Genomic DNA, 72,089 nt, shown 5'->3' with positions numbered 1-72,089 from the left:
GATGAAAGAACCTCTCTTCCAATGTTAATTAGGTGATGTATTTTAAGGCACTAAAGTTTAATTGATAGCATAATAAATTTTGAAAAAGCCAAAAGACACTCAACAAAAGGTTGCATAATTAAATATGGAATTATGACATTAAAATTAGGCCGTAGTGGCATTGTTGAGGGAAAATGAAAGAACCTCTCTTCCTATGTTAATTAATTCATGTATTTTATGCCACTAAAGTTTAATTGCAAGCATAATAAAATAAATAAATGTTTCAAAACACTTATAATTAATTATTATTAATGATTACATATTGTTGAATTTAAATAGAAAGAGAAAAAAAAGTACAAAGAATATCCACCAATATTTTAGATATTTTAGATAATAGAAAATATAAAAAGATGAGAAATGATATATATTAATAATGTTACTATTTATTAAATGAATTAAATACAATCAAATTAATTATGAGAAGATGAAAAGCCAAATCTAAAAAAAAAACTCTATTTATTAGATAATAGAGAATATACAAAGAAGTAAAATGGTGATAACACATCACCTCCTTAAGTCCTAGCTTTATATATATAGATATAGATATAGATACGGTGTGGGCGTGACGCTCGTCACTGTCAGTGGGCTGGGAAAAGTTGAATGAAGTCACCGCTTGTGGATTTTTGGGTAGGAAGCATGGAGAACAAAACAACGTCGCTCAAAATAGAAATTTAGCAAATTTGTCCGTGGTGAGGTGACCAAGGAGATGAGACTATCATTATGGCAAGAAATTTAAGAGGATTCCACTACCAAGAGGATATCTTCTTCTTTTTATACCTTTTTTTATTAAATATAATATAATTATATTTATTTAATTTTAATTGTATCATATTTCTTTAATATTAATTATTAATAATAATAATTAATTTATTCTAAGAAAATATTAATTTTGTAGTGTATTATTATTAATGATGTTTCATTTGTGTTATCCTTATCAATAATTTTAGTTTACTTAATTAAATTAAAATTAAATAAAACATTGTGGTTTATATAATTAAGAATATTGATAATTATTACTAATTTATATAATTAAAATTAATAATAAAATAAATAGTTTATTTCACAAATATATTTTTTTCACTTGTAATTAATCTACAATTCTTTAAATAAAGGTAAAATTATAATTTAAAACAACCGACTCCCAATCTAAGACAAATAAACACATAAATCGAATTTGGATTCCTATTCTATGCTTTCCTTGCAGTGTAAGTAAACAATTTATTTTCACTCTCAATATCATAATTCTTGCTCTAATCTGAGAAGTAAATGCTACTTAAATAGCAACCAAAGGTATCAAAAGTGAGCAACTAGATTGATCCACGCCTAAGATCTATTAAATAAAATTATGGTCCAGTCTCATTAGATAGGCTTGTTGGCTTTGTTATAGTCCTATATAGGGATGACAAAAAATATGTACAAGTATAAGGGCATGTTACGTTAACATTGGGTGTCGGGTCTAATTTTATCCATATTTTATAAAACATTGGATACAAATATAAAATTTTATACCTATTCATTGGGTGAATTGGATACGGATATAAAACACCAATACTTGTACGCACTTGCTAAACCCTTGGACCATTGTCTATTTATTTATTTTTAATATTTTAAAAATTAAAAGTAACAGCTAAATAAAAAGAAATACTAAAGTAAAAAAATTAAAACTCTAAAATGTAAAAATTAGCAATTAATTGTTAAAATTCAAGAGTATTGAAAAGGATTAAAAGTTTTATCGACTGTAGTTTTTAAGGAACAAGATTGGGTATTTTTGCACGAGTAGAGGAATTATATATGGAAGAAACATTTTATAGAAATTATGTGATTAATTCCAAGCTTGGTCGTTGACTAGTCGTTGGCTAAGTTATGAAGAGAATCTGGACTTGAATAATAGTTGGCCATCTTTCTTTAGTGAGTTTGCATGTCACAGGATTGTGTGAGATGATTGTTGCAAGCCTTTGGCAAGAGCAATACAGATTGCCATATTTGTTTTCAATGGTTTGCTACTTGCCTTGTTAATGTGCGGTTGAGTTGGTGTGCTGATTTTTTCCATGTTAGTACGTGACTCATGTGGCTGCATGTGGTTCATATGTTGTGACTGTTCGAATTCCACATTTGGTGGGCAATGTATCTTAACAGCCCCCCTAAAGATCGGCCAGGTTATAAAGTAAACGTCGAGCTTGTGTCGAAAGAGAAAGAAAAGATCTTTGCCCATTGGTTTAGTAAGGACATCTGCAGTTTGCTATAAGGATGGAACATGCGTGGCTTTAAGGAGTCCTTGAGAGACTTTTTCACGAACAAAATGAATGTCAATTTCTATACGCTTGCTATGAGCATGAAACACTGGGTTGGTTGTCATGTAGATGACACTCTTGTTATTGCAAAGAAGGTGAGGAATGTGTGATGGTGAGACCCCAATGTCCTGCAATAAAGAAAGAATCCAAGTTAGTTCAGCTGTAATGGAAGATAAAGCATGATATTCTGCTTCAGCAGTGGAGCGTGCAACAGTGCTTTGTTTCTTGCTACACCATGAGATTAAGTTTGCCCCAAGTTAAACACAAAAGCCAGTCGTGCTACGTCTTGTTTCAAGGCAACCAGCCCAATCAGAGTTCGAAAAGGCATACAGTAGATTGGAGCTTTATTCAAGGAATCGAAGGCCAAGTCGAGAGTGCCTTTGAGATAGCAAAAAATTCTAGTAACAGCCTTGAGGTCTTGTTTAGTAGGGCTCTGGAAGTGTTGACAAACTTTATTGACAGCATGAGTGATGTCTGGTCTGGTGAATGTAAGATATTGTAGACTGCCGACAAGGGTATGGTAATGAGTGGCATGTATGGGTTCTTGATCGTCATCATATGGTTGGGTTTTGACTGTTGAAAAGTCATGCATGTGGCATCCAAATTCAAGAAAGCATGCAAATTTTCAAAGAGCTACCAAACATTTGAAGAAAAAATGGAAAGTTGGCAAATTTGTCAAATTTGCCAAATGGACACCATTGACAATTTGCTTAGGTTAGGTGAAATAGTAAAGGGGTTGGTGCAATAGTGCCATTGTTTTCTCTATAAATAGATGGCACTTTTTTCATTCTTTAGCATCCTAAAATTATTAAGCTTATAAGTTTCTAAGCTTTTGAGAGAAGTGAGAGAAGTGTGTCTGGGGAATTTATCTTTCATGCAAAGTGTAAGAGTATTGGGTATATTTGGGTTTCTAGGAAGTGAGATTCATTACTCAAATATTTGTACTCTATTAATTGTTAAATAAAAAATTATTCTTTCTTGCCTTCGTGGATGTAGGTTTAATTACTGAACCACGTAATTCTTGTGTTCTTTATTTTTATGTAATTATTCGGTGCGCTTGATTTCACATTTCGCGCACAACAAATGGTATCAAAGCCGACGGTTCGTACTTGGGGGGATATGGTACTGTTCACATATATGGTGCTATTCCCATATACGGTTCTGTTCATGAATACGGTGGAGTCGGCCATTTGTACTTGGGAGACAGTCTATTGAAAGTAGTGTGTATTTTTGCATGTCTAAGAAAATTCTGTCAACAAAGGCGATAAGAGTCTAAGGATTCTGGTTTTTAATTGGGACCGAGTTCCCGTCCAGTCTCCTGAAAACTTTCCTGGTGCATTTATTCACGCGAAATTAATATCATAGAGACTGTTTTTCAAGTGGAAATAATTCGTTGAGAAAATGGTAGAAGGTGAAACCTCCAGAATTGGGGAGAGATCTACCGAGACTATTTCAGGAGACACTTCAGGTGGGAGGCGAGATTTGTCAAATCGCTATTTAGCACTTGTTATAGAAGGCAAAAAGATCAATGTTGAAAAGTTTGATGGGAAAATCAACTTCGGCATGTGGAGGCACGAAGTTACGGATGCCCTTATTCAAATCGATCTTGATGTTGTTCTGAAAAATAAAAGACACTTATATGATGAAGAAATTTGGAATCGTATGAATGAGAAAGCTTGTGGTCAGATCAGATCTTGTTTGACCAAGGAGGTGAAATACTTGGTGAAAGATAAGGAGTGTGCGGTAACTTTATGGCGTACATTGGAGGAGAAGTACCTGCTGAAAAGTCCTGAAAATCGTCTTTCATGCAATGAGCCAAGTATATGGTTTTCGAATGAAGCCTGGGGAGTCAATGCACGATCATGTCTCAAGATTTGAAAAGTTACTTGCTGATTTGAAGAATCTTGATGAATATATTAAAAATGAAGTCAATGTTATAATTCTGTTACACTCACTGCCAGAGGAATATAGCCATTTTGTGACTACTTTGATATATGGCAAGAGTGTGATTGTCTTCAAAGATGTTTGCACAACATTGACTAACTTGGAGATTCGAAATAATGATAAAAATTCTAAACGAGCATCGTCTGAAGCTTTAGTGAGCAGAGATTGGGCGATGGAGAAAAAGAAAAAGTGTGGTGGAAAGAATTCTCGATCCAAATCGAGAAGTAAAAATCTAGCTCGAGATAAGTGTGCCTTTTGTCATGAAAAGGGCTATTGGAGGAAAGATTGTCCAAAGGCTCAAAAGAGAGATGGGAAGAAACCAGCAGCAGCAAACATGGCATGGAAAGATGAGGACTCTGATTATTCACTAAGTATCACTCCTGCAGCATATGTGGCTAGTTCGAGCGAGTGGATACCTGATACTGGAGCAACCTATCATTTGTGTCCTATTAAGGAATGGTTTACAGATTTTCGTAATCTGGAATCCGGTGCAGTTGTGATGGGGAATGATCAACCTTGTCGCACAATGGGGATATGAACAATTCGGCTCAAAATGTTTGATGGAATGGTCAGAGAACTGAAAGAAGTTAGATTTGTTCAATCTTTAAAGAAAAAACTAATTTCTATGGGTGCTTTGGAAGCTAAAGGCTACAAGGTTACCATTAAAGATGGTACAATAAAATTTACACATGGGGTTATGGTAATTCTGCAAGGGGTTCGGCGTCACAATCTGTACTATTTGAAGGGAGGTACAACGGATGAAGCAAATATTGTTGAGGCACATAGTGACACCACTAAGCTGTGGCATGTACAACTGGGACATGCTGGAGAGAAGTCTTTGCAAACTTTGATGAGGTATGGACTCTTAAAAGGTACCAAAACCTGTAAATTAAATTTCTGTGAGCATTGTGTAGTAGGCAAGAAAATAAGGGTCAAGTTTGGTACAACTAATCACGATACTCGTGAGATCATTGAATATGTTCATAGTGATGTATGGGGACCAATCAAGACTGCATCAATTAGTGGAAGCCATTATTTTGTTACATTTGTTGATGATTTCTCCAGACGTGTGTAGATGTACACCATACGAGCAAATGATAAGGTTCTAGAGATTCGTGAAATAAAAGAAATTGGTGGAGACTCAAACTGGCAAAAAGATCAAAATATTACGATCTGATAATGGGGGTGAATATACTTCTGATCCATTCTTGCAAGTATGCTAGAATTAGGGTATTAAAAGACATTTCACGGTGAGACATACTCCGCAACAGAACGGTGTGGCTGAGCGTATGAATCGTACTTTACTAGAGAAGGTACAATGTATATTATCTAATGCTGGTTTAGATAAAAAGTTTTAGGCTGAAGCTGTGAGCTACGCAAGTCACTTGGTAAACCGGTTGCCTTCTGCTGCAATTGGAGGTCAAACTCCTATGGAAATACAGCCTGGAAAGCATGCACAAGACTATGATTCCCTTCGTATATTCAGGTGTCCAGCTTATTATCGTGTCAAAGATGGTAAACTGGATCCTCATGCTAGAAAAACTATCTTTGTGGGATTCAAAGGTAGAGTAAAGGGCTTCAAGCTTTGAGATCTTGAAGACAAAAAGTTTGTGTGTAGTAGAGATGTCACATTTGATGAAGCTTCAATTAGGAAAGCTTCAAGTTCTCAGCAGGTGGAGAATAAGACCAAAGAGGTATTGCAGCGGGTGGAGTTTGATGCAACTCCATATGTACCAGTTAGTTCTACATTAAAGAATGGTTCAACTATGGAGGTGACACCTAGAGTTGAAGAAGAAGTTGTTTCTTCTGATGTCCCACAAAATAAAGAAACAATTGATGATGTAGATAATGATGATTTTATAGCAAGAAGTAGGCCAAGAAGAGAGATAAAGAAACTTGAATGGCTTACCAAAGATATGGTGGTAGCCTATGCACTTCCAATTATTGATGATGACATCCCCAACACTTTCGGTGAAGCATTATGTAGCAGTGAAAATGATCAGTGGAAGTTAGCCATGGAGGAAGAGATGAAATCTCTCCATCAAAACCAGACTTGGGAACTTGTAAAGTTACCAAAGGGGAAAAGGGCTATTAGCAATAAATGGGTCTACACCAAAAAGCAAGGATCTCTGAATCAATCAACTCCTCGATACAAGATAAGGCTCGTGGCAAAAGGTTTTGCTCAGAAGGAAGGTATTGACTACAATGAAGTTTTCTCTCCAATTGTAAAACATACTTCTATTCGTATCATACTCGCTTTAGTTGCAGAGTATGAGTTAGAGTTGGCTCAGTTGGATGTTAAGACGGCGTTCTTACATGGAGATTTGGAGGAGGAAATCTATATGATTCTGCCTTGTGGTTTCAAAGTTACTGGAAAGGAGAATCATGTGTGTAGGTTGATTAAATCTTTGTATGGACTGAAGCAGTCGCCAAAGCAGTGGTACAAAAGATTTGATCAATTTATACAAAGGCAGAAATTCACCAGAAGTGAACACGATCATTGTGTTTACTTTAGAAGACTACTAATGGAGCTTTCATCTATTTGTTACTCTATATCGACGATATGCTTATAGTTTCGAAGAATAGAGATGAGATCGAAAGAAAAAAGAAGCAGCTGGCTTCTGAGTTCGAGATGAAAGCCTTGGGTGATGCACAGAGAATACTTGGGATGGAGATTCGTAGAGACAAGAAGAATGAGAGCGTATGGTTGACTCAAAATTCTTATTTGAAGAAAGTGCTAGAAAGATACGGTATAGATGACAAAACTAAACCGGTATGTACACCTCTAGCTCCTCATTTCAAATTAAGCTCTATCTTCATGTCTTAGATCTCAAGAGGAACGCAATTACATGGCTCTTGTTCCATATGCTAGTGTTGTGGGTAGTCTTATGTATGCTATGGTATGCACAAGACCCGATATATTTCAAGCAGTGAGCATGGTTAGTAGATACATGCACAATCCGGGTAAAAATCAATGGCTTGCAATGAAGTGGATTCTCCGATATCTGTATGGGATAGTTGATGTTGGGTTACTGTTCAAGAATGATTATGGTCAACAATGTGTTGGGTATTGTGATTCTAATTTTGCTGGAAACCTTGACAAGCGAAGATCAACAACGGGCTACGTATTTACATTGGGTGGAGGTCCGATTAGCTGGAGGTCGATTCTACAATCGACAATTGTTCTGTCCACTACGGAAGCAGAGTATATAGCAGCAACTGAAGCTGCAAAATAAGCTATCTGGTTGAAAGGCTTGTTAGGTGATTTAGGAGTAATCCAGGAGAACATTGCGGTCTTTTGTGATAACTAAAGTAAGATATTCCTTGCGAAAAATCAAACATATCACACTCGGACGAAGCACATAGATGTGAAATATCATTATGTGAGAGAGATTATTGAAAGCAGCGTTGTGTTGTTGAGAAAGATCGATACCAAAGATAATTCATCAGATATGTTGACAAAAGTAGTTTCTGGAGTTAAGTTTCAACATTGCTTGAAACTAATTCAAATCCTTCGCTTGTGTTAACATATGTCCTTCGGAAATTTTGAACTACGGTTGACTTGATCCCAAATTTTAGGTACGTAGGCAGTCACAGAGATACAGCCACTTTGGGGATGATGGTTCGTTGGTAGTTGGCTCAGATTTGGACAAATTTTCACCGAGGTGGAGAATTGTTGAAAAGTCATGCATGTGGCATCCAAATTCAAGAAAGCATGCAAATTTTCAAAGAGCTACTAAACATTTGAAGAAAAAATGAAAAGTTGGCAAATTTGTCAAATCTGCCAAATGGACACCATTGACAATTTGCTTAGATTAGGTGGAATAGTAAAGGGGTTGGTGCAATAGTGCAATTGTTTTCCCTATAAATAGATGGCACTTTTTCCATTCTTTAGCATCCTAAAATTGTTAAGCTTATAAGTTTCTAAGCTTTTGAGAGAAGTGAGAGAAGTGTGTCTGGGAAATTTATCTTTCCTGCAGGGTATGAGAGTATTGGGTATATTTGGGTTTCTGGGAAGTGAGATTCGTTTCTCAAATATTTGTACTCTATTAATTGTTAAATAAACAATTATTCTTTCTTGCCTCCGTGGATGTATGTTTAATTACCGAACCACGTAATTCTTGTGTCCTTTATTTTTATGTAATTATTTAGTGCGCTTGATTCCGCATTCCGCGCACAACATTGACAACCATTGGGGTCCGATTAGGGGTGCAATCTAGTAAAGTAGCCTTAGTTAATAAGTCACGAGTGTATTTGGTTTGTGACAAAAAAATGCCTCCTGGAAAGTGCCGAATCTCGATTTCTAAAAAATAGCTCAATAAGCCTAAGTATTTTAATACAAACCGATTACTAAAATGGCTGATAATGGATTGAATTCTATCGGGATTATTTCCTGTAATAATTACATCATTTACATACACCAACAGAAAAATAAGAGTATCATTAGCATGAAAAATAAAGAGGGAATGATCAACTTTACAACTTGTAAAACCAAGCTCTAGAAGTGCTAATGATAAACACTCAAACCATGCACGTGGTGCTTCTTTGAGTCCATATACGGACTTATGGAGTAAGCAAACATGGTCGGGAAGATTTTGATCCGTAAAGCCAGGTGATTGCTCCATGTAGACAATTTCTTTTAGTTGACCATGAAGGAAGGTATTTCGAACATCTAGCTGTTTGATAAGCCATTTAGAACTGGTTGCAAGGGCTAAGACAAGCCTTATGGTAGTTGGCTTAATGACGGGGCTGAAAGTCTCATCGAAGTCAATGTTAGGAACTTGTGTGTACCCCTTCGCAACTAAATGAGCTTTTAACCGATCTATTGTACCATCTTCTCTATACTTGGTTTTATAAACCCACTTCGAACCAATGACATTAGCATCATAAGGTCGATGAGCTAAGGCCAATGTCTTATTTTGACGAAGGGCATCAAGTTCTTCGGCCATCGTTTGTAGCCATACACGATGTTTAAGACCAGATTTCAATGTTTTTGGTTTGGTCACTATGGTATGATCGGTTTGAAGAGCTAAGGTAGGATTTTGTTTGAGCTTGTTGTGTGTCAACATAGGATGCGTATTTAGACTTTGTTGGTTTGAAAAGTTTTGAAACTAACACAATACATGTAATCAAGAGCGTTATAGTCATATTCCTTACAAAAGTAATACGAGTATAGAGTTATTTGCACAAAGCGAACTTGTGCAATGGCACACCTTATAAGCCTGAAAAGTGGGTATATCATTACAAACATGAATAACAGATATAGTTTCTACCCATTAAAGTTTTACAGCAAACAGAGACATAACAACATGATTAATTCCTTAATTAATAATATACAATAACCATATAGGCTAACAAAAATTCTACATGCACATGATTGCTAAGGGACTTTATATAAAAAATTTAAAAAAAATTAAAGTAAAAAATGTTACTTTATAAACCTTAACATAAGTCTAGCTACTGAATCAAAATTGACGTAATTAAAATTTTCATATTTTTTCAGTTACCAAATTAATAGCATCAATTTCAATTTTTGAACATCCTATCAAGGGCTATCACAATATCTATCAAATTATAGTTAATTATATAAATCAGTTATAATATCACAAAATGAGATCTGTTAGAGAACTTCAAATGAGAAAGCCAATAACCCAATAATTTAAGCACGAGATCTAATCAACCTAGATGAAAAAAATCTCAAATTCAATTGCGAGTCAAAATCTAGAAAAAAAAAAACTCAAACCCACTTTCATTCAATAAACTTTGATTGATTTCATCATCATTGCGACAAATCTACAAACAAAAATTTATCACCATTTCATGTAAATCAGAACCAATAATTTTACACAGGAAACTCATTCTATTTACAAGCCCCATGATTTCTAGATCCAAATCAAAGGAAAAATTGAAAGGAAAAAGACTCCAAGCATTTACCTTGCACGAATCGAACCGAAGGTGAGGGTTTGTTAAACAGCTTATGGTGAAAGGACAAAGAGATGAGAAACAATGTGAAATGAGTGTCCAATTGAGAATGATAGTTTGGATGAAGGAGTTCTCAATGGCAGAATGGTGGTGTTTTTGATCGATTTTTATTCTAGGGTTTCTAAAGATGAGAGAGTGAGGAAAAATGGAGCGTGAGTGAGGAAATGTCTAACACTTATGACAAAACTTTTGTGTTTTATCTAAATGCAGACTTCAACGCCAGTGTTGTTTTTCTATTTTTTAAAATTTTAAATGAAATAATATATTAAAAATTAGCCAAACATGGTCAAATCAAATAATTCTATCATGATTTTATAATAGAGCAAATTTCCATCACAACTCTATCATCAATTCATGATATACAATTATTCTATCACAAAACCATCATTAATTCATGATAGACCAAATTTCTATCACGAATCTGTCACAAATTTATGATATAAGCTATTTTAGTCAAAATCTATCACAAAGTGTCTGTCATCTATTGCTAGTTTTCTTGTAGTGTGGGATTCATTGTGACACATTTAGAGTAGTGGGAATGCTACAAGCATCCTACACAGAAGAATAATCTAGGGATGGAAAAATGCAGGTCCGGGTCTGGGTTTGGCCTTTCCGGTTCCGGACCCGAATGCCAAAATGTTGTACCGGATCTGGATTTAAACCCGAATTTTTTGACTACGGGTCCGGCACGGGTTCAACCCAGAAAAATCTGGGTTTCCAGATTGTAGGTTTTAAACCCGGATCATTTAATCAACTGAAAAAAAAAGGAAACCAAATACAAATACAAATCCCAAATCAAATACAAATACATATTTTGATTTCAATGATTCAAAGCAATAAAACATTCACAAGTACAAATTCATAACATAATATTCACAAATACAAATCCTTAACATAGATCTATAATTCAAACTCACGATTCACAGATTCAATGATCACGAACTTCAAGGTTCAGCATCCGGTGATGCAACGAAGGAAGGTTGTTGTTGATGATGATGAACACGGCATCGGAGCCACAAACCCGAAGGCAGACAAACGACGACCAAAACCCATGAAATAGATAGACAAGCGACATTTTGTGATGATGATAAACATGAAACATAGCAAAGGCGGCGAAGCGATGACGAGTGACAACAATGATTTGATGAAGAGAATGGTTGAAGAGAGAGGAAAAGAATGGCTTTTCTTTTACTAGGGCGGCAATGAAAGTGTGAAGATGATGAAGATGAGATGAAAGAGAAAGAGTTGAAGAGAGGAAAAGAATGGTTTGGTGGTTTGGTGGCTGCGGGTGTGGAAAGTGTAAACTAGGGCATGGCTTTTTTTTCTTCTCTATTTATATTATAAAAATGACTAAAAAATAATATTAAAATAAAGATATCCGGGTCCGGGTTTCACATTTTCGGGTTTGCCCAAACCGGTTTCGGACCCATATATGTGGGTTAATAAAATTAAATCCGGATACCGGATTTATTTTATTCTGGTGCAGGTTGAACCCAGTCCGGATTATCCGGGTTCGTGCAGGTCCGAGCTAGGTCCAGGTTAATTTTCCATCCCTAGAATAATCTTTTAGATTTTGATAAGAAAAACATAATTCATCAAAGGCTACATGACGAGAAATATAAATTCGATTGTTTTGTGGAAAAAGACAGCGGTATCCCTTGTGAGTGAGGCTGTAACCAAAAAAATACAAGGGAGGGTTTTTTTGTCAAACTTAGTTTTATTGTAATCCCTCAGAGAGGGAAAACAGGGGAACCAAAAACTTTAATTTCATTGTAACTAGGAGCTTCCTTGAAAAGTAACTCATGAGGTATGTGCATTTTAATAATTGTTTGTGGCAATTTATTAACGAGATATACAACTGTTAAAACAACCTCCACCCAATATTTTAATGGTAACGAAGATTCAAATAACATAGTAAGGGCAGTCTACATTATATGTCTATGTTTCCTTTCGACAACTCCATTTTGTTGAGGAGTATAAGGACATGAAGTCTGTTTGATGATTCCAAACTGTTGAAAATGTTGTTGGAAAATGATGGAGCTAAATTCTCCTCCGCCATCACTTTGAAAAATTTTGATCTTTCATTCCATCTGATTTTCCACTTATTTTTGGAATTAAAGAAAACACTAAAAAAAATAAAGATTTTGATTTTAAGGGAAATAACCAACAATAACGTGTACAATCGTCCACGAACAATACATAGTAACGAAAACATTGATTAGAAGCAATTGAAGCAGGGCCTCATAAGTCACAGTGAATTTTATGAAGAGGAAAATAAAAAATGTTATTAAATAAACTGAATGGGAGTTTACAGTTTTTGTCTAATTGGCATGAAACATAAATACTAGTATTTAGGACTTGCATGGCCAAGTCTCTTATGCCACAAGTCTTGGTTTTCTGAGTTTCTTATTGTTTGAAAGGATAAATTTCCTCCTTCATTAAGCACGTACAAGTCCCCGTGCCTAGTTCCCGAAGCCAGTACCTAGTTCTCCTTGCTCTTTACAACAAAACTAAGAGAATTAAATTCCACAGAACAATTTATATCATTCATTAGTTTGCTTACTGATAGGAGGTTCTTTTTAAGTTTGGGAACAACCAAAATATCTTTTAAGTTTAATTTCTCATGTGTGGTATTACCAATATGAGAAATATGTAGGCTTTGGTCATTCCCTACAAAAATCTTATTAGAGCCTCCACAGGGTATAAATATCTTTAACCTACCAGTGCTATTTACCATGTGGGTAGTAGCACCTGAATCAACATAAAATTGTAGGTCATTCTCGTCTTGCAAATTCATGGCCACGAGGGCTTGTGGTGCTTCCTCTCTAGTGGTAAAGTAGTTGTACCTGTCCCTACAAACTGCAGCATTGTGGTTAGTTTTACCACAAATTTGACAGATTATACTTGATTTGGAATTGTGTTTTTGCTGATCAGTATGTTCTGTACTGTAGTGTTTTAGTGCAGGTGGTGGATTTGGGCCATTATCGTTGAACCTTGGTTGCAGCAGAGAGTGTGTTAGACGATGATTAATTCATATTGAAAGATTGATTCATGTTGTTGTGCCCATTGTTAGAGAGATATTCTCCTCTTCCACGAAGGTTGTTGTTGAAGCCGCATCTTTGTCCTTGTCCTTGAAAACTTTTCCCACGTCCACATTGGCCAAAGAAAGCTTGCTGTGAATTTGCTTCTTTGCCATCATTTTTCTGAGCGATCATAGTCTGCTCATGATTTTGTAAGGCTGACAGGAATAGTTTCAAACTTGGATAAGGTGGTTTGGTTAGCATAGCCATTTTGAAGTCGGCATACTTGGGTCCCAGTGCCCATGCCAATTGAAAGACTTTGTCATCGTCAGTCAAGGGTTTTCCAATGGTAGTTAGACTGTCACACAGTCCTCTAAATTTGTTCAAGAAGTCATCAAGCTTTAGGGAGCTTTTCTTTAAGGAGAAGAGATTATCTTTAAGCCAAGACTCTTGCTCCTTAGTGGCTGGAAGCATGTTTTCCTCAATGGAGAGCCAAACTTCTTTTACTGTTTGTTCTCCAACTACTAGTGCAAGGTTGTCTTCCATCATCATTCCACGTAACCAAGTAAGAGGCAATCCATCATTGTGTGCCCAAATTGAAAAGTCAGGGTTGGTGATAGACTTTCCATTACTGGAAATTGTTTGGGGTGGTGAGTCATCAGAGATGTGATTGTTGAGTGCTAGGTTACTTATCAGGGGAAGGACTTGGTACCCGCATAAGAGATAGTTGTTGCTGGAGAGTTGGATAAGTATTAGATTGGCACATTGATGGATAGTTTGCAGAGAGAGTTTGGCCTCATTTTGCATAGTGGATAAAGAAGCCATAAGCTCTGATACCATGCTAAAATTCAAGAGTATTGAAAATGATTATAAGTTTTATTGACTGTACTTCTTAAGGAACAAGATCAGTATTTATACACGAGTAGAGGAATTATATATGGAAGAAACATTTTACAGAAATTATGGGATTAATTCTAAACTTAGTCGTTGACTAGCCGTTGGCTAAGTTATGAAGAGAATCTGGACTTGAATAATAGTTGGCCATCTTTCTTTGGTGAGTTTGCATGTCACGGGATTGTGTGAGATAATTGTTGCAAGCCTTTGGCAAGAGCAATACAGATTGCCATATTTGTTTCCAATGATTTGCTACGTGCCTTGTTAATGTGGGATTGAGTTGGTGTGCTGATTTTTTCCACGTTAGTATGTGACTCATGTGGCTGTATGTGGTTCATATGTTGTGACTGTTCGAATTCCACATTTGGTGGGCGATGTATCTTAACATTAATATCTTAGTATTTGGATTGACCATCTCATGTGATATTGTCCTAGACATTTATTTAGAGATTTTAGTTGTTTAATGGACTACACATTTGATAGACGATCTATGATCCTGACTCAATTGGAAACAAATGAGAATACAATAATGTTCTAATGAAGGTTAGTTGAAGGAGTGAAGGCTGGACAAGAAAATGCCAAAATGAAGGCTTTTATTTTTTATCCAAATATCTAGTAATATATTAATTAAAGTTGGACTTAACAATCAGCAGATTATAGTTAATATTTACTTACAATTGAAAATGATTTTTAAAAATTATTTTAGAATAAAGTGCTGCTTGATCATTTAAAGCTAAATAGTTAATGTATCTTTTTTTCTTCCTTAAAAATATGCTGATGGTAAAAAATAAAAGGGGATATAGGGGATAGGAGAAGGGGATGGATATCTCTAATTTTTATTAGAGAATCCCTAATCCATATCCATTCAAGCCCGTAATGGATAAGGGTCGGTGACAAGCATATTCTCTACCAAATGGATAGAGGTACCTGTATCAACATCCCTACACAATACCTAGCCCATTGCCATTTGGTAGTCCCACCAAAGTTCAATTACTAGATGAACTTGAAGGGCTATTAGAATGCAATAATGGAGTACAACTTATTTAAAACCCTTAAAAAACTCCTCTTTTCTTATTTATAGCTTTTTCTTTAATAAAATTATGAAAAAGGATATAAAAATAAAATAATAATTTAATTAAATTTTATTATCATTTAGAATAAATTAATTAAAATTTTAAACATACTTTTTCAAAATAAAAATGATTACTGGGTAATTTATTTCTTCATTGTTTCCAAATTATTTTGGTTTCATCAATAAAAATTAATTATATCACATATTAGGATTAAAAAAAAAAGTTAGTAGTTCATGATTTGCAAAGAAATTTTAGTTTAATTAAATTCATATTTGTTTTTTTTTGTAATTTTTAATAACAGTAGAACTATGATTACAAAAAAAAAAGGGTGTTATAAGGATATTAAAGGGGTATAAAAGGCATTACCGCAAATTTAACATATATTGTTGACGAGATTTGGAGACTCCACTTTTTTGTAACATTTTTTATGTAGTTGCTTGGACCAGAAGATATTTTACTTCCTAAACACTGCAGAGGTTTAGAATGATATGTAGACAAATTCAGTATTTTTAAAAAATAGAAAAGTGACGGTCATTTTTTGGGTAAAAAAGTAGAAATCTTGGTGGAGAGAAAGATCAACTAATTAAATTAAAGTTCTTTATTTGGGCAATTCCGGATAAGAAGATTTAAATTGTTTGTTAATTACTCCCAAAAGTAAAGAGATGGGAGTGTTGGATATATTTATGGGGGAGTGGAGGAGTTGAGTTGGATGAATGTAATTGGTTATGATTTTGCTGAGTTGACTTGCATTTGAGCTTGTAATTTTGTCTATAGATGGAGCACCATCTCCAATGTTAGTTTATAAATATGTTTCAACCGGCTAACCTGATTTTTTTGTTGGATTATCAATGTCTATAGTATGGCTCTAGAAGGTTAGGTTCTAATTGTAATTACACCACCACCCTGATTGTTGTATTTTCACGGCATCCCATTTATAATTGGTTTCAGTTATGCTTTTTCCCGTATATTCTAACAGGAATCTCACTGCCTGCTCCTCTTATCAGATACTCACTACTAAGGTTCTGAAAGAAGGCAGCTAAATCAGCAATAGAAGATAATTCCAGATCTATGAATAGCCAACAAAGAGCCTAACTTTATATATATATAAAACATCAATAAGGATGGAAACTATGTCGTAAGCATCACTGAGTTTGGTAAAGAAAATTCCATTGTTTATTGTTAATTTCACATTTTGGGTATTTTGATTTTCTTATGTGTTTTTTTTTTTTTTAATTTTGAATAGAATATATATTGACTCAATGATCTACTGCTGACTCTTTAGTCAAACACATTCTTTTTTGTGACTCTATTTTGGCAATTTTGATGATGAGAGGCACTTTTTGTAACTCCATTTTGGCACTTTTGATGATGAGATGCACTCATCCACGAGTAGGTATAAATATTTCAAGTTGCCTTAAACATTTTTTTAGATTTGTATGTTTATACTAATATGATAAGCTGCACTCTCTTTAACATTGTTTCGTTTTTGCTTTGAAAAAATGTATAATTTAGGGTGAAAAGTGTGGAGTGTTGAGTGTTAGAAAATGCATATTTATAAAGGAGAAAACCGTCATTTTACATTTCAAGTCTTACTAACAACCCTTACTTTTATGTATTTAACATTCTTGTGATTTAATTACGTGTGTTTTATTTTAATTAAGTAATTTATGTATTTTAGGGGCATTATAGTCATTTCACAATAAAGGAGAGATCAGACGGCAAAACGGACATCACTTTTGAACTCAGGACGGTCGAAAACCTTAGGAGGAGCATAAAAAGAAAAATGGCACTATTCACATGTACGGTACTATTCACGGGTACGGTACTGTCTACGTTACTGTTCACGACACTGTTCACATAGACGGACCGATGACGTGGCATTGACTGATGAGGTGTCACGATCCTATTGGACTAAAATTCTTATATACTGTTGATGGTGACGTGGCAGCATATTAGTGGACGAAAAATCTCGCGTACGGTGCATGCATCACACAGGATTATTTTCAACCAAACCGCGTTACTGTTCATCCGGGTCAAACCGTGTTACTGTTCATCCGCGTGGTCAAACCGTGGACTGTTGACTGATGACGTGGCGTAATCCTGAGCGTCCAAACTGTTTTTAATTCGATGGCCATGATTTACTCCATGTATCTATAAAAAGGGGGCCTCTCCCCCCTAATTTGATATCTCTGAATCCATTTTTGGGATCCATTTTCTGTAATTCCCTCTCCATCTTGTATTTTCTTCGTATTTTAATAAATTTCCATTTTGCCCTTAGTTCAATTATGAGTGGCTAATTTTCTTTCAAGCTTGGGTTGAAGGTGAAGTCTCAACATGTGTCATGGGCTTAATTTGGTAAATTTATTTTCTCTTCCCCTCTAGTTTTTGTGGATGTTTTGACTTCTCGTCGACAAATAATACTAATCTTGTCTAGTACCGCCTTGGTTTCACCGGCCCTCTAGTACAAGGTTATTATTATTTGGCACGATAAGCCCTTAGCACCATATTGATTAGAGCGTGGTTCATGAGGTGTGGATTCCCCCCTCATGATTTAATTGGTATTAATACGGATTATTTAGCCCATGATGCATGTTGATACGGATCCAAATACCCAAGTACGTCAATTTAATAGAATTTTCTCTTCAATTTATTCTCTCCATTGCAATTCCAATTTTAGAATTTATTCTCGCCATTTTAAATTAAGTTTTAGCATATTCCAAATCATTTCCACCATAAATCCAACCACCCATTTACAAAATTAATTCTACATATAATTAAAATTCACCTCCTCGTGGGATCGACACTCGTCACCATTGATCTATACTACAATAGATTCGTGCGCTTGCGAGTACATTAAAATTTGCACAACAAGTTTTTGGCGCCGTTGCCGGGGAGGTAAGTAATTTTAATTCATAGAATTAATTTTTGTGAATAATTTCTTTTATTTGTTTTCTTGTATTTTTTTTTTATTTTTATTTTTATTAAAAAAAAGAAAAAAAGTAAATCCGCATTTAAAGGTTAGTATTTTTTTTCTCTCTTCTTTAAAATTCTGTAATTTAATTTTCAATTTATTTTTTTTTCTTTGTAATTTTTGTTTATTTTATTAATTTAATTGTTAGTTAATTAATTTCACAAAGTTGTTTTAGTATGTTTTTATAGAAAGGTTGTAACAACGCAATAAGGTTAGTATCGTAATTTCTCCCTCTTCTTTATTTTTATTTGTTTTGTTTTCATTTTTATTTTATTTGTTTTGCATGCATGGTCGTAGATCATTATTACCTAATCTTGAACCTATAGACCTTGAATTAGAAAAAACACTTCGCACACAAAAACACATTAAAAATAAATTTGAAATGGATTTACAAGCACCACAGGAGAGGCCATTTAAGGACTATTTTAGTCCCTTAGCTAATTTGAGCACATCATGTATAAGGTACCCAAATGTAGCTGCTAGGAGTTTTGAATTAAAACCTAGTGTGCTAAATTGTCTCCCCACATTTTATGGCCTAGAAAATGAGGATCCATATAACCATTTGAATGATTTTCATGCCATTTGTCAAACATTTAAATATGAGAATTTTTCAGATGATGATGTTAAACTCAGATTATTCCCATTTTCTTTAAAGGATAGAGCTCGTTCATGGTTAAATACATTGCCTGCCAATAGCATTTCATCATGGGAACAAATGGTAACGAAATTTTTGAATAAATATTTCCCAGTGCATAAAACCAATACTATTCGCAGGGAAATCTCGGAGTTTACCCAGAGAGAGGACGAGCAGTTTTTCGAAACTTGAGAGCGATTCAATGGGCTACTTTTGAAGTGTCCACATCATGGGTACGAAAAATGGCACCAATGTCAATACTTTTTGGAGGGATTACTACCGAATGTGCAAGAATGGCTAATGGCAACAAGTGGAGGAGAGCTAATGTCAAAAAGTGCATCAGAGATTTGGGAATTCTTCCAGCAACAAGCGGATAATTCCCAACAACGGAGTCGATCACTCAGGAATACTAGAAGAATTAAGGGAGTAAATGAGGTCCAAATTGGCGAGTCAACTTCGGGAATCAAAGAAGTCAAGGAGATGGTTGAAGGTCTTGCTCGACAAATAGCATCGTTATCGACTGCTAAATCAACAGAACCACATGACCATGACTCATATCCAGATCAAGCCAATGCCATAGGTGTAATGAGAAAGCCATCAAATTACAACCCATACTCCAACACATATAACCCTGGATGGAGAGACCACCCCAATTTTTCATGGTCTCAAGGACTCCAACAGAATGGACTAGCAGCTCCAGCTCCACCAATGCAACCAATTCCTCAAGTTCCTCAAGCCTCTCAGCCCCCATTTAGACCATACAATCAGAACCAAAACTACTCTCAACCCAGACCATGGGAGGATGCATTCCAGAATTTCAAGAATGTTACTCACTCCACGATTGAGCAACAGAACCGCACCATTGATGGACTACGAAATGAGTTGAGAGCAGGCTTCAACTCACAAGCTCAATTAGTTTCAAGCCTCGAGAAGATGGTGGGACAACTTGCTTCTTCAGTTCAGATCTTGGCAATGACCGTTGAGAAAGGTAAGTTTCCAAGTCAACCAGTGCCTAATCCTAAAGGAGTACATGAAGCAAGTATCAGTTCACCACAGCAGCATGGAGAGGTCAAAGCAGTCATGACCTTGCGAAAAGGAAAAGAAGTCGACAACAAAGTGGAGATGCCGGTGACAAAAGAAAATCAAATTGTACCTGTGAATGTTGAGGACTCATCAACGGAGGAGAAAGAAGAAACCAACCCACGAGAATACGTCCCCAAAGCTCCATTCCCCCAGAGGTTAGCTAAAGGCAAGAAGGGAAAATCCACAGGTGAGATTCTTGAGATCTTCAAACAGGTAAGTGTTAATATCCCTTTGCTTGATGCGATTAAACAAGTTCCATCTTATGCCAAGTTTCTTAAAGACCTTTGTACTAAAAAGAGAAATATGCATGTTCAAAAGAATGCATTTTTAACAGAAAACGTTAGTTCTATACTCCAACATAAAATTCCTTTAAAATGCAAAGACCCAGGCTCCCCCACTATCTCATGTAGCATAGGGAACCACACAATTGAGAATGCTTTGTTGGATTTAGGAGCTAGTGTAAATCTGTTGCCTTACTCTGTATTCGTGAAACTTGGACTGGGAGAATTACACCCAACTCCAGTGGTGTTACAGCTTGCAGATCGGTCCACGAAAATACCTCGTGGTATTGTGGAGGACGTGCTTATCCAGGTAGACAAGTTTTATTTTCCTGTTGATTTCATTGTAATTGACACTCAACCAATACAGGATTCAAGGAAGCACATCCCTATTATTCTAGGCCGACCTTTCTTGGCAACTGCGGATGCTCACATTCAATGCAGAACTGGAAATATGCAGTTGTCCTTTGGCAACATGACTATGGAGCTAAACATTTTCAACATTGCCAAACAACCTCACAGTGCAGATGATGGAATTGTTGATGTGGATTTAATTGAAACAATAGTTGATAATACTTTTCTTTCAAACCTTAGTGATGATCCTTTACAAACATGTTTAACTCACTTTGGTTTGGATTTTGATATTGACAGATCGGTCGATGAGGTCAACGCCTTACTTGACTCAGCACCATCTATGGACATTAATCAATGGAAGTCAAGAGTTGAACAACTAGCACCATCAGAGAAGAAACTCATCCCATCATCAGAATCACCACCAAAACTCGAGCTCAAACCATTGCCCAACACTTTGGAATATGCATTTTTGGGAGAAGAAAGTACTCTGCCGGTAATCATCTCATCATCCCTAAATGACGAACAAAAAGGTAAGTTGTTAGATGTTTTGAAAGAGCACAAAGGGGCATTAGGATGGACCATAGCAGACATAAAAGGTATAAACCCAGTAGACTGTATGCATTACATTCACCTTGATGAAAATGCTAAATCTACTAAGGAAATGCAACGTCGGTTAAATCCTAATATGAAAGAAGTTGTTAGAACAGAAGTCCTTAAGTTATTAGACGCAGGTATCATTTACCCAATTTCTGATAGTTCATGGGTCAGTCCTGTGCAAGTTGTCCCCAAAAAGTCAGGAGTCACAGTAGTTACCATTGCTGATAATGAATTGATACCAACTAGAGTGACTACAGGATGGCGTGTATACATTGATTATAGAAAGTTGAATTCTGTCACACGTAAAGACCATTTTCCTTTACCATTTATCGATCAAATGCTTGATAGATTAGCAGGCCATGAATTTTATTGCTTTCTAGATGGCTACTCAGGATATAATCAGATTCCCATAGCACCAAAAGATCAAGAGAAAACCACTTTCACTTGCCCTTTTGGTACATTTGCATATAGGAGAATGCCATTTGGATTATGTAATGCACTTGCTACATTTCAACGATGCATGTTAAGCATTTTTTCTGATATGGTTGAACGATTCCTTGAAGTCTTTATGGATGACTTTTCTGTCTTTGGTGATTCATTTGATCAATGTTTACATCATCTAACACTAGTTATGCAGAGATGTATCGAGAAGAACTTGGTCTTAAATTGGGAGAAATGCCATTTTATGGTAAAACAAGGTATTGTTCTCGGTCACATTATTTCAAGCAAAGGTATTGAGGTTGACAAAGCCAAGGTGGATCTCATTTCTAATCTTCCTCCACCCAAAACAGTCAGAGAAGTAAGATCTTTCCTTGGGCATGCTGGTTTTTATAGACGTTTCATTAAAGATTTTAGCAAAGTTTCTAGACCCTTGTGTAATTTACTTGCTAAGGATGTACCTTTTATCTTTAATGATTCATGTCTTGTGGCGTTTGAAAAATTAAAGCAGTTGTTGACATCATCACCCATCATTCAAGCCCCAAATTGGAGCTTACCATTTGAGCTCATGTGTGATGCATCTGATTATGCAGTAGGAGCAGTATTAGGACAAAGAGTTGATCGAATTCCCCATGTTATTTACTATGCTAGTATGACATTGAATGATGCACAGTTGAACTATTCAACTACTGAAAAAGAAATGCTAGCAGTAGTGTTTGCATTAGAGAAATTTCGATCTTATCTCATTGGTTGTAAAATAATTATATTCACAGATCATGCTGCTCTTAAATATCTTCTCACAAAGAAAGATGCAAAAGCTAGACTAATTCGTTGGGTGTTACTTTTGCAGGAGTTTGACTTGGAATTCAAAGATAAAAAAGGCACAGAAAATGTCATGGCGGACCATCTCTCTCGTCTCCATTTTGACACAATTACAGAATCATTACCATTGAATGAGTCATTTCCAGATGAACAATTAATGAATGTGGAAGTATTACCTTGGTATGCTGATATAGTTAATTATCTTGTTACAGGTAAACTTCCAGAGCATTGGACCAAGCAAGACAAGGCTAAATTCTTTGCAGAGATAAAAAATTTCTTTTGGGATGACCCGTATTTGTTCAAGTATTGTGCAGACCAAATTGTTAGACGATGTGTCCCAGAAAGTGAAATTCAGAATATCCTTTCATTCTGCCATGAACAAGCTTGTGGAGGCCATTTTAGCGCTAAGAAAATAGCGACTAAAGTTTTACAATGTGGTTTCTATTGGCCAACTATATTTCAAGATGCTTACACCTTCTGTTCTTCATGTGATAGGTGTCAACGAATGGGGAGCATTACACGAAGGAACATGATGCCACTAAATCCAATTTTAGTGGTTGAGATTTTTGACGTATGGGGTATCGACTTCATGGGACCCTTTCCCCCGTCTTTTGGTCATCAATACATATTGGTTGCTGTTGACTACGTATCAAAATGGGTAGAAGCAATTCCATGCAGAACCAATGATCACAAAGTGGTGATAGGATTTTTGAAAAGCAACATTGTTTCACGCTTTGGATTCCCTCGAGCGATAATCAGTGATGGTGGTGCCCACTTTTGTAACAAAGCATTCAAAACTCTTTTGACAAAGTATTCAATCACTCACAAAGTGGCGACTCCGTATCATCCACAAACCAGTGGCCAAGTTGAGATCTCCAATCGAGAAATAAAGCACATATTAGGAAAAACGGTGAGGCCAGACAGAAAAGATTGGTCATTAAGAGTTGATGATGCATTATGGGCATATAGAACGGCTTTCAAGACCCCGATTGGGATGTCACCCTACAGGCTAGTGTATGGAAAAGCTTGCCACCTACCTGTGGAACTCGAGCATCGTGCGTATTGGGCCATCAAGAAATTCAACTTTGACATGCAACAAGCCAGCTCAGAAAGAAGATTACAGGTGGCAGAACTTGAAGAAATTCGCAATGATGCATACGAAAATGCCAAGATTTACAAGCAACGGATGAAAGTCTTTCATGACAAGCAAATTATGAGAAAAACGTTCACTCCAGGTCAGAAAGTGCTTTTATTCAATTCTCGCTTGCACCTATTCCCAGGTAAGTTACGCTCTCGTTGGTCTGGTCCCTTTATTGTTCATACTGTTTTTTCACATGGGGCAATTGAAATTAAGGACCCAAAGAACGGTGTCACGTTTAAAGCTAATGGTCAAAGATTAAAGCCATATCTAGAGTACCAACCACATGGAGAAGACACCGAAATAAATTTGAGTGACCCACCAGATTTGAATTGATTTTTTTTTCTTTTCGTTGATTTGATTTTTTTTTCTTTCTTTATATTATTCTTCTGCTAATTGAAATTATTTTTGCATAAGTGTGTTTGTTTAACTATTAAGTTTTCTTTTATCATTTTTAACCATGAGTACCTTACTTAGACCGTTCCTTCTGAACATTCTTAAACCACTTCAACGTGTCAAAACTCATCTCAAAAGGCAGATTCAATTTTGTAAAACACATCGTATTTGGGCTCTACAACCACCAGAGTTAGTAGCCTATGTTGAGGGTTTAGAACGCCAACTCAGCGACATTGAGAGAAGTGTTTACGACATCCAGTTGGAGCTTGAGGTAAATTCAATAAGAGGACGATTTTAATTTTCTTTGTGTGTTTTAATTTGTTTTTCTGTTTGTGTGCTTTAGTTTGTTACCCCGGTGAAGTGGCGGATAACGGTACTCCGTGACAATCAAGTCGGTTACTTCAGTTTCCCATAATAACTGATATTCTGAGGCGAAGGTATGGACAGAAACGAGATTCTAGCGAAACTTCACAAGTGATTCCCTTCACTTCCTCAGAATGCCCTCCTTACGATCTATAAAGCTCGGTCCGAACGCATGCGATTACTCATGAGGAATAAATACCTGCTGACATTCGTTGGTTAATCGAAGCTAAAGTACGATCGGCAGGAATGGTGTCTGATAACAGGGAAGATAAGATTCAATTCATTATGGATGGCTTGAATAAGGAGTCATTGGATGATATCCTTTTGTCTCTTGAAACGCATCCCGGTGGATATGCGCAAGGAGCGATTCTCCAGTTATGGCCATTATTCCAGAAAGAGCATGCACGATATAGTCTCGGGAATCTGACTATAAACGACCCTGTTTGCCAGTTTATAAGAAAAATGGATAGGAAGCCCATCCTCGACCCATAGAGGGCGTTCAAGCTGTTTCTGGACGTAAAACCAGAGGAAGATGTGAGCCACAGTCGCAACTACCTGTAAATATCCTTTCACTTTACTGTTATTTTATTTCACTATTGTTTTATTGTGTGCATTATTGTCTTTAATAATTTTATTACTGTTTGCTTTTTCCTTTTTACTGTTTCCTTTTTCCTCTTTACTGTTTCCTTTTTGACTTACGAGCCACGTGCTTTACGCGTTATTTGACACTGACATGTTACCTCATACACAACTGTGACCCACTGTCACCAAGACTCTTAAATGTGATTTCTTTTGTCAAACACTCACAAATTATTTTTGAGAAGTATCCCAATGGCAACTACTCCCAATAGACAATTCAAGAACATTTGTGTGCTTTCTGGATTTACCTATGGAAAACATAAAGAGTTTGTGGAGGCAGCCATAGATCTTGGTCGAAGCATAGCAGCGAGAAAATTACACTTGGTGTATGGAGGCGGTAACCGAGGGTTATCAAAAATGGTCTCAGAAGCAGCTTTTATCAGAGGAAGTCAAGTGTTAGGCATCATCCCAAGAGTCCTAAAACCATTGGGCAGTTCGTCTGACTCATCAACTGGAGAAGAGTTAGTCGTCTCAGGTATACAAGAAAGAATAACTGAAATGCTTAATCATGTTGATGCTTTTATTTTCCTTCCAGGAGATCTTGCAACACTAGAGGCACTTATCACACTAGCATCTTGGGCCCATCTGCACATCCACCAGAAACCCATCGGTTTGTTAAATGTCAATAACTTTTATGATGGCTTTATCGCATTTCTTAACCATGCAATAAAAAACTATTTCATTCCTTCTCATGTGAAAAAACTTTTTATTTGTGCTCACACTACTAATGAGCTACTTGATCTGTTACAAGCTTATAAACCGGAGCCAGACCCCTGGACCTTTGTGTTGGAGCGCCCAAATAATGATGGTAACAGTAGCCGCAGTAAGAAGTACAAATTAGATTTAACTCTCCGCTTGTAAATATTTTCTTCTGTGTTGCACCACCCAGGTGATGTCTTCTAAACTCTACTTCTTTCCTTTCAAACATTGAGGACAATGTTTCGTTCTGGTTGGGGGGAGGGAATAGTCGACAATTGTGGAATTTTGGTTAAGTTTTTACTAATTTTTTGTTGTAGAAACTAACTGTTGCTAACTTTTTGTGTCGAAGATGGCTGAATATGGAGTGTAGTGACTCTAGAAACGCATCTTCATCGTTTAAAAAAAAATTAAAAAAACAAAAAAAAAATTCAGACATTTTCTTTTTCTTTATTATGTTTTTATGTTTATTTTTCTTCTTTTTAATTTCTCCTCTATAAATATAAGTCGAAGATGGCTGAATATGGAGTGTAGTGCCTCTAGAAACGCATCTTCTTAAAAAAAAAAAAACCATATTTCATTTTCTATCATTTTACGTGTAACTTTTCTAATTAGTTTTTATGCATCATTTTCACATTTCTGCATGCATATTTTCCTTTCATGCTTAGAATAGGTTGGGGGGTAGAATGTTGTTTAAAAAAAAATTGTGTGATTTATTTTAACATTGGATGACATGATTAATTTCAAATTTTAGTATTTGTATTATCTTTGGTCTTAAGTGATGTTACATTATGTTTACTACTCTACATGTTGATGTCGGAGACATATATGAGTTGCTTGAAGGAATGAACATGTCATAATAAGTACCAAGTGAGTTTTTGAGCCTATCATTTTTCTTGGAGAGTAGCCCTTTTGCCCATTCTTTATATAGCTTAACAGTTTATTATTGTATACACGATCTCTAGATTTCTTTTGAGTTAACCCTTAATAAAAAAAAAAAAAAGGGTGTTGCTACATTGGGAGGCTCATCTAACTAGTAGATATGGATGATTATTTAGAGCCCTAAAAGACGATGGAAAGGCCATCTTTGATCCGTTTGAGCCTTTCTAGCCATCCCTTTTATTAAATATCCATAGTTAATCCTTTTGAGCCTTTAAAAAAAAAAAACATTTTCTTTGTCAACTTATCATCTTGACCCACTCCGATTTGAAGTATTACCCAATGTCTTATAAGTTCCATCACCTATTTATGTTTGAGAAAATGTAAATAATTATGTTGTTCAGTGAAGTTATGCAAAAAAAAAAAAAAAACAAAAGTTGTTGTTTCAAAAGAATAAAAATAACAATAATAGGTAAAATCCACCTTGCAACTTCCAAAAAAAAAAAAAAATTTCTCTACATTTTTCTCAAACATACACTTTGTTTTCCTTATTTCCTTTCTTTGTTAACCATGTCCCTAGCCTACATTACATCCTAATAAAAGTCCTTCTTGATTTTAGGGAACTATAATCTAAAGTAGAAGCTAGTTATATGGGCTAAAAAGATGTAGTGGTGCATATAAAAAAATAAATAAATAAATTGGGTTGACTAACAGTTTTTATTTGACTTGAGATCGCATTATTTTTAAGCTGAGGGCATATTTATTTCATCTTAGTGAGAGCATGTGATATCACTTCTTTATTATTTTCTCTCAATTACCATTTATTGGAGTGACTATTTTTATTGGGTTTAATTTCTTTGTGAGAGTGTCACTACTTCCAGTGAGATTTTGGGGTTTGACATGTCATTCTTGAAAGTAGCTATAACAAAGTCTATTGGGCTGATTCATGTGGATGGTTGATGTGGGTGTGACGTTGCTTTAGACTGGAGATAATGCTTATACTTTTATTTGATTGCTATCATTAATCTGATTGAATAAACACGAGTGTTTCTAAAAAAAAAAAAAAAATCATTTTGAATTTGAATTTTGTTTTCGCTTTATTTGCTAGGGACTAGCAATAAGCTGGTTGGGGGGTGTGTTGAGTGTTAGAAAATGTATATTTATAAAGGAGAAAATCGTCATTTTACATTTCAAGTCTTACTAACAACCCTTACTTTTATGTATTTAACATTCTTGTGATTTAATTACGTGTGTTTTATTTTAATTAAGTAATTTATGTATTTTAGGAGCATTATAGTCATTTCACAATAAAGGAGAGATCAGACGGCAAAACGGACATCACTTTTGAACTCAGGACGGTCGAAAACCTTAGGAGGAGCATAAAAAGAAAAATGACACTATTCACATGTACGGTACTATTCACGGGTACGGTATTGTCTACGTTACTGTTCACGACACTGTTCACATAGACGGATCGATGGCGTGGCATTGACTGATGAGGTGTCACGATCCTGTTGGACTAAAATTCTTATATACTGTTGATGGTGACGTGGCAGCATATTAGTGGACGAAAAATCTCGCGTACGGTGCATGCATCACACAGGATTATTTTCAACCAAACCGCGTTACTGTTCATCCGGGTCAAACCGTGTTACTGTTCATCCGCGTGGTCAAACCGTGGACTGTTGACTGATGACGTGGCGTAATCCTGAGCGTCCAAACTGTTTTTAATCCGATGGCCATGATTTACTCCATGTATCTATAAAAAGGGGGCCTCTCCCCCCTAATTTGATATCTCTGAATCCATTTTTGGGATCCATTTTCTGTAATTCCCTCTCCATCTTGTATTTTCTTCGTATTTTAATAAATTTCTATTTTGCCCTTAGTTCAATTATGAGTGGCTAATTTTCTTTCAAGCTTGGGTTGAAGGTGAAGTCTCAACATGTGTCATGGGCTTAATTTGATAAATTTATTTTCTCTTCCCCTCTAGTTTTTGTGGATGTTTTGACTTCTCGTCGACAAATAATACTAATCTTGTCTAGTACCGCCTTGGTTTCACCGGCCCTCTAGTACAAGGTTATTATTATTTGGCACGATAAGCCCTTAGCACCATATTGATTAGAGCGTGGTTCATGAGGTGTGGATTCCCCCCTCATGATTTAATTGGTATTAATACGGATTATTTAGCCCATGATGCATGTTGATACGGATCCAAATACCCAAGTACGTCAATTTAATAGAATTTTCTCTTCAATTTATTCTCTCCATTGCAATTCCAATTTTAGAATTTATTCTCGCCATTTTAAATTAAGTTTTAGCATATTCCAAATCATTTCCACCATAAATCCAACCACCCATTTACAAAATTAATTCTACATATAATTAAAATCCACCTCCTCGTGGGATCGACACTCGTCACCATTGATCTATACTACAATAGATTCGTGCGCTTGCGAGTACATTAAAATTTGCACAACATGGAGTATATTGAGAAAAGTTGCAGCATAATGGCAATTTTATTGCCAACTTCGAACTGAACCTTCCAACTTAATGCCCTTCCCTAAATTTCCTACATCTGACCATATAGTAAAATATATAGGCTGCATATTTATCATCTATATATAGACTACATTTCCTTTTGTGCTTCTTAGGGAAAAAAAATATTTGTTTTTTAAGTAGTAGCACATGTTTCCAATGCGCATCAACACCGTCATGCAGTTATGCTGCAAATTATGAGGTCAATATATAGACAAAACGCTTTTACTTGTAAAATTATGATTCATGACTCTTCGTTTGTTCAATGTTGATATTATTTTTTCGGAAAATGAATATTAGATTTGCAAATTAACTAAGAGTTTCAACAAAGGATAGAGACATTAACAGTTGTACCAAGAGCGCTTCTAATTATTGCTAGCAAGAAGTGCTTAGTTATATAATTATAATATTTAAGTGTGTTTGTCTCGCACATTTTTAATATATTGTTGCTTCTATTGTAGGCTATCATTTGATAAGATGCATTGGAGATTCCTGGATTCATACTTTTTTTTTTTTGTAAGACTTTGTATCGTAGGCTTGTATTTACATCTGTGTATACTTTTAATTTTTGACTTGGAGACTTGCGGCTTGATGTTAATCTCTCATTTTCAGTATATAATTTAAACTTTATGGATGGTATCATGATAATTAATTTTAGTGTTGTAATGTTGTAATGAACAATGTTGAATTTTTGTTGTCATTGACAAATATCAGGAAAATGAGATAAAATATTGACAAATAGTCAAATATCACAAAATTGTGAAAAATTAAGCATTACAAATTTGTGACAGCTTCCACCTGTCACAAAACTTGCATCCAACCCATTACTTAATGTGGCCGCATTTAGGTGGTTTTTTTTTTGTGACCGTTACTACCTTTTGTTACTGCACGCCAAAAGTACAGTTAAAAAGCATTTGCAACGGTTACAAAGCTTTTGCAATGGCCGCGTATGTAACCCCTCTCTGCCGTTACAAAGCTGTCATATAGGTCATGCGTAACTGCAAAATAGTGGTCACATAAATAACTTTTTCTTGTAGTGGGATTAATTAGTTTGAAAATGTGTTGAAATTAGACAAGTAAATTATTATATTACTCCTATTTCGCATTTTGCATTCTGAGCATGGTGAGTGGTTAGTGAATGAGCGTGAGTCTCCTAAAGAGTGCTGGAAAGAATTGTTCATCAATGAGAAGATAAAATCATTCATCTTGTTGAAAAAACTAGTGACATGATCGCTAAATCATTTTTTTATAAAAAAAAGATAAAAAGAAAAACAAACATTTTGGTCCAGTTGAAATCATAGGCAACAGATGATAATATTTCTCAATTGGGTTTCATTATTGACTGTGCTTAAACTCCTTAGTGCTGAGAAATGAAAAGAGCCAAATTCCCATGAGTATGGAATATTCCTAGGTAGCCTCAGATAAGAAGCTTCAAACTGTTCAAATCATGTTCCTCTTGACCTAATTGCCATGTTAAGAGAGAGATTAAGAACTAAAAAGGTAAAATATAGGTCAATTTTCCTCCAGTAATGTTATTCTATCCTAACTCAACTGACTGAGTTGATTCAGCTTCTGTTCTTAGGACTGAGTGAAGAATCTTCCGCTTGCAAGGCAACAACGATGTCCTCAAGTGACTCGGAATTGCAGAATCTCTTCGTACTAGAGAAGAAAATTCTATATTCGGAACCACTTCTAGAGATTATGGTTCCCTAACAGGAAATTCACATCAAGATCAATCTCCATAAGTGACTCTGAAAGAGAAGTGCTCATCAATACTCATTTGTTGAGGAGAAGCTGCTAATTTATTAATAATAATCTGTCCATCGAATCAAATTAGATGTCAAAGAATATCTACGGAGAATCTATAATATCATGAGATTAACATTCTTCAAATTTCATATATGGTTTAAATAAGTAAATAAAAGTAACTTCAGGGATCAATAAGAAGTATTAGTACCTAAGGGAATGAGTGAAAAATATTTGTGTCTAAAATTATCCTTAATTAAGAAATAAAATCATTAAATTTTAAAAAATTATTATTATTACTATTTATATTGAAATAAAAAATTAAAGAAATAAAATTAGTAAAATATAGATATATTTTTTAGTTAGCAATCAAACATGATTAGATAACTTTACCTTTGCTCATTGTTCCTATAGAAGAAATAATTTTTTATGCGTATTATAATAAAAACGAACGCACACCATTCACAAGGACAACAGAAGGTAACGAATTTTCTTTTTCCCCTCTTTCTCCTAATGATAAATGATTGATAAAAACGAGAGTATTTTATGCACTAACGCAAGCCTCGTAAGGTGACCTGGATGGGCTGATTACATTAATTAAGCCCAGTAGAGTCCCCCGGCTACGATATGCTGAGAAGCATCCTTGGTAACAAGAGAGATCCACGGCCCGAAAAATCTTCTCGCACTCGTGCGAGCGGCTGAGACACGTGTGGAGCTCCGAATTTCCTCAATGGTATTTGGCCGATTACACAGTTATTCACGGTGCTTACAATCTTGCGGTTCATTCTTTTTCTAATAAAATGATATAAAATATCATTTATTCACTAATTTAAAAGCTCTATTAATAAAAATTATAAATAATGAAATTTTAATATTATTTGGTTACATCTTGAGTAGAGTTTTTAATTATTAAATATCATTTAATTGAGGACTAAATAACACAATTTTTTTTTTATAAAAGCTTTACTTATTAAAATTCTACTAATAGAAGCTCGACTTAAACAGACTTTGCTTGAAAATATATACCAAACGAAGCCTAAAAAACTTAAATGACATGTCATGATTTTATTCACAAGCTTAGCAAAGATTTGTGTTAAGTCCATTATTATAGAGTTGGCATCTTATGGCAAGTCTACTTAAATTGGAAGTTTATTTATTGCATATCTTGTAATAGAGATTAATTTATTAATTCCCTAATTTAGTGAAATTCTAATTTATTAGGAATATTTGTTTCCTAATTTAATTAGATGTCTAATTTTAAGGTTTTGTTAAGATTAGATTTGTCGATGAATAATTTCTCATGTGTTTTTCCAAAACAATTGGCAACGTAAAAGATCTATAATATCTCTTTTTAGAATATAATAGATTGCAAGACTCACTTCGTAATTCCATTGGTGATTTGACAAGCTTGAAATCCTTGGATTTGTCCAATAATAATTTCTCTGGGCTATTCCTGTACCATTAGAAAAACTTTTAGATCTCAAACATTTAAATCTTTCTTTCAATACGCTCGAAGGAAAGATTCCTAGACCTTTTAGAAATTTCTTAGTTGAATCATTGAAGGAAATGAATTATTGTGTGGCATACCCAATCTGCAAGTTCCACCATGCAGAACTAGAATCCACCACATATCAAGGAAAAATGATCCTCTTCTAGGGATTGTCTTGTCATTGAGTACTATATTTATGATAGTACTCATTGTGTTGATCTTGAGATATCCAAAGAGAGGAAAAGACATACCGAATGATACTAATATGCCACCAGCAACAATTTGGAGAAAGTTTTTATACATAGAACTTTTTCAAGTTAAAACAGATTTAGTGAAAGCAATCTAATTAGCAGAGGAGGTTTTGGCTCTATTTATAAGGCAAAAATTCAAGATGGGATGGAAGTTGTAGTAAAGGGTTTTAACCTGCAATATGGAGGAGCATTTAAGAACCTTGATGTTGAATGTAATATGATGAAAATTATTCGCCATCAAAACCTTATCAAAATTATTAGCAGTTGTTCAAAGGATGATTTTAAAGCATTGATATTAGAATGCATGCCTCATGGAAGTCTAGGTAAGTGTTTGTCTACAAGCAACTACATTTTGGATTTTTTTCAAAGATTACACATAATGATAGACGTTGCATCAGCTGTGGAATATCTACACTTTGGTCATTCAACACATGTAATTCACTGAGATTTAAAGTCAAGTAATGTATTGCTAGACGATAATATGGTTGCTCATTTTTTGGCATGGCAAAGCTCTTACTCAAAGAAGATCAATCATTGACTCAAATACAAACACTTGCCACCATAAGCTATATGGCACCAGGTTTGTTCCACATTAAATATTTTTTCATTTCTTTATTATTTTTTGATATGTTATTTATTTCTTATGTTCTTCATTTGAGCATATTATTGTAAATTATTTTATCATAGTATATAATTGTTGAAATCCATCCAATATTAAAGAGAAGGAAAAGTATCCGCAATGGAGATACTTATAACTTTGGGATTATGATAATGGAAACATTCAGCGGGAAGAAACCCACAATTAAATTTTTTCATGGAGAAATGACATTAAAGCATTGGGTTAATGATTTGCTACCCAATTCAGTTATGAAAGTTGTTAGTGCAAATTTGCTAAGTCGGGAGGACGAACATTTTATGACCAAAGAGCAATGTATGTCATTTGTGTTCAATTTGGCTATGGAGTGTACTGTGGAATCACCAAATCAGAGAATCAATGCAAAGGAAATGGTAACAAGATTCTTAAAATCAAAGAATCAATTTGTTGCAATAAGCATCATGAGCATCATGCATCATGACTATAGAAAAAATATAAATAGATTGAACGTTAAAAGCTATGGTTATGAAATTGATTTTAAAAGTCATGGTTAACTTTCACATGGACTTGTTCGTAGTTAAAAAAAAAAAATGTAATCATATATAAGTCTCATTAATTTTATAATAAAAATAAAATATAAAAAATGTGAAATTGCTAAATCAAAACTTTGATATTGGAGATAATGCACATTAGTTGCATTGGTAAATTATTGTGCTAATGCCTAATATGATATCTAATGACTTATAAACTAGAGTGTATGGAAACATAAGCTATGATTATCTTTTTTGTTAAATTATTAATGTTATAATATAAACTTTGAAAATTTGTGATGGCTTATTTTAAATTGCTTATGAAAAGTAAATTTCAACTTATTTTTTTAAAAATGCAGTAAAATAAAAAAAATTATAAGAAATAGTTTTTACAAAATTTATTAAATATTATTTTTATAAAAAATTATGAAATAAGAAATTTATTAAATTTCTACTTTAATCCCAAGGGATACTTCCCATCATGCTACCATCAGTCAATGTCTTATTGTCTTTTGCTTTTATTGACTTTTGTCTTCTTTTTCATTGACTGTGCAACTCGTGATTTCTGAGTTAGGTTGAGTATCGACAAAAATGTTATACCATAAAGCAAACACAATTAACTCCTTTAATTTTGGAAGATAATTTTTGAAATTTTTCTTGGACTTATCGGCAATTGTGAATCCTCGAATAATCAAACGAATAGCAAAAACATTTCAACATCTGTTTTCACGAGGAGAGGAATCTTTTCTCGCGTTCACTCCTTTATTTTCACGCGGAGATAAATTTCGGTTTCATTATAAATAATAAATAATTGGCTTTGCAATTATTTATAATAAATACTTAAAAGCACTCACGAGTGTCACATTGGCTTTGCGATTCATGACTTTTTAGTCGGGCTAAGGATTGACAAAAATGTTACGGCTTAACTTATAACCCATAAACCACGCAAAATACTATTCAATGGGCCACTAATTTCTTCTTCTTGAAGGAGAACACAAAAAATATGAGAGAGAGGATGGAACCGTGCAATTAAATTTAAATTTCAAGTGGGCGTCAAATTTAAATATGAAAATAGGAAAATCTCACCATGTCTCCGTGATAATGTTATGAGACTGTTTCACCTAAGTTTTAATTCTCATGACCTCTTTTAATAGATAAGTCTTGGGTGTCAAAATTTTGAAACTTTTAACTTCTATGATGTTTTATCAAGTAAATGCTTGTTTGGTTTTTGTATTTTGATTTAAATACTCATTTAATTCTTATATTTTAAAAAGTACTTCAATATACCTTTATTATTAAATATATTATACTATTATCTCTACTTTTTCTTTACCTTTATAATACTACTCTATCAACAATATTCTTAATATTAATTAATTTATCTAACAAAATTTAATAGCAATTTAACAAATTATTTATTACCGAATTAACTAATAAATATAAAATAATATAAATAAATCATGTGAACCAAGAGATATTTAATTCAACTAATTTTATCATGTCATATTAGTTTGTACAAATAAATTTATACAAGAGTTTGTGACTATATCATTACTCATATTAGTTTAGTTCTTCTATTTTAACTTAGAGTAATGATATAGTTACAAACTCTTGTATAAATTTATTTTGTACAAACTGATATGGCGTGATAAAATTAGTTGAATTAAATCGAAATTAATGTCACATCAGTTTATACAAGATCAATTTGTACAATAATTTGTGTCTGTATCATCACTCAACTAATATTTACAATTTTATTTTAATCAAATAACAGGGTAATGTTAAAAACCTATTAAACAACTTTTTCATTAAATCCAATGGCTGAATCACAAAAGGAGAAAGTTTTGATTGGATCCAAAAAAGAAGAAGAGAGGAAAATATCTGGCGATTCTGAGTGAACCTGAAGGAGTGACTTAACGCAACGCGTTCACCTAAAATTACATTACGCCTTTCACAAATTTACGAGTGGTCTTTCACTTTCCCATTTTCTTTTTGCTGCTTCTTAGAAATTTTGGTTTCATTAGAAAGTTTGTAACTTAACTTATATCCCCATAAAGCACGCATAAATGTTAATTACTGGGCCACTAATTTTTTTAAGACTTCTTCTTCCTGAAAGAGAATTTTTGCAGCGAGGTTAAAGAAAAACCAATTCAAGTTAAAGATCATAAATTAGTGTCCCTCACAAATACAATTCAAGCTAATATTTTGACGAATGTGACATGACTGATTTGTAAAGTTTCCAGGACTATTAAATTACCTCAATTTAAAAAAGAATATCATCATTTTTTTCACAAAAATCTTTCTGACATAATAAATCAATACCAAAATTTGGTGAAAACTACATCTTACCACCTAAAGTTTACGCTCGTATTACTTTATTATCATTCTATTAAAAATAAACTAATATTTCACAGAACATGAGTTAAAATTTGATTTTGCTCATGGAGTGTAAAAGACGATTTCATCATTTGGAAGGAAAGAAATCACAAATCCGACTGTTGCCTTTGCCCTAATTTTCTTGGTTGTCGCTGATGGGGTCTTCTCCTAAACTTAATGAAAAGATGAGCTTTACCCAAATTGATGGATGGAACAAATTTGGGGCTTTGCTTGCTATCACAGTAAGAGTAGAGACACCTCCATGGCTTCCCCATTCGGTGTTTAGCTAATTATGTTACATGAACTAGTTTATTTCACAATTGAAAATTGTGCGTTTTTTCCTTCAATGTGAAATTTCTTAAAAGCCCTTATGACATCAACAAGTTTTGAATTACATTAACAAAATGGTAGTAAAGTGATAACAACGTAAACATTAGGTGGTAAAATGTATTTTTCACCAAATTTTAGTGCATACTTAATATGTCAGAAAAAACTTCGATGGAAAAATGATAATATTCTCTTAAAAAATATAGTTGCAATTATCAGACCTAACTAATCTCAATAATTTATCCAAAATTTTCAGTTTTCAAAGAATGTGGAATTTATGATAGAATGGGTACTTTTTAAAACTTTTAAAATAATTGATACAAATTAAAAAGATCATTTCTTGATCTAATCTTTTTTCTGAGTAAAATTCATGTGCCAATGGATGATTAATAAATTAAAAAATTAAAATAGTTGAATCATACTCATATATTATTACTAAAAAACACATGACACAAGAGTTTGAAAAGCTTGGAAATGCTCACATCATGAGAAAATCCTAATATAATCAATATATTGAGAAGAAAATTATAGAATAATCTTTTGAATAAGTAGAATGGTTTTACAATGACTCTATCACAATCACATTTAAAAATAAAGTTATTCTTTGAACCTCTCGCCACTATTCCTACATGACGCAAGATTATAATTAAGTAATTTAAGATATAATCAAAGTAATAATCTCTTCTTGGGTCTGTTATAAATTGTAAAATTTAATTATATCCTTTGACCGTAATTGCTCCAAACTCAAGATAATAACATTTCTAATAGAATTACGAAATTCATTACTAGAAATTTGTATAAAAGTTATGAGATTGGAAGTTCGATCATAGCAATAAATCCCTATCCAATACAAATATGATTATAAAGGAAAACAAATATATTGGGCACTAATTTTCTTTAAAAAAGAAAAAAACAATTTTTTGAGTCGTAAACAACTTTCTCACAACAACCATGAAATAATTATTATTTACACGTATTCTTATATTTGATAACTATTGACATCATCTCACAACAGTCATGAATTAAAAGCACAACCTTTCAATCTCATTCTCAATCGTAATGCAAATAAATTACTCTGTACGCATGAATTAACTGTTGAATTTATTTCGATAATTTTCGCAAATGAAAGTAGTATAAACATTATTTTTTTGAAAACGAGCTTTCTTTCTTTTGCTCTTGCATTTGCTCTTTATTTAATCGCCGTTCAATCTCAATCTCTTGCTTGTTTATTATTATTATGAAATTCTGTAGGATTGCATGCACTTGACGCCTTTGCAAAAAAAAAAAAAAATTTCGGAGAAAATTTTAAAAATTTAGTTTTGTCATCATCCCTAATGAAAGCGAAATGAAAATAGTGCTCATTGTAACACATAAAGCACGCATAACTAACAGGCCAATTTTCTCCTTTTTAAAAGAGAATTATATATTGCTGAAAGAGAATTTCCATATTAGCCAATCATAGGTGATAGAAATTTCCAATTTCCACATGAGATATTCATAATTTGGAGGGTTGGAAAAAAAAAAAACAATTCAAGTTAAAGATAAAAAATGAGTGTCCCTCACATATACAATTGAAGGCACATTTTTTTCCTTTATGGTTATATTTTTATTGGCACTTGTAAATCCTTGAATGATCATACCAATAGCAAAAACACTCAAACATCTATTGTCCCATTTAGAACTGTTAAATTCTTTCAATGAATATGAACACTTGTATAAAAATAATAATCGGTTTCATTATCTCGTCTTTCATTGACTTGGACAATTTGTCGTCAACTCATGACGTCCTCGTTGACCCACGAAGAACTTTTTTACCCGACGGCCAATACTTTGATGAAAGTGACACCATCAGTTCGTACAATGTTTTTCAGGACTAGTATATTATCTCAAATTCAGAAAAAAAAATATAGAAATAGGACTCAGCTACCTTGTAACAGTTGTAATATTAAAACTTAATATTATATCCTTTAACCATATTTGCTCCAAACTCACGAGATTATGAAATTCATCATTAGGAATTTGTATAAAAGTTATGAGTTACAAGTCTGATCATAGGGAATAAATTAATACGATGATTATAAAGAAAAACAAAACTTACTACAATCATTCATTACGATCTATTGTTCTGGAGTGTGGACCTGAATAGAGGTGGCAAAAATACCCGCCCGGTCCAGATCCGGATCGTACCTGGGCGTTACCCGGCCTGGGTATGAAGTCGGGTCGGTCTTGGGCATCACTTGATAAATCCGGAACCCGGATTTTATTAAAAAAATTATAAAATATATATTATTTTAAATATTTTATATTTATTTGACTCATTTATTATACATATATAAAGTTTTAAACACTTAAAGTTTACATTTTCATGTCAAATTTTATTGAAATAAATTTAAAACTTACAAAATTACCAAAAAATAAAAAATATATACACATAAAATATTAAAAAATATAAAATTCGGGTACCCGGATTAAAACCCGGCCCGGACCGGTTGCATCCGGGTAGGGTCCGGTCATGGCAATACCCGGACCCGGCCAAGGATTTTGCCATCTCTAGACCTGAAGGACTGGCTTGACGCAGCGGTCCACATAAAATTCTTGCACCTTTCAACAAGTTATGGGCAGAGTCTTTTCACTCCTCTATTTTCTTTCTTGCTGCTTCTTCGAAATTTCGATTTCACTATATACACTTGGAACCAGTAATGAGTGTTCTTGCATCATCAATCCAAGTAAGCACACACTTACAATCTAAATATTCTAGTCTCATGGAAAGAATTCCTTTTGCCCGAATTATGATCAGATTTCTCTTACTCCATTGCTTGATTCTTTCCTTCATGATTGCATCAGCCAACACTACTAGTATTACCACAGACCAACAAGCCCTTCTTGCCCTGAAAGGTCATATAACTGATGATCCAGCCAATTTCTTGGCTAGAAATTGGAACACAAGCAGCTCTGTCTGTAATTGGACGGGCATCACTTGTGATGTCCGTACTTATAGAGTCACAGCCTTGAATATATCTGGGTTAAATCTCACAGTCACTATCCCTTCTGAACTTGGGAATCTTTCATCTCTTCAAACACTTGATCTTAGTTTTAATTGGTTTTCGGGTTCCATTCCCGCCTCTATCTTCAACATGTCTTCTTTACTTTCTATTAATTTTATAAACAATGCACTATTTGGCGAACTCCCACCAAATTTTTGCAATCACCTTTCCAACTTGGAATCCCTATTTCTTAAAAGTAACATGTTTCATGGCAAGATACCATCCACTTTATCAAGCTGCAAACGGCTGCGAGAGACATCTTTATCGCTCAATGATTTTTTCTGGGACCATACCAAAAGAAATTGGCAACGTGACAAAGCTTATGAGGTTATATCTTCGAGGGAACAAACTCCAAGGTATGATCAACGAGTTTAATTAGTTGATGAAAATTTATAATGTCTCACTTTTATTAATCCTGTCAGCCAATAATTATTTAATTCTATGAGTAAATTTTTTTTATCTTTCTTCAGGCAAAAACTTTTTTTAGTTCCTTTTTTTCTTCTTGAGTGCCGGTTAATAAGTTAAAACAGTTAACGCATTTGTTACTCATGGATTTTAGGAGAAATTCCAGAGGAGCTGGGGAATCTTGACGAAATAAGAGGAGTTATGGTTACAAAATAATTTCTTAACTGGAACCATTCCTTCATCAATCTTCAGTCTTTCTTCTTTATCGAGATTAGATTTGTCACGAAATAACTTGACAGGTCACTTCCCTAACGATATGCACATGTGAAATCTTCATCTTCTTCGTAATTTTACATCTCCCATTACAAATTCTCTTATGGGGACATGTCATGTCATTCCACTATTTAACATTATCTTGTTATTTGTCAGAAATCTATGAGATTATGCAGAATTTTGTAAATTATGTTATAGCATATAGTCTATTAATAAACAGTTTCTTAAACAGGCACCATTCCTTGCGCTGGACATTTATTTCAGCTGCAATGGCTTGATCTCAGTGATAACCAACTCTCTGGTTCTTTCCCCTCTTTCAAATTCAAGATGCCTCTTCTACAAGTTCTTGATTTGAGTTCCAATAGACTATCTGCTGAACTCCCTGCAAATTTTTGCAACAATCCTCCTTTTCTGGAAGAACTTTATTTGTCCAAAAATATGTTTTATGGCGAAATACCCTCCGATATAGCAAATTGCAGCTATTTGCGAATCTTAGTTTTGCAGTTCAATAATTTCTCTGGAGCCATACCAAAGGAAATCAGTAACTTGACCAAGCTTGAAAAGTTAGATCTTCAGTATAACAAACTCCAAGGTGCATCTTATTATAGTTTATATTATACCCTCTCGTGTGATATTTTACCTTAATCAATGATGATCAGTATTATAAGTTAGAATATCTTGAATACCAATGACAATAATGCATCCAATTTTAATCTAATTCCATTACATAAATTCGTAAAAAAATTAAGAAATAATTGGCAATGTTCCTTTTTTGCTCGTGTCTATAACAAAAGTTTAAAAGTTAGTGATACAACAAGTAGTAGAGAAGCAGAAGTCAGAAACAAGCTTGTTATTTGTTAGAAATCTATGAGATTATGCAGAATTTTGTAAATTATGTTATAGCAGATAGTCTATTAATAAAAAATTTCTTAAACAGGCACGATTCCTTACGCTGGACATCTATATCAGCTGCAATGGCTTGATCTCAGTGATAACCAACTCTCTGGCTCTCTCCCCTCTTTCAAATTCAAGATGCCTCTTCTACAATTTCTTGATTTGAGTTCCAATAGACTATCTGCTGAACTCCCTACAAATGTTTTCCACAATCTTCCTTTTCTGGAAGAACTTTATTTGTCCAACAATATGTTTTATGGCGAAATACCCTCCGATACAGCAAATTGCAGCTATTTGCGAATCTTAGTATTGCGGTTCAATAATTTCTCTGGAGCCATACCAAAGGAAATCAGTAACTTGACCAAGCTTGAAAAGTTAGATCTTCAGTATAATAGACTCCAAGGTGCATCTTATTATAGTTTATGTTATACCCACTCGTGTGATATGTTACCTTAATCAATGATGCTTAGTATTATAAGCTAGAATATCTTGAATACCAATGACAATAATGCATCCAATTTTAATCTAATTCCATTACATAAATTTGTAAACAAATTAAGAAATAATTTGCAATGTTCCTTTTGTGCTCGTGTCTATAACAAAAGTTTAAAAGTTAGTGATACAACAAGTAGCAGAGAAGCAGAAGTCAGAAACAAGCTTGTTATTTGTTAGAAATCTATGAGATTGTGCAGAATTTTGTAAATTATGTTATAGCAGATAGTCTATTAATAAACAATTTCTTAAACAGGCACGATTCTTTACGTTGGACATCTACTTCAGCTGCAATGGCTTGATCTCAGTGATAACCAACTCTCTGGTTCTCTCCCCTCTTTCAAATTCAACATGCCTCTTCTACAATTTCTTGATTTGAGTTCCAATAGACTATCTGTTGAACTCCCTACAAATGTTTTCCACAATCTTCCTTTTCTGGAAGAACTTTATTTGTCCAACAATATGTTTTATGGCGAAATACCCTCTGATACACAAAATTGCAGCTATTTGCGAATCTTAGTATTGAAGTTCAATAATTTCCCTGGAGCCATACCAAAGGAAATCAGTAACTTGACCAAGCTTGAAAAGTTAGATCTTCAGTATAACAGACTCCAAGGTGCATCTTATTATAGTTTATGTTATACCCACTCGTGTGATATGTTACCTTAATCAATGATGCTTAGTATTATAAGTTAGAATATCTTGAATACCAATGACAATAATGCATCCAATTTTAATCTAATTCCATTACATAAATTTGTAAAAATATTAAGAAATAATTGGCAATGTTCCTTTTTTGCTCGTGTCTATAACAAAAGTTTAAAAGTTAGTGATACAACAAGTAGTAGAGAAGCAGAAGTCAGAAACAAGCTTGTTATTTGTTAGAAATCTATGAGATTATGCAGAATTTTAGAAATTATGTTATAGCAGATAGTCTATTAGTAAACAATTTCTTAAACAGGCACGATTCCTTACGCTGGACATCTATTTCAGCTGCAATGGCTTGATCTCAGTGATAACCAACTCTCTGGTTCTCTCCCCTCTTTCAAATTCAAGATGCCTCTTCTACAATTTCTTGATTTGAGTTCCAATAGACTATCTACTGAACTCCCTACAAATGTTTTCCACAATCTTCCTTTTCTGGAAGAACTTTATTTGTCCAACAATATGTTTTATGGCGAAATACCCTCCGATACACCAAATTGCAGCTATTTGCGAATCTTAGTAGTGCAGTTCAATAATTTCTCTGGAGCCATACCAAAGGAAATCAGTAACTTGACCAAGCTTGAAAAGTTAGATCTTCAGTATAACAGACTCCAAGGTGCATCTTATTATAGTTTATGTTATACCCACTCGTGTGATATTTTACCTTAATCAATTATGCTCAGTATTATAAGTTAGAATATCTTGAATACCAATGACAATAATGCATCCAATTTTAATCTAATTCCATTACATAAATTCGTAAAAAAATTAAGAAATAATTGGCAATGTTCTTTTTTTGCTCGTGTCTATAACAAAAGTTTAAAAGTTAGTGATACAACAAGTAGTAGAGAAGCAGAAGTCAGAAACAACCTTGTTATTTGTTAGCAATCTATGAGATTATGCAGAATTTTGCAAATTATGTTATAGCAGATAGTCTATTAATAAAAAATTTCTTAAACAGGCAGGATTCCTTACGCTGGACATCTATTTCAGCTGCAATGGCTTGATCTCAGTGATAACCAACTCTCTGGTTCTCTCCCCTCTTTCAAATTCAAGATGCCTCTTCTACAATTTCTTGATTTTAGTTCCAATAGACTATCTGCTGACGTCCCTACAAATGTTTTCCACAATCTTCCTTTTCTGGAAGAACTTTATTTGTCCAACAATATGTTTTATGGCGAAATACCCTCCGATACACCAAATTGCAGCTATTTGCGAATCTTAGTATTGCAGTTCAATAATTTCTCTGGAGCCATACCAAAGGAAATCAGTAACTTGACCAAGCCTTAAAAGTTAGATCTTCAGTATAACAGACTCCAAGGTGCATCTTATTATAGTTTATGTTATACCCACTCGTGTGATTTTTTACCTTAATCAATTATGCTCAGTATTATAAGTTAGAGTATCTTGAATACCAATGACAATAATGCATCCAATTTTAATCTAATTCCATTACATAAATTCGTAAAAAAATTAAGAACTAATTGGCAATGTTCTTTTTTTTGCTCGTGTCTATAACAAAAGTTTAAAAGTTAGTGATACAAGAAGTAGTAGTGAAGCAGATGTCAGAAACAAGCTTGTTATTTGTTAGAAATCTATGAGATTATGCAGAATTTTGTAAATTATGTTATAGCAGATAGTCTATTAATAAACAATTTCTTAAACAGGCACAATTCCTTACGCTGGACATCTATTTCAGCTGCAATGGCTTGATCTCAGTGTTAACCAACTCTTTGGTTCTCTCCCCTCTTTCAAATTCAAGATGCCACTTCTACGATTTCTTGATTTGAGTTCCAATAGACTATCTGCTGAACTCCCTGCAAAATTTTGCAACAATCTTCCTTTTCTGGAGGAACTTTATTTGTCCAAAAATATGTTTTATGGCGAAATACCCTCCGATATAGCAAATTGCAGCTATTTGCGAATCTTAGTTTTGCAGTTCAATAATTTCTCTGGAGCCATACCAAAGGAAATCAGTAACTTGACCAAGCTTGAAAAGTTAGATCTTCAGTATAATAGACTCCAAGGTGCGTCTTATTAGAGTTTATGTTATACCACTCGTGTGATATTTTACCTTAATCAATGATGCTCAATATTATAAGTTAGAATCTCTTGAATACCAATGACAATAATGCGTCCAATTTTAATCTAATTCCATTACATAAATTCGTAAAAGAATTAAGAATTAATTGGCAATGTTTCTTTTTTGCTCGTGTCTATATCAAAAGTTTAAAAGTTAGTGATACAACAAGTAGTAGACAAGAAGAAGTCAGAAACAAGCTTGTTATTTGTTAGAAATCTATGAGATTATGCAGAATTTTGTAAATTATGTCATAGTAGATAGTCTATTAATAAAAAATTTCTTAAACAGGCACCATTCCTTACGCTGGACATCTATTTCAGCTGCAATGGCTTGATCTCAGTGATAACCAACTCTCTGGTTCTGTCCCCTCTTTCAAATTCAAGATGCCTCTTCTACAATTTCTTGATTTGAGTTCCAATAGACTATCTGCTGAACTCCCTACAAATGTTTTCCACAATCTTCCTTTTCTGGAAGAACTTTATTTGTCCAACAATATGTTTATGGCGAAATACCCTCCGATCTAGCAAATTGCAGCTATTTGCGAATCTTACTTTTGCGGTTCAATAATTTCTCTGGAGGCATACCAAAGGAAATCGGTAACTTGACCAAGCTTGAAAAGTTAGATCTTTAGTATAACAGAATCCAAGGTGCGTCTTATTATAGTTTATGTTATACCCACTTGTGTGATATTTTACCTTAATCAATTATGCTCAATATCATAATTCAGAATATCTTCAATACCAATGACAATAACGAATCCAATAATTCAATATATAAAAGTGTACAATTTTCTATTTAAAATAAAATTGAATTATTTCTTTCAAAATACAGGTGAGATACCACATGAAATCGGTAATCTCCATAATCTGGAATTGATGGCGTTTGGTTTTAACAAATTAGTTGGTGTTGTCCCAGCTACAATCTTCAATGTGTCAACACTCAAATCACTTTATCTTTATAGTAACTCACTCTCGGGAAGACTTCCATCAAGCGCAGACATCCAACTTCCAAATCTCGAAGAACTTATCCTGTGGGGTAATAATTTTTGTGGCACAATTCCTAGTTTCATCTTCAATGCTTCTAAGCTCTCCACACTAGAGTTGCAGAAGAACTCTTTCTCTGGCTTTATTCCCAACACATTTGGCAACTTAAGAAACCTTAAGCGGCTTGGTTTAAATGATAATTATTTGACATCTTCAACTCCAGAATTGAGCTTTCTATCCTCGTTGTCAAATTGTAAGTATTTGGAGTATTTTAGCTTTTCTAGTAATCCACTAGGTGGCATTCTTCCAAGGGCTATAGGCAATCTTTCTCAATCTATAGAAGTCATTGGTATGTTCAATTGCAACATTAGTGGTAGTATTCCTGAAGAGATCAACAACTTGACCAACTTGATAGCAATTTATTTAGGAGGAAACAAATTGAATGGATCAATTTCGATTGCTCTCGGCAAATTACAAAAGCTTCAATTATTGGGTTTGGAAGATAATCAATTGGAAGGATCAATCCCATATGATCTATGTCGTTTAGCTGCACTGTTTCAGTTGGACTTGGGCGACAATAAGCTTTCTGGATTCGTCCCATCATGCTTTGGCAATCTCACTAATCTAAGGAAGCTTTATTTGGGCTCCAATCAGTTAACTTATATTCCTTTAACTTTATGGAACCTTAAGTACATCTTGTACCTTAACTTGTCTTCAAATTCTTTTACTATCCCCCTCCCATCAGAGATTGGAAATTTGGAGGTTTTGGTACAAATAGATTTGTCGATGAATAATTTTTCGGGTGCTATCCCAACAACAATTGGAGGCCTAAAAGATCTACAATATCTCTTTTTAGAATATAATAGATTACAAGGCTCAATTCCTGATTTCATTGGTGGTTTGATAAACTTGAAATCCTTAGATTTATCCAATAATAATCTCTCTGGAGCTATTCCTATATCTTTAGAGAAACTATTAGATCTCCAACATATAAATGTTTCTTTCAATAAGCTAGAAGGAGAGATTCCTAGAGAGGGACCTTTTAGAAATTTCTCAATTGAATCATTCAAGGGAAATGAATTATTGTGTGGTATGCCCAATCTGCACGTCCCACCATGTAGAACTGGAATCCACCACACATCAAGGAAAAATGATCTTCTCATAGGGATTGTCTTGCCATTGAGTACTATATTTATGATGGTAGTGATTTTGTTAATTTTACGATATCGAAAGAGAGGGAAGCCACTACTAAATGATGCTAATATGCCACCATTAGCAAATCAGAGAAGGTTTACATACCTTGAACTTTTTCATGCTACAAATGGATTTAGTGCAAACAATATAATCGGTAGAGGAGGTATTGGCTCTATTTATAAGGCAAGAATTCAGGATGGGATGGAGGTTGCAGTGAAGGTTTTTGACCTACAATATAGAGAAGCATTTAAGAGTTTTGATAATGAATGTGACATGATGAAACTTATTCGCCATCGAAACCTTATAAAAATCATTAGCAGTTGTTCAAATGATGATTTTAAAGCATTGGTATTAGAATACATGCCTCATGGAAGTCTAGAGGAGTGTTTGTATTCGAGCAACTACATTTTGGATATTTTTCAAAGATTGAACATAATGATAGATGTTGCATCAGCTTTGGAATATCTGCACTTTGGTTATTCAGTCCCAATAATTCATTGTGACTTAAAGCCTAACAATGTATTGTTAGATGATAATATGGTTGCTCATTTGAGTGATTTTGGCATGGCAAAGCCCTTATACAAAGAAGATCAATCTTTGACTCGAACACAAACACTTGCCACCATAGGCTATATGGCACCAGGTTCGTTACATAATAAATATTTTTTTCATTTCTTTAATACTTTCTGATATGTTTATTTATTTATTTTGATCTTCATTTATGCATAGTATTATAAATTATATTATCTTACTATGTAACTGTTGCAATCCATAGAGTATGGAAGAGAAGGACGAGTATCTACAAATGGGGATGTTTACAGCTTTGGAATTATGTTAATAGAAACATTTACCCGGAAGAAACCCACAGATGAAATTTTTTCTGGAGAAATGACATTAAAGCGTTGGGTTAATGACTTGCTACCTATTTCAGTTATGGAAGTTGTTGATGCAAATCTATTAAGTCAGGAGGACAAACATTTTGTGACCAAAGAGCAATGCGTGTCATTTGTCTTCGATTTGGCTATGAAGTGTGTTGTAGAATCACCAGAGGAGAGAATCAATACAAAAGAAATTGTAACAAGACTCATAAAAATTAGAGACTCATTGCTTAAAAATGTTAACCAGTAGAAGCATGTGACACTCAAATTGATTTCCTTTTCTTTCACTGGTAATGATCTATAATCTTTGCAATGAATACCTCCAATAATTGTGTGTATAGATGTTGTCTAACTTTTAATTCCTGCGAATGCTAGGTTTGCTTTCCTTGGTTGTTGTGCCCCTATATGATCCTGCATTCTCTCACTTTCAAATATTCATTCTAAATTAGCTATGATTCAGAAGGGAACGGATTTGACACTTGGTTAGTTTGCTGCCTCTTATTCAATTTCTAAGGTGATTTGTTATTGTGCAATTTGAGTCCCTTTATGTTTCCATAGAGTTTTCTGCCATTTGTTTAGGTTTAGTTATATTTATATTTTTTCTATAGGGAAAATCTGGGCTTTCATTTGCTATAATTAGGTAAGTGTGATTTAATTATTGTTCTTTTGCTTCATGTGTGGAAAATTATGAATGTTTTGTAGGATTCAGAAGAATTGAAAATTTTAGTGCATTTAGTTTTATACCCGTCAGTTTATGCGTATATTTCATTTTATGAAAACCAAAGCTGGCAGATTGAGAAATGGACCTTATTATATGTCAAATGACCTAACTACTTTGCTCAAAACTAGGGAAGCTATTTACAGTTCCTTTTCAAATGATATTCTTACTTGCGCGTAAAATTAGAAAAGAATATATATTGCACTGAAAACCACATATGAAATTTTTTCTAGAGAAATGAGATTAAAGTGTTGGGTTAATGATTCGCTACTCATTTAAGTTATGACAGTTGTTGATGCAAATCTACTAACTCGGGAGGACAAACATTTTATGACCAAAGAGCAACGTGTGTCCTTTGTCTTCAATTTGGCAATGGAGTGTACTGTAGAATCACCAAATCTTTGAATAAATGCAAAGGAAATTGTAATGGGATTCTTAAAACTTAGATACTTGTTGCTTTAAAATGTTCAAGAGCTAGGCGTATGAGAAAATCAAATTGATTTTCTTTTTTGTCACTGGTAGTGAATTATAATCTTTGCAATGAATGCCTTCAATAATAGTGTGTACGAGTCTTATCTAACTTTTAATTCGTGCGTCATTGCTGAGTCTGTTTTCCTTAGCTACGCCATCGTGTGATCTTGCCTTGTCTCATTTTCAAATATTCATTCTAAATTAGCTATGGTTCCACTTGGTCAATTTGCTGCATCTTATTCAATTTCTAAGGTCATTTGTTGTTATGCAATTGAGTCCCATTAATTTTCTATAGAGAACTCTTGCCCACTTGTTTACTATAATCAGCTTATGTGCATACTGCATTTTGTCAATACCAGAGCTGGTAGATTGAGAAATGGCACTTAAATACTTTGCTCAAAGCTAGGCAAGCCATTTACTATTCCTTTCAATGGAGCAAAACAAAACAATTCTTGCTTGCTCATGAAGAGTGATGATACAGCCACAAACTTTAATTCATTAGTTGAAAGAAAAATTAAAATAAAAAAACAAATCTTGTGAGATAAGAGATTTAATTCAACTAATTTAATCATGCCACATCAGCTTGTACAAAATAAATTTGTATAAGAGTTTGTTACTATATTATTATCCGCTCACAGAATTAGAAAAGAAAATTAGGATTATTGTTGATCCATAAAACTGCCGTTTACTAGATCCACGTTATAGATCTTACACTTAATTTATTATCCATTCGTAATATGTCGGTAAATTCAATATATATATATATTATCAATTGTATGAAGGCTAAAGCTGCGATGCGGGCACTAAGGCCCGGCAGCATACCGAATATAGAAATCAAAATGTTAGATTCAATTGAAGGATTTCTCTACCGTACAATCAGACTGTTGATATTTTATATTCAATGAAAATAGAAAAAGAAAGGCAACTTGGGATGTTGGTTCCCAACTTGAGAAATCCCTAAATTTCTTTCCTTCCCCCCCCCCCCCCCAACCCTCTCTCTGACCAATCTGATTTCTTCGCTTTCTCAAAAGGGAAATCTCTAGAATTTGTTACCTCTTTCAAATCCATAATTTCTCTCATCCGATTACTTTGCTCATCACCTAAAATCAAACCCATTGTCTCTCTCACACCAATCAACCAATCGGAATCATCTACCCTAGTATTTGGTTTATATACGAGAGCTAGAGAGAGGCAAAGTTGGCATCACGTCTGTTGCTGCTTTTCAACCGTCCACCATTATTTCTGTCGCACTGTTGACTATACCATCAGTTCTTCAACCTTCACTGCCGTCATCCTAGCTTTGGCCGAAATCGAGGCCACGTGGGCTTCCCGAAGCCACCAGCAAAAACCCTCAAAACAAGTTTTTTTTTTTTAGTTAATTCTTTGAGGTTTGGTGACACCGGCAGGAATTTTAAACTAAACTTTTATTATTATCTAACAAAGCTCACTACTCAAGAGGATTACAAAGGGATATAAAGATTCACCACCCAATAAAATCCTACAAGAGATACAGGATTTTTTTACTCACCACTCGAAGGAATCCACCCAAGAGATACAGAGTTTAAAGAAGGGACTTTAAAAATAGAACTCTTCTAGACTATATTTTCAAATCACCCTTCTTAAAAGTTACAACTTAATACATTTATATAGGTAACTTGTAACATCTCCCAAGCTGAAGATAAGATTTCTATTATCTAAAATTCAAATCAAATCAGAATTAAAAGTTTTAGCTGTCATGAGGTGGAATATAATAAAGCAAAATTAAATTTGACTACTAGGTCGGTTTGATCAGCAAATGTGAGCAGTTAACACTCATTTAATCATTTCTTGACGTAGAAAACTCCAAATCGAACACTGTAAAATTTGTTGAACTCCTAACTCAAAGAGATTTCCAGAAATATGAAGCTTGTTAGACAGAACTTGATGCATCAATGTCAGTAAATTCAAACTTGCGGCCTTTTGCTGAATTTCTTACAGCTGTGACCTTTGCTGACTAAATCATGAATTTCTTTAAGAAGAGAAGTCCAAATTTGATTCTGTAACATTCTTTAAAAACTAGACAAAATTATCTTTTCAACCATATATTATACATAATTTATCTATTTCTAGAAGAGTACAGTTAATTCTAACAAGTGGGCTGTTAATTTTGACTTTTACTTTCCACATTGACTATCCTTTCCAAATGTTCACATTCATCTTCATTGTTAACCTCCAAACATGATAGGTCTCTAAACACTCCCGTGTCAATTGGTTTTTTATTAGGTGTTATTTTTCTCTTGATATACTTATTTTTTTCTTGTTTGGTTGAAACGACCCGCCCCAAATCTTCAGGACGAGTTTATCTAATCTCGCATAACCGAATCAATAATAATTCTAATATCTAAGAATTCTACCAAAACTTCGGCAGTCTCCTATATAAATATTACATCCCCAAACCTGCAATTTATACAATTAATACTCCAAAAAATAATACAATATTTAATCAACCTCCACAACCAACTTTCTCAATTTAAATAGCAATATCCTTCAAATATATAATGTCAAGAATACAATAATTTATCCTTAATCACAAATAACAAATTATACAATTCAAAATGTCCCAACAAAACATTTATGATTCCTACCTCCATCACGTGGCCATAATTTTAAATCTAACTATCGTTATTGGGTCGACTGATGTACCTGCAAATCTCCTGTGGGGGGAAAAATATAATAAAAATAGGGTGAGTATAAAACTCAGTGAATGGATAGTAGTTTTTAGAAAAATAAATTGATTTAAAAATAACTTAAATCTTTCCCAGATCAATTTCATCAAAATATCATAAGAACTTACATAAACTTATTTAATTCAAATCATGCACTGAAATAACAATATTACATAAATCTGCACAAAATCAATGAAATCATAATACTTATGATATCAAATACTGAATACCAAAAACTATCATCAAACAAGTATCCCAGGGGAATGATCTCATCATATCCGGACCTCGACGGACGGGCAATCAGGGAACCATCATGCTCCGGAGCTACAACGGATAGATAGGGAAATGTCATCTCATATCTCATGTATCTCAACATCTGTATCTCTGTAATCATCATACTGCATGCATAAGCCCCCAAAAGGCAAAAGCACCCAAACACACGACCCAAAGCCTCTATGTGTGTTCAGACGGCGCCCAAAGGCCTCTCATCTCATATCATCTGTATCATTGTATTCATCTCATATTATATGTATCTCTGTATCTGAATAAGAAGGGTACTGTCCAATAATTTTCTAAATTTTCCAACCAACCTTTTATACACATGTACATAAACATATAATCACATCTGAAATCTCATTGCCTTTTTATTTAACATATCTCAAATCCACTCAATTTTAATATCATGCATTTACTCAAAAAAATGATAATAAAATCATCAATCAAACTCATTTTCAATAATAATAAATATCAGCACGTAGAATAAAAATCAATTTTCTAGAAAATTATTAAATCAAAGCATCAAGTACTTATCATCAAAACATGTTGTACTGTATGGTAAAATCAGAATATACTATGAAAATAGGTTTAGTATATTCCACTCACAGTGACGATGTCCAGACTCGGTATCACCAACGTCTGCGGATTGATTCTCGCTCGCGGGTCCTCCTAATTAAATAAACGACATACTTATTATTCGTATCATGAAATACGACTAACAATACGAAATAAAGCTCCAAACCAAACTCCCGGATACATCAAATTTCAAAACTACCCTTATGTCAAAAAATTACCAAAATGCCCCTGACATCGAAATTTACCGAATTACCATCGGAATCATAATTTATCGAATCATCCTCAATATCTTAAATTACCAAATTGTCCTCAATTTGGATAACAAAATTAATCACAAGTTTTGAATTTACGAAATTACCCTCGAAGTTTGAAATTATCATAATGCCCTTAATAACTTAAATTACCGAATTGCCCTCAAAGTCTCAAATTACCTCACTGCCCTAACCTAAAATTACCAAATTATCCACCATTTTCATAAATTACAAATTAACCCTAAAGTCTTGTGAAATTACCGAATTGCCCCACCGGTCAACGGTGACCAGACTTCAGTCAACGACGACAGGAAGCTCAGGTCTGATAGTTCGGACCTCGGTGAGTCCAACGGTGCCGGAGGTGACCTTCCACGCGCGGAGATGGCGGTGGATCGTGCTCCCAAAGCTGTGAGCTTTCCGGCATTCCGGCAGTCGTTCACGGCCAAAACTAATGTTTTAGGTGGCGTGGTTGGTCGGAAATGAAAGCTAGTGACTTGAGGAGTCGAACCCAGCCAGTGGTGCAACCTAATTCCAGCGAGATTGACGGCGACGAAAACGGGTTGAGACGCGGTCTTTCAAGCTTCGATTGCCGGCGTTCTAGCTATTTTCCAGTGAATATGACAGCGGGGATATGATTGTTGTGCAAATTTTATTAAACTCGCAAGCGCACGAATCTATTATAGAATAGACTAATGGTGACGAGTGTCGATCCCACGAAGAAGTAGATTTTAATTGTGTGTAGAATTAATTTTGTAAATGGGTGGTTGGATTTGTGGTGGAAGTGATTTAAATTATCCTAAAATTTGAATTAAAATGGTGAGAAGAATTTGAAGAGAAAACTATTATAATTGAAGTGCTTGGGTATCTGGATCTGTATCAACATGCACCATGGGCTAAATATTCCTTATTAATACCAATTAAATCATGAGGGGGGAATCCACACCTCATGAATCACACTCTAATCAATATGGTGTTAAGGGCTTATCGTGCCAAATAATAATAACTTTGTACTAGGGTGCCGGTGAAACCAGGTCGGTATCTAGACAAGACTATTATTATTTGTCGACGAAAAGTCAAAACATCCACAAAAACTAGAGGGGAAAAGAAAATAAATTTACCAAATAAAGCTCATGACACATGTTGAGACTTCACCTTCAACCCAAGCTTGAAAGAAAATTAGCTACTCATAATTGAACTAGGGGCAAAATGGAAATTTATTAAAATACATAGAAAATACAAGATAGAGAAAGAATTATAGAAAACAGAGTCCAAAAATAGATTCAGAGATGCCAAATTAGGGGGGAGAGGTCCCCTTTTTATAAATACATTCAGTAAATCATGGCCATTGGATTAAAAACAGTTTGGACGCTCAGGATTGCGCCACGTCATCAGTCAACAGTACGCGTGAACAGTACGCGGTTTGACCATGCGGTTTGAACAGTAACACGGTTTGACCACGCGGTTTGAACAGTGACACGGTTTGAACAGTAACGCGGTTTGGTTGAAAATAATCTCATGTGTTGTATGTACCGTACGCGCGTTTTTTGGTCCACTAATATGCTGCCACATCACCATCAACAATACATAAGAATTTTAGTCCAACAGGATCATGACACCTCATCAGTCAATACCACGTCATCGGTCAATGCCACGTCATCGATCCGTCTATGTGAACATTATCGTGAATAGTAACATAGACAGTACCGTACATATGAATAGTACCGTACATGTGAACAGTACCATTTTTCCTTTTATTCTCCTCCTAAGGTTTTTGACCGTCCTGAATTCAAAAGTGATGTCTGTTTTGCCGTTTGATCTCTCGCTTATTGTGAAATGGCTATGATGCCCCTAAAATACATAAAATACTTAATTAAAATAAAACACACATAATTAAATTACAAGAGGCTTAAATACATAAAAGCAAGGGTTGTTAGAAAGACTTGAAATGTAAAATGATTATTTTCTCCTTTATAAATATACATTTTCTAACACTCAACAATGATCGTCGTCACTCAAGCTTTAGATCGGTACTAAGCTCGGTCGGTGAGGTGGCCGAAATTGGCGGCTGGAGCCGGGTCAAGGTCGCGGGTTTCTGGGTCGGATCCGGGTCAAAATGGGTCAACTCTCTTTCTATCTCTCTCTTTGTGTCGCGCTCCCCTCTCTTTCCTTTTTTGGAAACTAGCTCCCCCTTTCGATTTATAGAAACTAGCTTTTTTTTTAAAGATTACCACTAATTAAGCTAATGCCAGACCCGTGTTAAAATAAAATCCAACTACATGGCCAATGAATCTTGTTTGAATTGTCTTAATTTTATATTATGTCTGCCCATCCGTTTGTGGGTGGAAGCTTTTTGAGAACTTGAGATCGGTCCCCAACATCTTGAAGAGTTCCGTCTAAAAACGCCCAGTGAACCGAGGGTCTCAGTCTGTCATAATGCTCTTCGAAACTCCCCAAAGCTTCACGATGTACTTGATGAAGAGACGGGCTGCCTCGTCAACTTTGTAATCGGCTGGTGTGGCAATAAAAGTGGTGTGCTTGCTGTAACGGTCGACAACGACCATAATGCTACCGCACCCTTCGGATTTTAGCAGTGATGTGATGAAGTCTATGGAGACACTTTCCCATGGCCTTGTTGCGAGTGGTAGCGGCTCTAATAATCCTGCTGGGAGTTGATGATCCACCTTGTCTTATTGGCACACAAGACAAGTTCGCACATATACCTCGATGCCATCCTTCATGTGCGGCCAAAAGTACGAAGCTTGGACTACTGCGGTGGTGCGCTCGATTCCTAGGTGACTAGCCCACTTGGAGTCGTGATACTCATTGATGACTTCTTTCCGTAAATTTTCCCTTCTTTGCACGAACAGCCAATCTCCCTTAGTGAGGAGGAAGCCTTTCCTCTTGCCAAAATCGCCTTGTCTTGCCTTCAAGCACATTCTCCAACAAGTCCTTTGCTAACGAGTCTTGTTGGAGACCTTCCTTGATGCGTGAGACAAGGTCGGACTTCGGTTAGCTCATACTAAGTGTTGCCAATTCAGCCTTGCGGCTTAGAGCATCCGCAACGACATTGGCTTTACTCAGCTTATACTTGAGGCGATAGTCGAATTCCGCAAGGAAATCTTGCCACCTTACTTGCTTCGGACTCAACTTCTTTTGTGTCTGAAAGTAGTTTATTGCTACATTGTCCGTCATGATTGTGAAGTGTGAGCTAAGCAAGTAATGTCGTCAAACTCTCAAACAATGGATGATGGGTGTCATCTCCTTTTCTTGCACCGTGTAGCAGCGTTCCTTATCATTTAGTTTTCGACTCTCGAATGCTATGGGGTGGCCTTCTTACATTAAAACTCCATCTATGACAAAGTCGGAGGCATCCGTTTGAATTTCGAAGGGCTTTGTGTGGTCCGAAAGAGCAAGGACGGGTTCTACGAAATGCCTTCTTCAATTCCTCGAATGCGCGTTGGCACTCTTCGGACCAATGCCATATTCAGCTTTTCTTGAGAAAATCCGTCAAGGGTGCCACCTTGGCTGAGTAGCCCTTGATGAAGCGTCGGCAGTAGTTCACCAACTTAAGAAATGAACGAAACTCAAGCACTTTTGAGGGAGGTTCTTCGAGGATGGCCTTTACCTTGGCTTTTTCTATCATGAGTTTTCCGCCCGCAATCTTGTGGCCAAGGAACTCCAACTCTTGTTGAACGAATGAGCACTTCTCCATTTTGAGGAAGAGTTCGTTATCTCGAAGTACTTGGAGGACTTGTCGTAAATGTTGGGCATGCTCTTTGAGTGTGGCGTTATACACCACGATATCGTCTAAGTACACGACTATTAAGCGGTCAAGGAATGGTTTGAGCACCTTGTTCATGAGTGCCAAATGTGGCGGGTGCATTGATGAGACCAAAAGGCATGACAAGTAATTCGAAAGACCCGTACCTTGTTGTGCACGCTGTCTTCGGTTCGTCTCCCTTGGCGATGCGCACTTGGTAGTATCCGGAGTTCAAGTCGAGTTTGGTGAAGTATCGTGCTTTGCCAAGCTAGTCGAACAAATCCGCGATCAAAGGGATCGGATACTTGTTCTTGATGGTTATCTTATTGAGCGCGCGATAGTCGATGCACATCCGTAACGATCCATTCTTTTTCTTTTGGAAGAAGACCAGTGCACCGAATGGGGCCTTTGAGGGGTGAATGTAACCTGCATTCAGCAAGTCCTTGAGTTGTCTCCGCAACTCTTCAAGTTCGAGTGGCGCCATGCAGTAGGGCACCAAGGCTGGTGGCTTCGTGTCTTGTTCCAACTTGATCGCATGATCTACCTTTTGTCAACGTGGGAGCTTCTTTGGAAGTTCGGGAGGCATCACGAACTTGAACTCGTTGAGGATGGCTTATATTTGTAGAGGGACTTGGCTTGGCGAGTTTCTGTACTTTCCTTCCTCGTTTAGTTCCCAAATGGAGACCAAGAAGTTTGGGTCCTTCTAAAAAGCCCTTTTGAATTCATGGCCGAGAGTGTCTTCTCCTCGGACTTGCCTCGTTCCGTGGGAACTGTGCATGCTTTACTCCCGTCAAGGGTACTTAGGGAGTTTGTAACGAGCAGCGGGAATGCATGGACTTGATCGAAGAATTCCATGCCGAGGACCATCTTGAAGTCATCCAAAGGCACGATGGAGAAGTCAAGCTTTCCGCTCTATGTACCGAGGGTTGTGTGCACGCCTTGTGCAATACCCGCAATAGGCTTGGCGGGTGAGTTCACTGCCTTCATCGTGCCTCATTCCTTGGTGGCCTTGAGGCCTAATTGCTTGACCTCATCTACGAACATAAAGTTGTGCGTTGCTCCCGTATCTGGCAATATGCGAACGGACTGACCGTTTATCTTTGCGCTTACGTACATAAGCCCTTTCTTCGTGAGTGCGGGCTATTGGCGATTGAGTGCGCCAAGGCGTTGGAGAGAACCCATGCTGAGTTGGGGTTCCTCCGCGAACATTGTGGGGTTGCTCTTGAGTTGGGCTGCAAAAGCGTTGAACGACTTATTCTTCGGACAATTGCATACCCAATGAGGATCGTTGCATATGAAGCATGAGATTCGCGGTTTTGGTGCCTCTTTTTTGCCCTCTGATTTTCCTTGCTTGCTCTTATTGCTAGGAGGCTTTTTCTGCCCCTAATTTTTGCGGTTTTTGCCCTTGTCCTTGCGACTCTCTCCCCCACCTTTGCCTTGGCTGGCCCTTTTGTCTTTGGATTGGGTGGCGTATTCGGAGAGTGATTCCGCGATAGCAATGACATTGTCAAGTGTTGAAATGCTACGCCTATCAAGCTCGATCTTAGCCCAATCCTTAAGGCTGTCTTAAAAGTAGAAGAGTGAGTTCTTGTCGAACATGTCGCTTATTTCAAGCATGAGGATAGTGAACTCATTGATGTAGTCACGGACACTACCCGTTTATTTAAGGCGACGTAGGCACGCCCACGCTTCCTTTTCAGCGTTGCTTGGGGCAAACTGCTTTCAGGGTTCTTACTTGAAGTCGGCCAAGTGTCGATGGTGCAAATGCCTTTACTCATCTCGCCATGCTTCTGACGCCACCATAGTTGTGCAGCGCCTCAGAGATAGGTGGGTGTTGTGCCCATTTTCGATGCCTCATCTAGCACACCCATGGCATCGAAGTGTTGATCTAGTCCGAAGAGGAAATTGTCTATGATAGTGGCATTGCGTGTGCCATCATAGGTGTCGGGCTTTGGCACAACGATGTGCCGCGCAACACTCATACTTGCGGAAGCCATGTTAACGGAGAGTGTGCGCTTGTGCCATGCCCAATCCGAGTGGACTTCCTCCACTTCCGCATGGACAACACGTAGTTCTTCTTGAACAAAGCTGCGAAGTTTTAGCAACTCATCATGAAATGATCGAAACTCACCTCTGAGAGTGTTCGCTTGGTCTTGGATGAGGACCTTTGTTGCCATAGTGAAGTCGGCAAACTCCCTTCAAGACCATCCACTCGTTCCTCTAATCCATCGAGGCTGTCCTGAGTGGCAGACAATGAAGTTTCGAGAGTGGCTACACGAGGCTCCAACGCATCAACAGATGGGGCCTTGGACTTGCCGCGAGTCTTGCCTTAGGCGCGTTCTCCCTCACGGCCGCAGCTTGGTTCCGGTGGAACATCCACACCAACAACGCCCTCTTGCACTGGATTTGGAGGGTTCGCCATTGCTCGTGAGCTAACTTGCGTGGGTACAAACCTTAGTTCTGATACCACTTGTCATAGGATGAGTGTTTTGTGCAACGAACCCGTGCAGCACTTAGACAACCTTTGCTGAATGTTGCTAAGTAAGCCTTTGAGCTTCTCGACTAGCTAAGCCTAAAGGTTTTGAGAGAGATAGAGAGAAGAGAGCAATGGAGTCGAATAAGAGAAATTGTTTTACTCACAAGAGATATTACAAGACAGCTTACAAGAGTGCTTGCATTGCTTGCTCAAAGCTTGATCCTTAAATGCTAAATTTCATGCCTATTTATAGGGAGGCTTGCCAAGCTCCTAGAGTTCTAGAGAATTCTACCAACTTGCCTAGAATTCTAGATATTTACATATGCTAGAGTTGTGTAGAGAATTCTAGATATGTACAAATTTTAGTGTGCTAGAGTTACCTAGAAATTTTCGGAATCGGGACAAGTTGGTACTCTTGGCCTTGTCTTGGGCTCTTGGCCTGGAATTGTGGGCAATTGGGCTAGCAACTTGGACGGTCTGCAACATTAAGCATGCTTAAGAAAACAATATCCAGTATGAAAGAGGCAATGAAATAATAAACATTGAGAGACAGATTCAAAGAATGTTGATAGATGAATAGATGTACTAGATACAAAGATTAACGGATGATTGGCTAAAGGGAGGGGACAAGAATACCAAGTTCTTCCATGCTAAAGCATCATCTAGAAAGAGAAAGAACAAGATTGAAGGTATTGAAGACAATTCAAAATCTCTTTAAAGTCCTCAAAACATAGCCATGGGAGAGAAAACAATCCTGACAACCTTCTCAAAAGAGTCCAGGTGTGCTTCTTTTGATTAGTTTCAAGATGTCCAAAAACTCCCGTGCATCCCTAAAACTTCCTTTTTGCCGTCTGCACTTGCATCTCTATATGATGTCTACTGCAGGATGTGACTTTAACATCAATGTCCAAGCTCCACATTAGTGATAAGCCACCGCTCTTTCCAATTTTGTCAACTGCAAAATAATTAACTAACATCACCCTTCTACGCACATCTTTAACCTGCCTTGACATTAATTTAGTTTCACAGAGAAACAACAATTGAGGTTTGTGTAGTTGGAGAATTTTTTCCAGAGCTAAGAATGTTCGGAGTTCATTTGGGGATTCCTAGGCTGAAGGCTCATACAGTTTTCGAATTCTCTAATGGCAAAGAATTTACAGGCCCAACACTTCAAGAAATCAGACTTTTTAAATGCCAAGTTAGGACACAAGCATCCTTTATATAGAGAAGCATTTTTTTGGGTAGACAAGTGCTTCATAGTGGCTTGAATGGAGAATAGCGAATGGGGAACAAGTATAGATTTATGAAAGTAATTGGATTTCTAGATCAACTATTTTTTAGATACTGTCTACACCAACACTGCTGTTGGAGACTACAATATCAGCTTTGATTGATGAGGAACACAAGGGGAAGGAAAACTTGATTTGTCAGCATTTTATTCTTGAAGATGCAGATCACATTATATCAAGTCCACTTCCAAGGATCCCAAGACCTGATCAACCTCTTTGGTCTTACGATAATGGCAACTACTCAATTAAGAGCAGGTACCAAGTTGCAGTTAGACTTAAGATGCCAGACTGCCCAAGGCCTTCAAAGTCGAGTATAACATAGTGGAATGCAATTTTGAAGCTGGATTTACCAGAAAAAATTAAGATTTTCATTTGGAGAGCTGCTCAAAACCTCCTTCCAATAGCTAAAAGGTGCGGCAGACAAGGAGAAAATGTTGCTCATGCCCTCATAACCTGCAAAGCTTATGAAAAAATATGGAAAACCACAACCTATTCAACTGAGATGCAATGCCTTGCAAGCCAAGACTCATTGAGTGTTCTACGAAATATGGAACAAAAGAGAAGTAAGTCAGATTTGGAACTTTTCGGAATCTTTTTATCTTTGAATGGAAGAAGGAAGATTTACATATATCAGTGGCGAGAGCTGAAGCAACAGTAGAGTTATATTGGAAAAATCAAATCCCCCCAAAAAAAACTCTATCCCAAGTCAAGAAATTCTAGCAAATCAGACCTGGAAACCTCCTCCAGCAAGTTTTCTTAAGGTGAATGTGGATGCAGCAACAAAGCTGAAAGAGCAGATTGCAGGATTGGGGGCAGTAATTAGAGATTCAGGGGGAAACTAATAGCTGCAGCCATGAAAAAGTCAGCATTCAATGGGCACGTAGTTTTGGCTCAAGCCGAAGCTGCAAAATTGAGTCTTGAAACTGCAGAAAAGGCTGCTTGTGTGCCACTGATAGTTGAAAATGATTGTCAAGAAATTGTTGAGCTAGCAACTGGAAGGAAATGCTGTCAAACTGAGATCTGCTGGACCATTGCAGACATAAAAGAGATGCTAACGAGACTAAGTCAGGCTACAATACAGTAGACTTCAAGGCTTTGTAATGGCTCTGCTCATTCTGTCGCTAAAATGGCTTTGAATATTGTAGAACATGTAATGTGGGCGGGAAACTATCCAACTGATCTGATATATATATATATTTTTTCAATAGTTTGATCTCATGAAAGTTAAGCTCCCCCCCCCCCCCCCCCTCCCAAAAAAAAAAAAAAGAGGGGGTTGGGGGCCCCAAACCGAACTAGAAATTGCAGTTTTGTTCGACTCTGGTAGGCCAGGTTGTGAATGCCCTGTTTCTTATTTTCATATCAAGAGTTAATGTTATCTACTGAGAAATTTTTGCAATTCATATATAAATTCTAGGTCGGTTTGACTTTGTCAGGTCGGATTGTGAATACACTGTTTCTCATTTTTGCATCAAGAGTTAATATTATCCATGGAGAAATCTAATCAATCTTTCAATCTTACAAATCACAAAGAGCATCATTACAGCATATAAACACAAGGGAACAAATTCACAACTTTGAGGACGATCAATCCAGCACATAAACATCATGTTTAAATAATTAAAAATGGATACATCATTTGAAGACGATCCTGAACGCAATAATTTTGAAATTTTCTGTTCCTACAATGTACGAAGCACAAACTGTTGACTAAACTAAATGCTAACTCGAAGTTATTACAATTTAATGTAATGATTATTTGTAGACGTGAAAGTGTGTGTGAGATTGTACGAAAAATGAATTGAGTTTTATTTATAGATTACTGATTGACTTGAGTTAACTGAAGGTGCGAATTCAAAGCTAATTGACTTACGTATTATGTTTCTACTTGGACGCAATGTCAATATTTTATCTAAGAAAAAGGAGTTTGAATTTTCTTCCGTAATTTAATTTATTTGTGAAATAAATATTATTTTCATAAAAATATTAATTGATTAACTTTGATAATTAAAAAAATTAACTAAACTTTAGTTGATTGAAAACCAATTTTTATAAATAAAATTTTTTATATTTAATTCTTGATAAAATAGTCACTAATTTATTATTATACATAAAATAATTTAAAATATTTCTACAAATAATTTGAATAATTTAATATTTTCTGTATATTAATTCATTAATACTTGCTAACATAAAATAATTACACTTAAACGAATTTTATTTAAATAATTCAATCAGTTTTAAATGTGACATTTCATTTTCGTTTAGAAACGTAACACGACATAATCATTTTGTCTGATAAGTCATATATTTTATAAATTTATAAACGGCATGGCATACGACTTTCGTTCATAACATTGTCATCCTTGTACAGAGAATATGCACGACATGTCATCTAAATGTCGTCCGAAATGTCATCTATGTGACCATTTTATAAACGACTTGGTATTCAATTGTACTTTGGATCAAGCAATGCCATCTTATGACAAGCCATCTATTTTTCTGAATATAAACATGACATATCATATGCGTGGCATTGTTTTCTAAGACATGTTATCTATGGTGTAAATTTACAAACGGCTTGTCATACAAAAATTTAAATAAATATTTATTTATTAATTTAGAGTTATAAATTAAATATTATTTAATATCCAAAAACAAATAAATTCATAATTTAACTTTATAAATAAATAAATATTATAATATTTAACTTTATAAATAAATTAATATTATAATATTAAATTTTCTTCTAAATTGAATCAATTAGTTTGAATCTAATCCGGTACCACAAAGAACACAAGACAATATTAAATATAACTTAGTGTAATTTATTTAATCCAATTGAACAACAATAATTATTCAAGAACTCAATGAGTGATGATACAAATGACTGGATATGTAGAGGAAGTGTGTATTAAGATATCGTCAAGGAAATTCTACAAGACTCTGTTAGGTCGCATTGCACTTGCTAAATGCATCAATCAATGCCTAAATTTTCACACAATTTTATTATATATATGGGTTTTTATTTTTTTAATTAGGTATTCAATTACCACTTTGAAATACTTGTATCTTTTTTTCTTTTTTTGAACCAGAAATATTTGTATCTTTATCTTAATTGAATGAGAATAATTATCTTTGGATCAATAAAACTTCTGTTGCTCTGGTCTAAACAAAAACGTTAGGCCCTTTCATTCATCGTTAGGCCCATTCATCATCGTGTTTTAATTTTGTGTTGCGTATTCTCAAGGCATGCCATGGCCCATTAGCTTTGTATAAATATTCCTTGTAATTATACACCTGTCTTATAATGTGTTTAATTATGCCAAATTTGTTACTGGCGTCTAGTATTGAAAATGTTATTAGCAGTAATGAAAAGTGATACTAGGAGCGAAAACTGATGAGTGTTGTAAGTAATACTTGTTGCAATGTATGCCAATCCTATCAGTTATTCAATATATATATACACACATGTGCTCGTTTAATTATTATATTTTGATTTAAATATTTAGTCTCTATATTGTAAAAAATTGCTTCAAGAGACTCTTGCTAGTAAATACATTATACTCTTACCTTTATTTTTTCTTTCCTTTTACAATAATACACTTGCAATAATATTCTAGCATTCTTGATGATATTAATGAAAAAAAAATGTTAACCTATCAAATAAACCTTAGAAATAATATAAAAATTTCCATCAATTTTTATATTTATTATTTTACTTTTAGAATTAATTTAGTAAATTATTATTTTTTATAAAATAACTATTAGTAAAATTATTGCAATGATATTAAATATTACTTTAAGTTGTTTGATATTAATTTATTTATAAATTTTCATAAAAAAATTTAGTTATCAATTAATTATTATTTATTAAAAAGATTGTTGCAGAGGTACAAAAAAATACTATTTCTTTATACTGATATTTGTTAATTTGCTAATAAATAATTAATGCTTAATTTGGTAATCAATTTTTTATAGATAAATTAATTAATATCAAGAATATTATTACAATGATATTATTGTAAAAGTAAAGAAAAAGCAAGAGTAAGGATATAACATATTGGAAAATGAGGTTCTTATCACATTTAACACCACACTTAGAACCTAACGGTGCGTTTTGAGCTAAATATAAATTCTCCACAGTTCATGCATCACACACGCATTCTCCCTCTTACCTCACACCAAATCTCACCATCTCAACTAACGACAAATCTCACCATCTCAACTAACGACAAATCTCACCACGCTCCCTTCTCACCATCGGCTTTCTCTCTCTTTCCGTGGGTCTCTTCACAGCTGGCGTGGGTCTCTCTACAAATCTTACCTCGAAAATTTGGAAAATTTATGGCTTGAATTTGTGAAAATGTAGCTGGAATTGTGTTGCTTGTGGTGTTGAAAGTCATGGCTGGCACCGGCCATCTAAATGGTCGGTGCCAACCATTCAACATTCAACACGGCCCACCATTATTGGTGGTGCCGTGTTGAATTACTCTATAAAAAAAAAAAAGAAGAGCCAAAATTTTGGCTATATAAAGAGGGCTTCCCACCCTCATTTTTCATCCAAGTTTTGTAGAGAGAATTGAGAGTTTTTTGCAAGAGCAAAGAATTTTGTGTGCTTAGTGATTTGAGAGTTTGGGTGTATTGGGGTTTTGGGTAGTGAGCTAAAATACTACAATACTTGTAACTCCTTTTCACTAGTATAATACTTCTGTCTTCGCCCGTGGACGTAGGCTAAAAGCCGAACCACGTAATTTCTGGTGTCCTCTTTTGTGCTTGTTCTTTATTTTCTTCCAATTTTACTTTAGCTGCGGTCCTGCTTCACCCACCAATTTCCTAACAGTGGTATCAAAGCTATTGGTTGTATTTTTTGGAGTCAGGTACTGTTCACATAAGGGGTACTATTCACGTATACGGTACTATTCACGTATACGGTACTATTCACGTGAAACGGTGGGAGCGATCCAAGAATTTTGCAGTGCAAAGCAGGGAATAGTGGTGTGAGTAAAACAACTGTGTGGCTTTGTACATGTCTAGGAAAGTTCTGTCACAAAGGCGATAAGAGCTTAAGGAGTCTGGGTTTTAAGTGGGACCATTGTGACCCCTCCAGTCTTTCCTGGGAACTTTCCTGGTGTGCATTCTCACACATACTCACAACTATTCAAGGTGGTACACTAGCTTGTGTACAATATTTATCAATAAAATGGCGGCAAAGTATGAAATTGATAAATTTAACGGAAATAATTTTTCGTTGTGGAAAATGAAGATGAAAGCTGTATTGAGGAAAAATAATTGCTTGGTAGCAATTGGAGAAAGACTCATGGAGATAACTGATGACAAGTGGAACGAGGTAGACGGCAATGCCATTTCTGATCTACACTTGGCACTTGCGGATGGAGTATTATCCAGTGTGGCAGAGAAAAATACGGCGAAGGAAATATGGGATACTCTCACAAAATTGTATGAAGCCAAGTCACTACACAATAAAATCTTCTTGAAGAGAAAACTCTATACTCTTCGAATGGCAGAATCTACAATGGTGACCAACCACATCAACACCTTGAAGACTCTATTTTCACAACTCACAATGTTGGGTCATAATATAGAGGAAAATGAACGTGCAGAACTTCTACTTCAAAGTCTACCAGATTCGTATGATCAACTCATCATTAACCTGACGAACAACAATCCAGTGGACAGTCTAGTTTTCGACGATGTTGCAGCCTCCGTATTAAATGAGGAGAGCAGGCGGAAAAATAAGGAAAACAGACAAGCAAGTTCGCAGCAAGCGGAGGCGCTATCGGTGACAAGAGGGAGATCAACAGAACGTAGCCCCAGTGGGAGTCAAAGTCATGGTAGATCAAAATCCAGAAGTAAGAAGAATGTTAAATGCTACAACTGTGGCAAGAAAGGGCACGTCAAGAAAGAGTGTTGGAGTAACCAGAAGAGAAGAGAGGGCAAAGAACCTGAGTCATCAAATGCTCAGGGGTGTGTAGCAAGTACCTCGGATGATGGCGAAATACTCTACAGCGAGGCAACAACTGTTTCAGAAGGCAGAAAACGACTGTCTGATGTCTGGCTTATAGATTCAGGAGCTACCTGGCACATGACCTCTAGGAGAGAATGGTTCCACACATATGAACCTATCTCAGGATGATCTGTATATATGGGTAACGATCATGCCTTGGAGATCGCTGGTATTAGTACTATCAAAATAAAAATGTTTGATGGTACAATTCGCACAATTGGAGAGGTACGACATGTCAACGACCTGAAGAAAAATCTATTGTCTTTGGGACAAATAGACAATCATGGGTGCAAAACTCATGTGGAGAATGGAATTATGAAGATCGTTAAAGACGCGCTTGTATTGATGAAGACAGAGAAGATCGGTGCTAATCTATTCATGCTTAAAGAAGAAACACTACAGGAGGCTGATGCGTGTGTCGCGTCAAATGGAGAAGAATCAACGATGATGTGGCATCTCAAACTCGGCCACATGTCAGAACAAGGCTTGAAGATTCTCTCTGAGCGAAAATTGCTTCCGGGGCTCAAATCGGTAAGTTTACCATTTTGCGAGCATTGTGTTATAAGTAAGCAGCATAGATTAAAATTCAGTAGATCTATTGCTAGAAGTAAATGCATTCTAGACTTGATTCATTCTGATGTTTGGGAATCACCGGATATATCCATGGGAGGTGCAAAGTACATGGTGACTTTCATTGATGATTATTCTAGAAGATGTTGGGTGTATCCAATTAGGAAAAAGTCAGATGTATTTCCTGTGTTTAAAGAATACAAAGCGCGGGTGGAACTTGAATCTGGTAAAAAGATCAAGTGCTTGAGGACAGATAATGGTGGAGAATATACAGACGGCGAGTTTCTTGCTTTCTGTAAGCAAGAAGGTATTCAGAGGCAGTTCACGGTGGCATACACTCCTCAACAAAATGGAGTGGCAGAGTGGATGAACAGAACTCTTACAGAAAGAATAAGAGCTATGTTGAGGACTGTTGGGCTACCCAATTCATTCTGGGCAGAAGCAGCCAAAACTGCCTGTTATATAGTAAATCGGTCGCCATCTACAGCTATTGGGTTGAAGACGGTGATGGAGATGTGGACTGGAAAGCCAGCTGATTATTCCTACCTACATGCATTTGGATGTCCTGTGTACGTGATGTACAATGCCCAAGAAAGAACAAAGCTGGATGCAAAATCTAGAAGATGTATTTTCTTGGGGTATGCTGATGGAGTAAAGGGGTATCGTCTGTGGGACCCTACTGCCCACAAGATCGTCATCAGCAGAGATGTTATTTTTGTAGAAGATCAACTGCAAAGAAAAGATGAAGATGATGGCACTGTAAAAGAAAAGTCAGAGACTGTGCCGGTATATGTCGAAAATAATCCAAAAGATTCAGATTCTTCTGAAGCAGCATCAGAGCACGAGGAACAAGAACCAGTCGAGTCTGAGGCTCCAGAAGTTCGTCGGTCAACTCGTGAGAGACGACCGCCGACGTGGCACTCGGAGTATGTCACAGAGATCAACGTTGCATACTGTCTGCTAACAGAGGATGGTGAGCCTTCAACTTTCCATAAAGCTTTAGAAAGCTCAGATATTGCTTTGTGGATGACAGCAATGCAGGAAGAAATTGAAGCTCTACACAAGAACAAGACATGGGAACTTGTACCACTATCACGTGGAAGAAAAGCCATTGGAAACAAATGGGTCTACAAGATCAAACGTGATGGCAATGACCAAGTGGAGCGGTATCGTGAAAGGATGGTGGTGAAAGGATATGCTCAGAAAGAAGGTATTGACTTCAACGAAATATTTTCTCCAGTGGTTCGACTCACAACAGTCAGAATAGTCTTGGCGATGTGTGCTACATTTGACCTACATCTTGAGCAGTTAGATGTGAAAACTGCATTTCTTCATGGAGAACTTGAAGAAGAAATATATATGCTCCAACCAGAAGGTTTTGCAGAAACAGGAAAGGAGAACTTGGTTTGCAGGTTGAACAAATCTCTTTACGGTCTCAAACAGGCGCCGAGGTGTTGGTATAAGAGATTTGATTCCTTCATAATGAGCCTTGGATACAACAGACTTAGTTCAGACCATTGTGCATATTACAAGAGGTTTGAAGATAATGATTTCATTATTTTGCTGTTGTATGTGGATGACATGTTGGTAGCAGGTCCCAACAAAGATCGAATCCAAGAATTGAAGGCATAGTTGGCTAGGGAGTTTGAAATGAAGGACTTGGGACTAGCAAACAAGATTCTAGGGATGCAAATACACCGAGACAGAAATAACAGGAAGATTTGGCTTTTGCAGAAAAATTACTTGAAGAAAATCTTGCGACGCTTCAACATGCAAGATTGTAAGTCAATTTCTACCCCACTTCCTGTTAATTTCAAATTATCCTCAAGTATGTGTCCTAGCAATGAAGTGGAGAGGAAGGAGATGTCTCGAGTACCGTATGCATCAGCAGTAGGAAGTTTAATGTTCGCTATGATATATACAAGACCGGACATTGCACAAGCAGTGGGAGCAGTCAGTCGATACATGGCGAATCCTGGTGGAGAGCATTGGATAGCTGTGAAGAGGATTCTGAGATACATCAAAGGAACCTCAGATGTTGCATTATGTTATGGAGGATCAGAGTTTACTGTCAGGGGTTATATGGATTCAGATTTTGCAGGAGATCTTGATAAAAGAAAATCCACTACTGGTTATGTGTTTACACTTGCGGGAGCAGCTGTAAGCTGGGTTTCGAAACTGCAGACCGTTGTGGCATTATCTACAACAGAAGCAGAATACATGGCAGCTACACAAGCTTGCAAGGAAGCTATTTGGATACAAAGATTATTGGAGGAGCTCGGGCACAAACAACAGAAAATTCCTGTGTTTTGTGACAGTCAGAGTGCCTTGCACATTGCAAGGAATCCAGCCTTTCATTCAAGGACAAAGCACATAGGAGTCCAGTATCACTTCGTTCGAGAAGTAGTGGAAGACGGAAGCGTGGATTTGCAGAAAATCCATACCAAGGAGAACCTAGCAGATGTTTTGACCAAGCCGATAAATGCTGACAAATTTATCTGGAGTAGATCCTTTTGTGGCCTAGCAGAAACGTAGGCTACATGATTATGGCGAAGCAGAAAGGATGGTGTGGAGATTGATTGTTTTTCAATCTAACCTCGAAGTGGGAGAATGTTGAAAGTCATGGCTGGCACTGGCCATCTAGATGGCCGGTGCCAACCATTCAACATTCAACACGGCCCGCCATTATTGGTGGTGCCGTGTTGAATTACTCTATAAAAAAAAAAAAAGAAGAGCCAAAATTTTGGCTATATAAAGAGGGCTTCCCACCCTCATTTTTCATCCAAGTTTTGTAGAGAGAATTGAGAGTTTTTTGCAACAGCAAAGAATTTTGTGTGCTTAGTGATTTGAGAGTTTGGGTGTATTGGGGTTTTGGATAGTGAGCTAAAATACTACAATACTTGTAACTCCTTTTCACTAGTATAATACTTCTGTCTTCGCCCGTGGACGTAGGCTAAAAGCCGAACCACGTAATTTCTGGTGTCCTCTTTTGTGCTTGTTCTTTATTTTCTTCCAATTTTACTTTAGCTGCGGTCCTGCTTCACCCACCAATTTCCTAACATGTGGTGATTGCATTTGTGGTCAAGTTTTGCATTTGTAATCAATTTGTATTGGCAAGTGAGTTTAAATTGATTAGTAATTGCATTTAGATTGATTTTGAGTGAAGTAAAAGAAGAGTGATCTTGTACCAGTAAAGCAGTTAATATAAAGATTTTGTACATTTCGTGGATTCCGCCCTTGAACAATAATTTAAGATTAACACTTAACCTGGCACATGATATGTTGCATACGAACAACTTGATCTTTTTCTGATTTTTACCAAAACCAAAATTGCAACCCAAAAGATATCTGACTGTTTGCTTATTTAGCCAAATAAAGACGCCTTTTAGTGATGTGGGAGATGCAATCGATGAAGGGGAGAGAGAGGGAGAATCGGCTTGTGGTGATTCAAGCTGCAAGTCAATTTATGAGCTGTGCTTTGTGAGCAGCATGTGTGGTGGGAGCAGCGAGTGAGCAGCACGTGTTGTGTCAGCAGCGAGTGAGTAGCATATGTTATGTGTAATATGTGATATTTAGCTCAAATCGCACCCTTTTTTTTTTAAGTGTGGTGCTAAATGTTGTGAGAATATCACTGCTGTAACATATTTAACTATAAAGGTGTTTTGAAGTATTTTTTAAAATATAAGAACCAAGCGGGTACTTAAGTCAAAGTATAGGACTAAACGAGCATTTATCCTATATATATAAAAAGTGACTTTTTGTTAAAGCTAAGTACCATCAAGTAATAAATAACAATTAATTTAGGCCCAATTTGATTATATTGTAGTTTTAAAAATAATTATTATTAACTATATTATAAAAATAATCAGATGTGAAAAAATTAGTTAGGTGTTTAGTAAAATTTGATCTAAAAAGTGTTGTGGGTTCTAAAAATTATTATTGAACTACTGTAAAAATGTAAGTAACCAAAATAAACTTCATGTTAAATAAAACTTATTTACACATTTATAAATAATTATATAAAATACTTTTTATTATGTATATGTAATAATTGATAATTCATTATACCAAAGAGAAGGAGAGCATATACCACAAATAAATTAAAAAAAGAGAACGGGAAAAAGGAGGACGAGGGCAACATTTGAAGCTTTTGTGATGGCATCTTTAACTTCTGCTTCAAATTCGTACAGTGCTTGAACATTAGGAGAGCGTCTGCTATATTGTGACGATGACGATTTGTTTGCTTGTTTGTTTGTTTGTTTTTTCCTTTTTTGTGAAAATAATTGGGAGAAGCATGTGGTTGTATATAGAGAAGGGAAAGAACTAGGTAGAGGGCCCTTGTCCAAAAAAAAGAAAAGAAAAGAAAATTAGAAAAAAAAGCGACTGAATTGAAAATTTAACATTTCTGTGCATTACATATTTTACTATTATCCTTCTCACTTTTATATGTTCTATGTTATCTCTAACTTGCCTACTCATGTTTCCACTAGGAATTAAGAACACTTTATAGCCAATAATGAGGCTTTCTTCTACAGTAATTTTCTCTGAAAAATACTAGAATGAAAGAAGATTGAAGCCTTTATGGCTTCTTTTGTCACCTATTGATTGGGTGTTTTTTCTTCTCTTCTCTTTCTTTTCTCTTTTTTTAGTGTTTTGTTATCTAGTTCTTGATTGAAGTTGGGAATAGCCATCCCTTTGGGTTCCCTCATTAGTATAAAGCTTGGTGAGGTTGGCGGAAAGTTTTTATTGCTGGAATCGTAGTATATATGGATACGGAAGAACTAATTCTTAAGTGTCAAGCAGTAGCCATAAAAGAAGAAGAGGAAGACATAGTAACAATTATGGGGAGAATGAAGATAAAAGGTTAAAAAGTTGTTGCAAACTATCCGGTTGGCAAAGTGTTACTCACACGAAGCATTAACAGGGAGGGCTTGAAAGCGGCAATGCAGCAAGCGTAGAGAACAATGAAGGAAGTTAAGATCGAAAGCATAGGGGACAACATATTCCTGTTTAAGTTTGCCACCGAAGAAGAAACGAAAAGGGTCTTAATGGGGGGGCCATGGCACTTCGATAGATCCTTATTAGTTCTAGTTGAACCAGCGGGTAGTGACGACATAAAGGACCAATCATTTACACATACTTCATTTTGGGTGCAACTTCATAACATTCCCATAATGTGTATGAATAGGGAAGCTATTCAAAAGTTGGGAGAAAAAGATCAGAGAGGTGCTACAAGTCGAAACCGATGAAGCAGGTGAATGTATAGGACAATTTGCTTGTGTTAGAATATCCATTAACATAACGCAGTCTCTTAAAAAAGTTGTGTTTCTTTGATACAAGGGAAATAGGATTCCAATGCCAATATTATACGAGAAATTGCAAGATTTTTACTTCTGTTGTGTACACATTGGTCACCAATATAGGGAGTGCTTGAAGTATAAGGGCTAACAAAAGGAAGATCTGCCTTATGGTGGATGGATGAGGGCAGTTACGCAAGCTGAAAGTTAGAAGCAAAACTGAACCAGAGAGAGAGCCAATCGTGAACAATTCCAATAAAAAACCAATGCTGTAGCAGCTAACAATCCAGAGACAAACTAAGTCCAACAGAATGCGGGTCATATCCAAATAATACGGGTGTAGA

The 72,089-nt window shown here is 35.5% G+C and overlaps 2 protein-coding genes across 2 annotated transcripts; both read left to right on the top strand.

Annotated features, from left to right (window-relative positions):
* The first annotated feature begins 40,429 nt into the window (after positions 1-40,429).
* Positions 40,430-44,800, top strand: LOC127898851 (receptor-like protein 46). Its single transcript, XM_052431342.1, has 2 exons — positions 40,430-40,694; positions 44,565-44,800. The coding sequence occupies exons 1-2, from the start codon at positions 40,430-40,432 to the stop codon at positions 44,798-44,800; spliced, it is 501 nt and encodes a 166-aa protein (XP_052287302.1).
* A 351-nt stretch (positions 44,801-45,151) lies between these two features.
* On the top strand, positions 45,152-46,946 carry LOC127898850 (probable LRR receptor-like serine/threonine-protein kinase At3g47570). Its single transcript, XM_052431341.1, has 2 exons — positions 45,152-46,801; positions 46,908-46,946. Exons 1-2 carry the CDS (start codon positions 45,152-45,154, stop codon positions 46,944-46,946), a joined length of 1,689 nt encoding a protein of 562 aa, XP_052287301.1.
* Positions 46,947-72,089: the final 25,143 nt, after the last annotated feature.

This window comes from Citrus sinensis, chromosome 7 (genome assembly GCF_022201045.2).
Source record: "Citrus sinensis cultivar Valencia sweet orange chromosome 7, DVS_A1.0, whole genome shotgun sequence".
NCBI classification, from domain to species: domain Eukaryota; kingdom Viridiplantae; phylum Streptophyta; class Magnoliopsida; order Sapindales; family Rutaceae; genus Citrus; species Citrus sinensis.
Note: the sequence above shows the minus strand (reverse complement) of the source record. Positions and strands in the feature narration are given on the sequence as shown.

Excerpts from the sequence above, each read along its gene's own strand:
- LOC127898851 (XM_052431342.1), top strand. The coding sequence starts at position 40,430 with ATGCCTCTTCTACAAGTTCTTGATTTGAGTTCCAATAGACTATCTGCT. Across the intron at positions 40,695-44,564 it reads TCAGTATAACAAACTCCAAG|GCACCATTCCTTACGCTGGA; the intron begins GTGCATCTTATT and ends TTTCTTAAACAG.
- LOC127898850 (XM_052431341.1), top strand. The coding sequence starts at position 45,152 with ATGGCGTTTGGTTTTAACAAATTAGTTGGTGTTGTCCCAGCTACAATC. Across the intron at positions 46,802-46,907 it reads ATGATGATTTTAAAGCATTG|CTTTGGAATATCTGCACTTT; the intron begins GTATTAGAATAC and ends ATGTTGCATCAG.